The sequence below is a fragment of the Anser cygnoides genome, chromosome 5 (assembly GCF_040182565.1).
Source record: "Anser cygnoides isolate HZ-2024a breed goose chromosome 5, Taihu_goose_T2T_genome, whole genome shotgun sequence".
Lineage (NCBI taxonomy): Eukaryota > Metazoa > Chordata > Aves > Anseriformes > Anatidae > Anser > Anser cygnoides.
Genome location: NC_089877.1, coordinates 42,291,413 through 42,358,889, shown reverse-complemented (window position 1 = coordinate 42,358,889; position 67,477 = coordinate 42,291,413). Strand labels below are relative to the sequence as shown.

Genomic DNA, 67,477 nt, shown 5'->3' with positions numbered 1-67,477 from the left:
GCTCTGCTGGGGCTAGAGCACCGTGCTGTGTTCAGCAGCACCCCTGTGTTCACAGAATCACGGAATGGTTGGGATTAGAAAGGACTTGTGGAGGTCATCTGGTCCCCCCGTGCCAGCAGGGCCACCTACAGCAGGCTGCCCTGGACCACGTCTCCAAGGAGAGAGACTTCACAGCCTCTGGGCACCGTGTCCCTCACCTGCCTGGGGATGCTTTCCAGGATTATTTTTCGTTAGGGTTAGCGTCGGTGTGTGTGTGCTCAGCTCGGGGCTGGGATCCAGTTCCCGCTGCCTGCACCAGGCAGGTGAAGGATGTGTGCTGACCCCTCACGCCCCAGTAACAGTCCCTGCCCTCACCTCACTGCGGCGGCTTGCACTGGAGGGCAGCCCGAGCCCGCTTTGCAGGCTGACAGCGGGGTGATGGCTGCCCTGGGAGGGGACCTTCCAGTGGTGGCAGGAGCTGGGGCCTCACTCCGTGCTGTGTCCTTCTGCTCGGCAGACGTGGATGAGTGTGAAGACCCCGCTGTTCAGTGCCGGGGGGGAGAGTGCAGGAACACGCCGGGCTCCTACGAGTGTCACTGCCCAGCTGGCTTCGAGCTCCTCAACGGCACCGTGTGCCAAGGTACGAACCCCATCCCTGCAGCCTTCTGGGTCCGGGGCACGCAGCTTCCCTACGGATCCCATTCTTTCTTGGCAGAGAGGATGCCAGTGCCAAAGCAGGTGATGCCACCATGCATGGCACACCCATAAGGCCGTAGCCAAACGCAAGGGTCACTGAGCATAGGGGAGGTCTCTGCCTCCGTGGCAAGAAAGCCAGGGGCCAGGAGCCCTGTGAGGGCAGCCTGTAAGAGCCCGTGGAGAGGAGAATGTGGCTCAGGAACAGGACGTCCCCCAGAGCTGGGTGGGTGGCTCTGACTCTGCTCCTTCTGCAGATGTGAACGAGTGCCTGAACAGCGAGATCTGCAGCCCCAACGGCGAGTGCCTCAACAGCCACGGATCCTACTTCTGCATTTGTGCTCCCGGCTTCTCGAACACGGCTGGCGGAGTCAGCTGCCAAGGTGGGTTGGTGGGTGGTGAGGGACATACCTCAGGTCCTGCCCCTTGCTCCTGCCCCTGCTGCAAGATCCAGCCTGACGTTTTGGGCCTGATTTTGCAGATGTGGACGAATGCGCAGACAAATCCCGGTGCTCGCAAGGCCAGTGCCTGAACACAGAAGGCTCCTACAGGTGTCTCTGTGAAAATGGGTTCAAACACTCCCAGGAGACTGACGACTGCGTAGGTGAGAGCTCATCATTGGGGAGATCAGCCCCTGGGATGTGGGGGGACGGATGCAGCCAGGGAGGAGGCAGTGCTGGCTCCCAGCACCCAAACTTGCCTCATAAGGAGGACCAGCAAGGGCTGGGGGTCTCTGGCAAACTGAGCCTGACCCAGGCTCAGCCGTGAGCAAGCAGGGACCCCACTTGACCGTCCCTGTCCCTTTGCCCTGCTCCCTGCAGACGTGGATGAGTGTAAGGAATACGGGGATGCCATCTGCGGCACGTGGCGGTGCCAGAACAGCCTGGGCTCCTACCGCTGCATCATGGGCTGCCAGCCCGGATTCCACTGGACGCCTCTGGGTGACTGCATCGGTGAGTACAGCCTGCGTGGCCCTGTCCCCTGCCTGGCAGGGACAGGGTGGCTCTGGGACATCTCTGCCAGGGGCGCGGGGGAGAAGGAGGAGGAGGAGGAAGCATGTGGCCAGTGGGGAGGCAGATAATGCCGAGAGTTTGTTTTCTTGGCTGAGCTGCCTGCTTGTGTCTAGACTTCTCTCTTCCTGGCATCTGGAACAGACACTGCATTGTGCTGCTTTCCGCTCAGGGAGAGTCCTGGGCAGGTTACAGCCATCCCAGGCTTGGGGCTGGACCACAGCTCCCAGTAAGCTGTGCTTGCTGGAGTGACTGCCTCCACCAGTCACCTGCGTGGCAGCGCTGGGTGAGGGGAAAGCTGCCACTACCAGTGTTGGGCAGATCTGGGTTTGGAGCTCAGGCTTCAGAAACAGGCAAAAGGAGAAGTGCGAGGGGGGTTCTGCAGTTTTCCTGGTTCCCCATGGCTCAGAGAAGGCTGCAGCAAGGAGAAGCCGCTGCCAGCTACTGAGCTCGGGGCTGTGCCAGGACTCGGTAGTGGCAGCACTGTGGGAGCACTGGGCTCGGGGCTCTGACCCCTCCAGGGAAGTGTGCCCAGTGCAGCAGCAGGAGGGGAGTGGGATGCTCATCCCCAGCCCTCTGCGCTTGTATGACACACTTCAGTTGCCCCCTTGTATCTACCACTGACATGAGTCAGTAGGTTCTGTGCCCCTTTACACCACTGCAGGGACTTTCCCTCCTCTCCCCTCTACCAGCCACATCCTGTGCTTCCCATCTTCCCATCCATTTCCCACTCCTGCCCTGCCCCTGTCCCCCTAACCCACACACTCACAGTAGGGGGGTGAGCAGGGCGACCATATCCAGTCCCTCGCATCAAAGTGATGCTTGCCCTAATCCCCAGCCGTGGGGTCAGAGCAGAAGGGGCTGTGTGTGGTGACATTGGGGTCCTGGGCAATTGCTCTAACTCCTGCTGCTGCAGACATAGATGAATGCGCCAACGAGACGCTGTGCGGGAGCCACGGCTTCTGTGAGAACTCGGACGGCTCCTTCCGCTGCCTCTGCGACCGCGGCTACGAGAGCTCGCCCTCCGGGCACTACTGTGTCGGTGAGTCACTTGCAGGGTCCCTGTCCCCTCCCATCACTCTGCCAGGTGGTGAGGAAGAGCCTTCAGCAGATTGAAGACCGGTGTGGTGGTGACCCTGCTATGTGGTGGCTCCCAGGGCATGGACAGGGACAGCATCCATGCACTGAGAACCCCAGGCACAGACAGAAAAGCCTCTGGGGGCAAAAACCCTCCTGTGCTGTCCCTTAGGACACCAAACTCTTGGGGCTGTGAAGGGACAGGGCTCCATGAAGGAGCAAAGGCTCCCAGTGAAAAGGGAGGCCTGCTCTGTGCGGGTGCCATGGAGCTGCTTAGGGGCTGCAGACATGGAAGGGACTAAAGAGGTACTTTAAGAGGTGCCTGGAGAAAACAGGCAGGGTGTAATACAAGGGAAAGTGTTTTCGGCATGAGGACGGTCAGGTAGTGGAAGAGGTGCTCAGGATGGTTGCGCAGTTGCCATCCTTGGAGGTTTGCAAAGGCCAACTAGACAAAGCCCTGAGCAGCCTGCTTGGCCCATAAGTGACCCTGCTTTGGGCAGGGGGTTGGCCTAGAGACTTCAGCTGATGGATTTTTGACCTCCTTCAAACCTGGCTGGTCCTGTGGTGCTATGGCTCACGGCAGCTGGAGTTCAGGCTGTCTGAATGCCCCGAGAGCAGGGCAGGAAGCTCTCACCATCCTTGTGTTGAGCCACGGCACAAACGGAGCTCCCAGCTCTCCCCTAGCAGCTTCCAGCTCCCCACCAAAGGATGTCCCAATGCTGCAGCCGTGCTCTCCCCTCCCACCCCATGGGCCGGAGCCCATCGCTCGCCCTTGCTCTGCAGATGTGAACGAGTGTGAGCTGATGGTGGCCGTGTGTGGGACCGCGCTCTGCGAGAACGTGGAGGGATCCTTCCTGTGCCTGTGCCCCAGCGACCACGAGGAGTACGACACGGAGGCCGGGCAGTGCCAGCCACGAGCAGCCATGGGTGAGAAGCGGGCAGGGCAGGAGCGTGGCAGCCCTGGCTGGGGTGAGGGAGAGCCGAGGAGGTCGCGGGGGTGCCAGGGCCGTGCCCATGCAGGCACGGGAGAGCTGACTTCTGGGGAGAGCCGAGGAGCCTGAAAGCGGGGACCTCCTGGGTGTGGGAATCCCATCCCTGCTCTGCTGTCTTCCAGAGGGCCCCGAGAGACACGCGGCCCAGCCCTCCGACAGCGCGGAGCGCAAGCAGTGCTACTACCACATCAGTGACGTCCGCCTGTGTGACAGCGTCCTGGCCAAGAACGTCACCAAGCAGGAGTGCTGCTGCACTGTGGGGGCAGCCTGGGGCGACAACTGTGAGACCTACCCCTGCCCCATCGCGGGCACAGGTAGGACGGTGGCCCCGCCACTCCCAGGCACTGCCAGTGCTCTGCCCGCCAGCTTGGTTGCACTAACGAGCTGTTTTCTTTTGTCCCATCTCTCCTTGGCATCTGCCCCTTGGCCAGTGGAGTATCAGGAGATCTGCCCTCTAGGGAAGGGCTATGTTCCCCAGGAAGATCTGCTCTCAGGAAAAGTCTCCTTCACAGGTACTAGCATCGTTTCTTCCACTGGGGAGAGGGATGGCACTGTGCCAAGCCCTGCATGGAAATGGAGCCCCAGAAATATCTCCCCGGGGCTGTGGTGGGGGGTGCTGACATCCTGCTCGGAGAAATGGATGCTTTCCTCCCAGCCGGAGAAATTACAGACTATCAGTACCACCAAGCTGGAAAGTGCCTCTTCCTCCAGTCCTGCCTCACTGCTGGCAGTGATCCTTTCTCGGTGGAACACTCCCATGCATATTTCCCACCAGGGATGGGGTCCAGTAAGACACAAGCCTTCCAGTTACTGATCAGTGTTTCTAGTGGCCAGCTGGCTCAGGCTTTGACACTTCATCTCCGTGGGTTTGTGTTCTCAACCTTCCAGAAACACAAGTCCATGTCCTATTTGTGAAAGCATCCGCTAAAAGAGCTCCCCATCATCCCTCCTCCTGCTCAGCCTGCGAGCACTCACAGGCATGAGGCGGGTGGGAGAGGCAGGGGGCTTTTCTGGGGACCTCAGGGTGGCCCAGTCCGAGGAGCCATGTGGCTGCACTCCCTGTGACACGCTCTCTCCTCTTTCCCCCCCTCTCTCAGACATGGATGAGTGTGAGACATTTGGCTCTGAGTTCTGCCGCAACGGACAGTGTCTGAACACGGTGCCGGGCTACAAGTGCTTCTGCCGTACGGGCTATTTCTACGACCCCAGCAGGCTCGAGTGCATTGGTAAGATGGCCTCAAAGAGCAGCGGGGCCACCACTGTGTGGAGGGACAGAGGAGCTGCTGCGCCCATAGCTGTCCCTGCAGGGCCGGGTCTGGCCAAGGGGCTCCCTGTGACCTTCCTGGGGATGGGAGAGGTGGCAGGCAGCGTTTTGGCAGGGAATGGACTCCGCTGCCCCTGCCTGCCAGCCTGAGACCGCTCTGTCCTTGCACATGGGCAGATCAGGACGAGTGCCAGAACGAAGTGTACTGCATCAACGGTGAGTGTCTGAACACGGACGGCTCCTATCACTGCTTCTGCAGCCTCCCGCTCGTGCTGGATGCCACTGGCAACCGCTGTGTGAACCTCTCCGGCAGGGCAGGTGAGCCCCAGCACCCCTTCACCCATCCCACCCGCAGCGGGGTCACCCCGAGAGGGTGCGGGAGGGAATGGAGCCGGGGCGTGTGGTTGTCCACCCAGAGCAAGGGAGTGGCACTCTGCTAGACGATTTCCACAGCATCCTTTGCTCATGTCGCTCGCAGATGCCCTGGAGGAGTATGAAATCCACCTGGACGTCTGCTGGCAGACTGTCTCTGACTACATCTGCCAAGACCTGCTGCACGGCGAGCAGACCACCTACACCGAGTGCTGCTGCCGCCTCGGCGAAGCCTGGGGCCAGAACTGCGCGCTCTGCCCCCACAGGTCCTCTGGTGAGCGGGGCAGCACGGGCAAGCATCCCCTGGCAGAGCCAGGGGGACATAGCTGCAGCCAGGGCTCCGCTTGTAGCAAACCTCATTGCCAAAACGAGCCCAAATGAGCGGGCTGCCCTTCCTCTCCAGGGCTGAGCTACACCAGTGGGGCAGGACGTACCTGCAAACTGGTTTGAAAAGGTCAAAGGTGTCTGAGGGGAGAGTTGCTCCGTGCATCATGCTGCTCCCTTCAGGTCTCACAAGGACCGGCCCTGATCACCCTTGTGAGAGGAGAGGTTCCCAGACCGGGATGGGAGCACACTGGGGATTTGGGTTCTCACTGCTCAAGGACTTGCTGGCCCCAGACAGGAGCTGGTCTCCTTCAAGACAGTCTCCCAGCAGCAAAATATGGAGCTGCAGCTCCACTGAGGCTTTCCTGGCCTGGTGTGGAAGCACCCTCTGCAGCCATGCCCCACCTCTCCTGAGCTCTGACCTTGCTTTTCTCTCACTCTTTGCAGCTGATTTTGCTTTCCTGTGTAGTGGGGCCAGTGAAGACAGTGACAGAGGGGCTGAGGTCCGAGAAAGACCTAGGTATGAGTACGGACCGGGCTTGGAAGACCCTCACTATGGCCTTACCAGCCCAGACATGGGCCCCTACTACAACTACCTGGAATCCGAATACGGCAACCCCGATGCGGGCTTCCCTCGGAGGGAACCCAGCAGCGAGTTTCGCGGCAGCCCTTTCCACCACGGCCCGGGGCGGCCCCCGCCCCGCTACCTGCCCAGCCAAACTGGTGAGTACTGGGAGACATGGAGAGCTGCCTTCTGGTCCAGCCCATGTCCACAGGGGCTGCCTGGCAGCTCCCAGCCCAGCAGGGATGCTCCAGGATTGCCGCAAGCTCTCCCCCCAGCTCTGCTCCTGGCTGCTCTCAGTTTGTCCCGGCCCCACCTCCACCATCCCACCACGTGCCTGATGTCCCCTCTGGCCGGTCGGGCGGTCACCCTGCTCTGACATCCCCTTGCCACCCTCCAGGTCTGTACGAGGGCTTCGAGGGACTGCAGGCTGAGGAGTGTGGCATCCTCAACGGCTGCGAGAACGGGCGCTGCGTACGCGTCCCAGAGGGCTACACCTGCGACTGCTTCGACGGCTTCCAGCTGGACATGACCCGCATGGCCTGCGTGGGTGAGTGGCTCCCCGTCCTGCTCCAGCTGGGGCGGCCCCGGCATCCCTTATCTGCTGCCGCTCTCTGCTGGTGCTGGCTGGGACGGTTGTTGGAGGCTTCCCCGCTCCGGCGGGTGCTTCGTGGCCTTGGAGCTGGGAAAGTCACCCCGGCATTGCAGCCTGCCTCTGCTCTGCCAACATCAGGGCACCTCGGGGCATCAGGGAACAGGGGGAGCAGCTGCTCACTGCCTTCTTCGGGTAACACCCCTGTGCCTCGTCAGCTGCTGCTGTACTTCTGCTTGCTTTCCTCTAAATCCACCCTGTCCTACAAGCCAAGGTCTCTAAAGCTTCTCTCATCATCTCTACATCCCCACAGCGTGTCTCCATCCTTTCCACAGCGCAGCTCCCCAGGCCAGCCCGAGGCACCCAACAGACCAGAAGAAGTCCCTCTCTTTCCTTGGGCAGGGCACTTACTCCAGCTCCCACCACCCTTACTGCACAACACGGTTGTGCAACTGCACACGGAGCCTGTGGCCTCTGCTTCCCCACAGGGCAGAGCAGCTGCCTAACCTATTGCTCCCACTTCTGCAGTTGTGCACGGTTTCCCTTTCCTGGGCTGCAGGGCTTTACACTCGTCTTTGGTGAACTTTGACTTCTCCAAAGGGCTTCTCTGCTGGACCAGAGGGAGCCTGAAGCCCCAGAGCACGTGCAGCCTGAGATCATGCACAGGTTTTGTGAGCACGGGGAGTTTTCCTTTGTCCACGCTGGTTGAATTGAATGGAGCAGGGGTCAGGATACATTTTAAATGGCTTTTATTTTAGCAGCCAACTGTTGCTAATTATCTTTTGGGTGCAGCTTGGTGACCCATTGTGCAATTGCCACACTTTCGTCTTGCCCATATTTTCTTGGTCTGGTTGAGCGTGTCATGTGAGAGCGTGTTGAAATCCTTACCCTGGCCAAGACATGTTATATCCACCGTTCCTCCCTTATCGGACAACCAGTTATCAGGTCAGTGAAGGGAAACAGATTGGCTTGACATAATCAGGCCTTAACAGATCTGCACCAACTATTTAACTACCCCGATATCCTCTGGGGGGAGGAGGGCAATGACCTAATCACTCAGAAACCTGCTCTGTTTAAGTGGATGGGGGTGAGTAGTCTTTAATTCTGGATTCCCCCCTCTCCGTCCTCGGAGCTAGTCACCAAATTTCCCCTTCCTCAGGTCCCTTAGACTTCCTTTATCCTCTCCCTCAGAGGGAACTGCTGACTTCCCAGTGCAGGAGCACTACGTATTTGAGGATGAGTTGCGGCAGACCTTTAGCAATACGGTTGTGACAGCTTTACCTAACTAATTGTTGAGCTCCTCCACCACGGTATTGCCTTTCCCTCCCACAGCCTGCCCCGTGCTCCTGCCCCCTCTTTTACATACTTGAAACGTCCGCACTGGCTCTGGTCACAACGAGCATTTTTCTGATGGCTGGAACAAAGCCCGTGGCAGCCGCGCCAGCCAGCTCGGCATTGTCTGGCTTTTGTTTCCTCCTCCGATAAGGACCAGGCCTACATTCCCCATTGTTTCCTGCTAATGTATTTATGGAGCCTTTTCTTGTTGCTTTTTCTGTCCTCGCCTCGCCAGCACTCATTTCACACTGGAGCTGTTATTTTTTCCCTGTCCGTTCCCCTGCATGAGCCATCACGTACCCGCATTACACTGCAAGCCTTTGGAGGGCTGCTGTGGCTGTGGGGTGCGGCTCGTCCTCGTCCCACAGCCCTGCCCGGTGTGGGACAGCCCCACGGCTCGGTGCACACTGCTAGTACCTCGCTGCTGCTGCTGGCCTTCGGGTGTCTCTGGCCACAAGCACTCGCTGTGCTAGGGGCTGCTCTGCCTGGCTGTGCTGCCAAATATCTCGGGCTTCTGAGCGAGCACATCCCGTCCGTACGGACGGTCTGGTCCTGGGGGTTGGCGCGATTCCCCCGTGCCTGCTCAGCCATTGCTTCAGTTGCCTTATTCCCCAGACTTTCGTCTCACATTTCCCCCTTGCTCTATTTCTTGTTCCTCCTGTGACTTACGCTTCCTCACACCACAGCTGCAGGTTTTGCTTCCAGCCTCCCCCTGTCAGACAGTCCCATCCAACCCAAGGTCTCTGGGGTGGCCGAGCTGTTCCTGCTCCTGGGCTCTGTCACTGCTGGGGCACTGCTGTCCCTTGGGAGGATGGACGAACTGAGCGGCTCTCCCAGCTCCCCCGCTCTCATCCCCTGGGTCTCGAAGTACCTGCTGAGCTGTGGGGATAAAGCTGGAGTTTGTGGTCAGGGGGCTCAGGCCTCCACCGTCCTCTCCGCAGCTTCAGGAAAGCTGCATTGAGCAGAGCTGCAGCAGCGCGGCTGCCCGCAGGGCTCCTGCACGAGCACTTTGGCACAGTTTGCAGGTTAATAAAACAAGCCCTTGTTTGTGCAGCGCGAGGTTCCTTTGTGTTCTGGTCCTGGAGGTGATAACTGGCCTCTCAGGGTCACCATCATCTGCCTCCCCAGCCTTGTCAGCCCAGGAAAGGGCATTTTCCAAGGCTGGAGGCGGCCTTTCTCCCAGATCTCGGGCTAGCACAACTTGTCAGTGGGAAGCTGCTGTGCTGCCTGGGGGATGACCGGCTGCTTAGCACAGGGAGCCCCGTGTTGGGGCTCCATCCTTTACTGGTGGTGCCAAATGTTGGGGATGTCACATGCAGGAGCTCTGCAGATGAGCTGATCAAAGTGGTGAGCCAAATGGGTAGGGTGCAGCCCAGCGTGATGGAAGCTGGGGGGGTCACGGTGGGCAGCCTGGAGGTGCTTGGGGGACACTGAGAAGCCGGAGGGGGCTGGCAGGGGCACAAGGAGATGCTGGGTCACGTCATGCCACTGCTTCACCCCCCCCCTTCTCCTCCTTGCAGACATCAACGAGTGCGACGAGGTGGGCGGCCCCGCGCCCCTGTGCCAGGGCGGCACCTGCGAGAACACGGAGGGCTCCTACCGCTGCCGCTGCTCGCCCGGCTATGTGGCCCTGGCCCAGCCCCACCACTGCGTGCCCCAGACAGCCCAGAGCCCGGCAGCAGCGTAGCTCTAGGGGAGCGGCGGTGGGGGTGCTCCCCTCCGGCAATGCTGCTCCGGGACCCGGCGGCGCGGAGAAGGGTCCCCGGGGCTGTGGCTGCTTCCGAGCCCTTCGCCCCTTCCCCTCCAAAGCGCACAACTCCCTTGCCACCTTTCTCCTGGCTGCGCCCGCCAGGGCTGAGCTCCCAGCCTCTGTACCCCCATCCTCACCGCCAGCCCCTGCTTCTGCCACAGCAGAGCCCTCCCCGGCCTGCCCCCCCCCCTGCACCCACCACCGTGCCACGCACCGCGGGGGCTCGCAGGACGCCTTCCCCAGCCACGCAGCCCCAGCTCCTCCCCGCACCCCGCAGAGACTGGGTTCGCCTCCCCACGGCGAGCATCACTGCTGCACTGAGCTAGCGGCGAGCCTCCCCCGCGCCACGGGTCCTGCCCCCGGGGCCCAGCCTTGGGGAGGACAGCCCCGGCTCCCCAGAGCTGCTGCCCAGCCTCACGACGTGGTGGAGAGGCTGGGGGACCCCGCGGCCGGCTCGCCCTACGGCTGTCCCAGGCGCATCCCCACCCCTGCATTGCGCCTTCGTGCCCGTGCTGGCTGGGGGTGAGTGGGCGGGGAGGGGGGGGCGGTTCCAGCTTCGTTTCTGTAAAGTTGATGGTGACTTTTTTTTTTTTTTTTAACCGAGTCTGCTGGAAACTTCTCTCATGTTGTTAAATAAAACATTTATTTTGGGCCCTGTGGCTCAAGACACTGGGGCTGGGTCAGAATTGTGCTTGTCTTCCCTCTGCCAAGGGATACCAGCTCACTCCTGGCCGAGCAGAGAGCCTTGCCAGGCCAAACGCTCGCTTATCTGCCGCAGCCCAGCACCAGCTGCAGGAGCCAACTCCAACCCCCGGGGGCTGCGCGGATTTGGCCGCTCACACCCACCTCCTTCCCACACAAAGGAGCTCGCAGGGCAAGCACTAACGCTCCTGCAGCTGGCAAGAGCCCTCGAGCAGCTCGGGGAGCTAGCTGCTTTCCCTACCCCCGATCCCACGTTAGGAACGCTTTTTCCCCACACCGCATCGAGCAAAGCCACGTCCCGCACAGCCACCTCCTTCGGAAGCCTTTGCACGGCTCCAGGCCAGTGCAGGAGCAGCAGGGCAGGAGCCCAGACGCTGCCAGCTGGGTGCTCCAGCAGTCAGCAGCGGTGCACGGCTGCTCACAGGTCACCCTTAAGGCCAGCACACCTCCACCCGGGCCTTCAGCCAAGAAGTATGACCAGACCAGTCCCAGCTTCAAGCTGCCCAGCCACTCTGCGTGTCCTCCAGCCCTCCACCTACAGAAGACAACGCACGCCGTTTTTCTTTAGCCTTTATTAAAAGGAAAGTTATAAAAAGAGGTTCAGGAGCTCCCAGCAGCTCCTGGTTAGCTGATAGTGCAAACCAGTGGTTAGAGAAAGAATCATCCCTGCAGACACTGAATGCCATTTGGCGTTGCATCCACAAAAAGTAAGTTTTCCCAGCCACAGTCCTGCCGGCCCAGCAGCCCAGGACAGACTGCGCTGCCAGCTCAGGAAAAGCCTCCTCTTCTTCCCTCTCCTTCAGCTGTAAGGGTGGAAAACACAGGTCCCAGGAGCATCCCGGTCACAGTGGAGCAGGAAAAGCGCAGGAGGGTGGATGTAGCCAGCATTCTACAAGAGGCACTGAAGGATTACCAGGTAGCAGCTCAGACATTAGCCAGGTTCATTGCAGAGAAACCTCTTTGTGAGGACAGACAGCTCTGTTTCAAACTACTGAAGTGCCTCCACAGAGAACCTGGAGGACAATGCCCTAATGCTCAGTCTCTCTTACTGACAGCAGCAGACACTGCTCCCCCTTGAGCTGCTGTGAGAACACACCAGAGGGCTCTTAGAGGAGTCAGAGCCCTCTGCCCACAGCTGACCTTGCAGGAACACAGTACTAGCTGCTCAGAGGCTGCAGAGCTCTGAAGGAAGCAGTAAGAAATACTTATATAAAAGAATTTGGCCTGTGTTGTCTTCTCTCTGTTTCTCCCCTCCCCAAGCCCTACGAATGGCAGGGCTCTTCAGCTGGTGATCTGCACCGGTATCTTCCAGCAGAACAACATCTGGTCCTGGTCGTCCACCAGCTCCCACTTCACAATCAGTTTAATCTGAAAGAGAGGAGAGAGAACAGGGAAGTGAGAGTGTTTAGAAGACAGCGAGGCAAGGACAGAGGGCAGTTTCAATCATCTGTTCAGCAAGGAAGTCCCAATAGCTCTGTGGAAAGAGGACAGAGCTGGGGCACTGCCCCAGCCACATTAAGTAGGCCACGCACGGTGACTCCTGCAGTACCTTACACAGAAGGAGGGTTCTGCTGTGTGACACAAGAGACTTCCGCACACTGCACTGAGAACCACACTCTGAATAAGCAGAGTGGAAACAACCTGCGGCATCCCAACTGAACTGCATCCTGGAGCTGAACACCCCAAATCTGAGAGCATTTGGCTGAGAGCAGCAGGCTCTGCGGGGAGGCTACGTATGAAACCAGCACTCAAGAGACAGACACTTGGGCAGCTGACGCCACTTCTCAGCAGCTGGAGCTAAGCTGCTTCCTCTGCTGGATCTGTCCCAAAACAAGAACTAGAGACAGAAGCATGCTCATAGCAGAAGTGACACTAGGTGGCCTGAAGACTCTTGTAACCTGTTCCCTACTACCGGAGGACAAGGCATCCCTCTTTAGAGGCGGGTTGTGGGACTGCCCCAGGACAACAGTAGCTATGAGGAACAGACTGGGTTCCTGCTTACTTACACTAGGGTACTCGCTCTTCACAGGGAGCTTATTCAGGTAGCTGTAGGAATGGCCCTTCTGAATGGGGCACTGGATCCCAGACTTGCATCCGTCAGGCTCAGGGATGGGAAATGGTATGTCCACGTGCAGCATCTCGCCGTACACCTTTGCTTTGCTGCCCTGGCTCTCGATCTCTGCAGGACACAGAAAAGCATGAGTGTGGCACCAGAGCAGGGAAACGCATTTCTGTGTTACGGCCTCCCCTAGGACGGCCTTGCCTAGGGGCCACAGAGAACACACTAAGCAGTGCTCTTGCTCCTCAGCTACGTCTCCCCACCCAGGGCCCCTCTCCAGCCATCCCAGGCACCCTTCCCTGTTCTCCTCCAACACCGGGACGCAGACACAAAGGTTTTCACCCCCCTCTCTGCCCACCCCGGTGACCCCACAGGGCGGCACAGAGCCACCCACCCACCGCCACCCCGTTCTTACTGCTGGAGAAGGTGACGTTGATGCTGTAGGACGTCCCCTTGACGAGCTGGCAGGGCTGCGTGGGACAGGGGCTCACGTTCACCTCTTGGATGCTTCCATCTTTGGAACCTGCAAGGACGAGCAAGGGCCCACGGTCGCACGGCCCCTCCGGCGGGCAGCACCCGCTCCCCAGGGGGTCGGGGCCGGGCACCCCCCGTCCCCCGCGGGCACGGCGCCCCGCGGCACCCTGCTCTGCCCCCGGAGCACGGCCCCGGGCCGCAGGCGGGCCCCGCGGCGCCTCCCCGGGCTCCCGGCGGAGCGGGGCCCGGCCTCACCGCAGTCCACGAAGCGGAGGGGCTCGGCCAGGGCGGCGGCGGCGAGCGCCAGCAGCAGGGCGAGCGGCGGCGGCACCATGGCGGCGGCGGGACCGGGACCGGGACCGGGACGGGGACGGGGAGCGGCGGCGGCGTCACATGAGCGCGGCGGGGCCGCCCCGGCCCGCCCCGGCCCTCGGCTGGGCCCGCCCCGGCTCACGGCGCCGCCACGGGACGGGGCCGGCCGGGGGCGGGACGGGAGGAGGCTGAGGGGTGGGGGCCTCGGGGAGTTGGGGCCGGAGGGGGGGGCGTGAGGCCTGTTGCCCAAAGTCCTGAAGCGCCGCGGGCTGCCAGCTTTGGGCCGCGGGTGCTGACACAAAGCAGAGGTTTGAAACGCCTCGGAAAGCGTTTGGCCCAAGCTGCAGCTTTTCCCCAGCTCGCCTTGCAGCAAGCTCCGCTGGGCCGCGTCCAGAAGAGCGGACACGGGCACCTGAACGCTGCTTTGGGGTTTGGTGGGAGCGTGGCACGAAGCAGCACCGGCACAGCCACCCCCCTCCAGACCCGTGTCCCACCGCCTGCCTACGCGGCGGCAGCGCTGCCGAGTGACTCGGAGGTGAAATCCCCCACACCTCGTGCAGGTTTTCCACAAGGTGTGTCAGAGGAGAAACCCCCTTAGCAGAATGGAGTGGGACTGGTTGTAGTGAGTATCTCTGCTGAGTCATTTAGCTCTTCAGAAGTAAAACGAAACGAAACGGCACCCCTTCTTTCTGAAAGGAGAGCAGGACTTATGTGCGTGTGTGTGGAGAAGTTCTGAATAAGCATTCATTTTGTAGAGGACACGAGCAAGCAGAGCAGAAAGCCCAAAAGGCCCTGCTCAGATTAAGTTGTGTATTTAACTCCACCTGGCACACTTCCTAACTGACCCACAGAGTCCTTCTGCATGGGAACTCGTGCCCTTCGGAGGCTTTCCTTCTCTCCACCTCCAGGTCCCGCAGATGGAAACAAAGCCGCTTATCTGGCTGCCAGGAACAGGAGTGCAATCAGTTCAGAGCAACACCATATAAACTACGCTAACACATGCACAGGATAAGGAGTGTCATGCTTGGGAACAAATTCCACGATACATTAAATCAGGATTCCTTCCTGTGAAACTGCTCACCAGATGTCTTTGCTTCACAGACGCAGCAGTAGCAGCAGCAGAGACTGCGTACGGTTCTAGTTCAAATCTACATGCATTTCAAGGGCTTTGAACTAAAAATCATTGAATCTAGGATCAGAATTAACACGTCTCTCCCTCCCCAGCACTGGATTAATGAAAAACCGAAGAAGTTTAAATTTATAACAGTACAGACAAGGCCTTTACACAAGAAAGAAGCAGCTCCTGGCCCGTTCTTTTAGCACATATCACATGTAACCATCACGCCGGTTTTGCAGGAACAGCACTAAAGCTCAGATTCCGCAGGGCAACATAATCAGCACAAGCCTAACAGAACTTGCTTTCAGGCACATGGCCCTTTCGACATCTGATATATCACGCAGGTCTCCAGGTCATGACGGAGCCCACCATTTCACCAAAATACTTCAGAAAGACTCAATTCAGCAGCAGGCTGGTCTCGTTATTCTGCAGACAGGCAGGCAGCAGAACTCCCCCCAGATTACCGCCATCACGCGGAGCTTGTGGTAAGGCGCAGAAACTCTGGGAGAAAAAGAAAGTTAACAGACAAATTCTTCCCAGCAAGACTGATACTCGAGCTCTTCGCTCAGGAAATCCAACCAACTCTATTACATGGGGAAAAAGTCTAAGGTTCCACTTTATGAGCTAGCTACACCCAGTGAATGTAAATTCCTGTAACAGCACTGTGCTTGCAACCCAGTAAACAGATACACCTGCAGGCACTATAGCAGCAGTGAATGCAGAAGTCGTATTCTCAAGAAAATACATATACAGGGACTAATCAATTTCTGCTGCTCTTTTAGCCAGAACATGCTCCTTTTGCTGTAGATCATCAAAATTCAGACCCAAATGTGTCACGAGCCACTCTTGCATTCAACAGCCATGTCAGAGGTTTTAGCATCAGCTGTTTCTGAATCACTGAAACACGCTCAGTTTTCCACTGAAACAAGTACAGGATGCCTTAAACATACACGTTGTAGAGGAGATGAGAGCACAATAGCTGTAGAATTCAACTCACAGTCAGACCTGTTCAATACAGCATGCTTAAAGAGAGCTAAAGGAATTCCCCAAACCTAGGGGCCGCAGACCTGAATAAAGAGGGGAAAACAAAGTATGATCAAACCTAAAAACAGATTACATCAAGCTATCAGCAACCACAAAACCAACAAAGTCACAGCCTAGGAAGGAATAAAATGTAGGCTGTAACTCTGGATGAGAGAAAAACACCCCCTTGCCGCATAGCTGGCAGAAAGAAAAAGTAATTACTGATAATAAAAAGGTGCAAAGAAATAGCTGTTCTCCTTAGTTACACAGACCTCTACCAGCCACTCAGAATGTTTGATCCCAGCACCTGAATCAATCATCAGAGTAGTGGATTGTTAATTAGACTAAATTAACTCTGACTGAGGCCAGCTCAACTCTCCCTCATTTTCTCAGCCTGCAATAACAGTCTGACCAACATCCAGAAATGCCTCGAAGATACTCGTCACATTTCTGACACTCAACGCTGGTAAAACCAAAAGCAGCTAGAAAGTAAGAGTGTCTATTTTGGGGGCTATATCAAATCCCCAAAAGGTGTTTGCAGGCACAGCATGGGGCCATGCAACACCAGCGATAGTCCAGTACACCCTGCAGAAGAAAAGCCAGTACAGTGTGGGAAGCAGGCACCATCCTTCCCCCTTTTCTCCCAAGAGTTCTTGATTTACTCTTCCACAGGTCATCCGCTTTTGGGAGACCACATTGATAATAACTCAAGAAACACCCCCAATGTTTTTAAAAGCATCAAGTGTTCCATTCTGACTGATCTGAGGATTCATCAACTGTTTGCAGATAACTGGATTAATACCAGCTCCTCTGGGCCCCTGCCTGTGATGCTTTCATGGTTTTATCAGAACATCATTAGAGTTAACCTCAGACCGAGAAAAAGTAAACAGTCCAAACCAGTCTTTATTTACATGTTCAGGGTGGTATAAATAAGCAAAAGCACGTGGTTGCATTACTTTAAAGCACTGGCCCCTCTCAGCCTGGCAGACACATTCACCACTAAACTGTGGGAGTGAGGCTTTTAGGATTTATATACATGAGACTTAACTACATGTTTACTACTGCAGTCACTTTACCACGCACTTGATTTCTATGCATATGCCAAAGAAAATACTTCTACTTCCAGGAGACTGTAAGTCTCTGCGTGGAACTGCCAACTCCACGCTTAATGGACAATAACTTTGTCAAGCAGATCTCATTTTGGATTTAAGCACTTCCTTTGCCGCTGCTGGGCTGTGGGGAGGTCAGGCTGTTCTAGACATTGCCTTTTTCCGAGCAAGACGTGTGAGAGAACTAACAGTCACCAAGTCCTGAGGTGCACTGAGTTTAAAGGATTCCCTCCTGCTGGGATGACTGGTTTTCCTCTGTCATGCCACTGTATGACTCTCCACAAACATCACCAGGGGTAGGGGAACGAGATTGCGGCCTGGAATTCCTCCAGCAGAAGCATGTGAGGAAGAATGAGATAAAGACTCCTTTAACCATGAGCACATCTTTGAGGAACAGGCCAGACTACTGTCACATGTCAAATGGTTGGGCTTAAGAGAGAAAAATTAAGTAGGGCTGCTCAGCTTAGGGCTGCCAGACAAGTTCAGGACTCAGGTGAGACAAGATGATTTGCAGTGCTCTTGGTACAAGTTTTTTAAGAGGAAAATATCTTCAACAAAATACATGTAGCCTCTTATTAAGCTTGAGTTCCTTGCTCTGACTGTGAAGAGTTAATTGAAGAGCCATTAAACACCTACACAAGTTAAAATAAGAGGCAGTAGATATGAGCAGAGGGGGCCTGGGAGATGAGAAGTGCTGGTACTAACGCAGGCTCCATGCTCCAAAGAGGAGGTGAAACCATGGAGATTGCATCTGGGAACTGCGCCTTAGATGCCCATAGCTGAGATGAACGCTCGGATCTGCACAATCCTGTTGGATCCTGTTCTCACAGAAGAGACGCGAGGAGCAAGAGGGGAGGACTAGGTGGAATTGCAGAGGCATGCATACAGCTGAGCACGCATATGTCTGTGTTTGCCATACCCAGTCATAAATGCTGATCTAAAGGAAAACAGACCTCTACAGGGACTGCTGAGTTTACTTAGATATTCTCACCTGATAAAAGAAAGCAAAACAGAAAAGCCAGTATCACGAAAAATCCTAAAAAATCCTTGAGACCAGGCCCTGAGTTTATTCTTCTGTTTGCGTAATTCCCCCTACAATGGCATCTTGATCCCTATCAGGGTCTCTGGGTACTACTCAATGTAAATAACCCTCACAGCTAATTCCAGTGCAAACACGCTCTGTCGAGAAGCGCTGCGTTATTTGCCAACTTATTTTTCTTTTGTGAGCTTTACTGCTTTCGAAAGCAAAACCCTTTCAAGGACGGGCACAAGTTCCGCGCTGACGGGCTCAGCCTATTCCCAAACCCGAGACCGTGCTGACACAGCCACATCAAAACGGCCCCTACGCGGGAGTCCCCCGCCGCCTGGGGCAGGCAGGGGGCAGGAAACCCGTGGCAAAGGACAGACACCTCCTGACAGGGTCAGGGCGGCCCCTCACGGCCGCCATCACCCCCCCCAGCCTAGCAGCGCTCCCTCCCCGTCCCTTCCGCCGCGCTGGGCGCCATGGCGGCCCCGCGGCGGAAATGGCGGGCGGGGCGCGGGGCGGGCGGGAGGAGGAGGCAAGATGGCGGCGCCGGGGGCGCTGAGGCGCTGCTGGCGGCTGGCGCTGGGCGGCCGGGCCAGGTACCGGCACCGCGGTGGCGGCGGGGCGCGGGGCGTGGAGCGTCGCTGCCCGGTGGCAGGGGCCGGCGCTAAGGCATGCCCTTTTCTTCCCGAGGCAGCTGGCGACCCGCTCCGCCGCTCCGAGGGCGAGCGCTGCGCTGGGCATCGTCCTCCTCGCAGCCGGGCCCGACGGAGAGCGACCCCAGCGAGGGGCAGGTGTACCTCAGCGAGAGCTGCGTGAAGGTAGCGCCCCGGCACGGGTTGCCGAAGCGCCCGGCCTGCCCTGGGCACGGTTGGAGTGCTCGCCGGGTTGTTTTGATCCTCTGTCGCGGTTGTTTTCGTTTGTTTGCGTTTTGCAGAGGCTGCTGGAGATCGCGGAAGGCTCGGAGTTCCTCAGGCTGCAGGTGGAAGGAGGAGGTTGCTCCGGGTTCCAGTACAAGTTCTCCCTGGACACAGTTGTCAATCCTGATGACAGGCAAGGACAAAAGGGTGTAGTGGTGGTCAGGCGTGACTGTGCTTTGCAGAGGTGACAAGAAAGGTGTGTGTGAAGTAATACCTTGAACTGAAGGAACAAAGCTTGTAAATTAAGGAAAGTGCTCAGACTGTGCTTCTCTGTCAGGTCTGCGGCACAATTAATGCTTAAATATGTTGCTTTTTCTGCAGGGTGTTTGAACAAGGTGGTGCCCGTGTGGTCGTGGATGTGGACAGCCTGGCCTTTGTGAAAGGCTCCATGGTGGACTTCAGCCAGGAGCTGATTCGCAGCTCCTTCCAGGTGGTGAGCAATCCCCAGGCAGAGAAGGGGTGCTCCTGTGGGACTTCCTTCTCTGTCAAATTCTGACGGGACTTCTCGTGGATGAACACTGTCTGCAGGCGTTTTCTGGCAGCCTCCAGAGGGTTTTTGCTTGTTCTTTTCCCAGCTGTTCCTTCTCATCTCCCTTACTCTGTAATATAGCAGTTACAGATGACTCCAGCTGTGTGTGTGTGCCTGAACTGAGCCTGTCTCCAAGACTTGTTGGCCTCCCCTTTAGAAACATGAGGTAGCCATGAGCCCGCACAAAGGAGCATCTTCAGGAGCATCTTCAACACCTTGTGAACCACCTGCCAGGTGGTGCTGACCTGCCTGTCTTATCCTGAATGTGGAACCACTCAGCTCTGCCAAGAGATGGCTGTATGCATGTGTGTTTATTGAAAGTTCTTACCAAAAAAAAAAAAAGCATTTGAGATTGTTTGGTATTACTTGTGCATTTCTAGTGGGTAGAATCTGGATTTGTTCCAGCATCTGCTGCTTATTCATTGTTTTGCAGCTGAATTGGACTGACACCTACCAGTGTTGCTGGTTGTCCGCTCTCCGACATTCAGTGGGCTTTTGCAGACACTTTTCTTTTGCCCAGCACAGCAGACTTGTCTCAGTCCCAGGAACCTACAGTGGTGCTGTCAGTCCCTAGGACTGAAGTTTTGCCTTGTTCAGAGTAAGTGACACTAAAAGATTGAGGTGGCAAGAGTTAATAGCTTATTTCTTTTATTAAAAAAGAAAAGAAAAAAGGTGGTGTGTGTGTATAAATGAAATACGTAGCCCTCCATCCCTCAGTGCTATTTTAGGCTGTTCATAAACCTGACTTGGAATTTTAGGTCATACAAACTCTAAGGTGTCATAGTGGGTCCACTGCCTTCTCAGCAGGAAGGGCAGTTTAGGTGATACAGGCAGAGGAGGTTCTTGAGTATTGTTTAAGGGTCCTCAAGTCATTTTGACTAAGTTGTCTGAGAAAAACTTGCTTCACCATTAAATCTGTCTGCCTTGTCTGCCTGGTCTTATGAAAGAATGACATAGCTCCTTTCCTTTATGAAACCCCAATAAAAAATGGGAAATCTAGAGGTTTCCAGAATAACATCCTTTTGATTACTTGTTTTCTGTAGCTTTTTATCTGCCACTAGATGTCTTTTAAATCACGGTGATTCATCTGCTTCTGTGTGAAAGGAGAGATAGAGAAACTATTTTTGTTCCCTCTCTTATGTTTTATCTGATCAGAACCAAATTGTCAACGACTTGATTCTTTCACGTGAGTCAGGGAGCACTGCGTGACTTTGGTTTCAAGGAAGCTGTTTGTGGCAAGCCATGAACTTTTTGAGACTGCCACAGGTATTTTTGTGGTTGTTATTGAGCTTAACAGATTCCTTCCTAAGCTAGTCAGCAGTGCGTACATATGCTGCACGTCTGCCTACTGATTTCTAGTGCTCAGTTTATAGCCAGACAGTGTTAGCTTCATCTGTAGGTGTTACTGGAGTTCATTTGTGATCCGCTGCAGCTTTGTCATTTCAATGCAGTTGGGCAGCAGTTCCTTTGGTCTGGCCTTTTTGACTTCTGTTTCTTGAAGTCAACAAGACTATGTTCTGTGTAGTTGTATCCCTATCAGAGAGAGCTGGATGTAGCACTGTCCCGTTTGTAATAGGGAGTAAAAAGATGTGATTAGAAGACTTGTCTAAACCCCTGCAGGATGTCTGGGCCCTACCCTCAAGCTCCCAAGTCTTGAATGGGATGTTTGCCTGAAAGGGCTTTGAAAGAACCTATAAGACCTAAAGGCTTCTGTACGTAGAATACATTAAATAAACTTAATTTCTTTCAGGTGGGGTAACTGAGCAATGAAAGATGGCAGGAGGCATTGCTTTCTGAACCTGAGAGTACATAATCTAGTTCTTGATCCATTTCATACAATTTGACCTTGGTCAAGTATCTTTTGGCATTTTTATTGTGGGAAACGTAAGTGCAGGAGTACTGAAGGGAAGGAAGCAAACCAGGAACTAGCAAGTTTTGTTGTTTTTTTTTTCCTAAATGAAAACCTGTCTTTAGCTCCTGTGTCTTGGGTTATTGTTCTTATAAAATGTGAATGTGCTGTCTGATGGACCTAACCAGGTGCCACTTGCCTTTACTCACTCCCGCTGCTGAAGTAAATCAAACAAATGTTGTCCACATGGGGTGCCACCACTTTCGGGTAACTTGCCACCTCCTCCCTCCTGGGGACTATACAGAGGATGAGGCTTTGCGTCCACACCAGCGTAAACCAGCAGCCTGTCACTGGGCTCACAGGAAGCCTGTGTGCAGGGCTTGCTCTGCCTGCGGTTCTGGCAGTACTGCTCTAACTGCACTAGGTGGACCCCTTACTCCTTGGGATTCACTGGGCATGTACAGGTATTTAGACTTGCATCTGGAGTGAGGTGGGATGTGCTCCTTGCAGGACCGAGGCAAGAGCAAAAGCTTCTTTGCAGCTGCCTGCTCTGGAGGCAGGCTGGAGCTGAGTTCTAGTTCTGCAGCAGTGTCGTCTTTAGATCAGAGAAACTGCTAGGAGCTGGAAAGGTTCCAGCTCTACAGTACCGCTGCTCCTTGGCCTCCAGCTTCCTGTAAGCAGCTATAATCTACTGGCCAAAACTACTAGTCTTCCAGTTCCCGATAGGGAATGGATGCAAAGGGCTGTCTGTTGTCTCCAGAACCCCACTGGCTCTAAAAAAGCGTGTCAGTACATCAGAAATTGGAAATTTCTGTCTGTGTGTAGGAAGTCAGCAAAGGGGTCATATATTAGCAGAGTGGGGTGAAAGTGCCACTGCTGAATTTGGGCTGTGTAGGCAGAAATGACTGGATCCTGTCTCTTACAGAAGGGGAAACACAAACAAAAAACTGTCAAGGTTTGTACACTGAATAGTAGCCTTAAGGGGCGAAGTTATCACCACACTATAGGCTGTGGGTCAAGACCAGTGGTATGAAGAAAAAGATGCAGAGGATTAGAAGAGAAATTCAGTTCTGACTGGGCAGCGACTTGCACTGAAACCCTGAGAACAGGGCAGGAGTATGGAGCTGGAGATGCTGCCTTTGCTTCACTGCAAATGAGAAACCGCAGTGGAAAATCTTTCTCTGCTCCCACATGAAGGATTCTCTCAGTTCACCCACCTGACAAGGAATGAATGATCAAGAAAGATATTTATGGAAACCTACATTAAGATAAAACTTCGAGGGAAAGGGCACGATCATCAGTGTCACTGACAGGTGGGTAGGGGAAGGTGGAATAGAAATTCCCGCTTTGGTCAGGGCGTGTTAGAGCTCTGCAGGGAGTTGTTGGTAGATGACCAGCACATCCTCAGCCTGTTTAAGAACAGCATTCCAGCTCTGTTCTTAAAACTAGGTAGCTACTGTCACTTATAAACCATGGGTAATCTGCCCCTCTTCCAGGCTTCCAGGAAGCGATACAGAAATAGCTGACTTTTGTCACGCTCCTTTTCTTGCAGTTTAGGGATATGCGTGAGAATGCCATGTTCACCTTGGGTGGACTTCTGTGTGGTATTACTTGCTAAAAAGAGCATTTGGGGTGGGTGGCTCCGCAGCCCGTACCCTCCTGATGACACCCAGTTGGGCTTCTGCCTCCCCCACGCAGTAGTATAATTTCCTGCTTTCTTAGGGCTTGCCTGAATCCAGTACTTGGGGGAGGAATCACTAAATGGTGGAGGAGGCAATAATAGGAAAGCAAAAGTGCATGAAAGAAAGCTTCTCTTGTCTGTGTCCCACACTGTGAAGACAACTGCTTTTGCATCACAACTCCCTTCAGCCTTGCAAGCGTTTTGAACATCTGCTGGCAGCGGGAAGTAAAAACCAGAGTGGTAGAAACCCCACTATTAAATCCCACCCTTAGCTGGGACTGGCCAGAGGAGCTCACCGAATTCAGAACAAGCAATTTGTACTTCTAGCTACAACACACGCTCAAGGACTGACCGTGCTGTTTCCTCCCACGAACGCAGCAGCTGGGTTCGTTAGCGGTGTGGGATAGGATCTGCACCATTTTGATGCTTCATCCTCTTTGCCTGCTCTTTCATGCATGCCAACATAAGCTCTCACCCAGCGTTCACCGTCCTCTTCTGGAACAGGCCGTGGCTGCCTGAGAGACTGGCAGCAGAGGAAGGGATAACTTTGCATAATGGTTTGTTTGATACGACTGTCAGCCAGCGTGGAGAGAGAGCCATGATTCAAGGAGACAGAGCTTTGGCAAGAATAAAGTGCAGCCACCTGTATCACATCAAAGTCTTCCATTTGGGTAATCTTTTTTATTGCTTTTTTTTTCTTCTTCTTTTGAAGAGGGTGAATCCTTGAATCACGCACTATTAGGGGCTAGGCACAGGATTAATGGTGCAGTTTAGATCTTGGTAGGTTCCCAGAGGTATGTTTGCTCCGTGTGGCTTCCAGGGTTAGAGTGCAACTGGTTCTGTTTTTTTTTTTTATATCCTCCCAGGAAACAACTCATGGGTCGTGGACGTGGGGTGGGCCGTGGACAGACGTGTGCCATGGTGAGGCAGCTGAAGCTGGGCACGGCCGCGAGCTGGAGTAACCACGGCCGCGATTCCTGGCTCCGCGGGGAGCAGTTTGTGCGCAGGGCTTGCTGCCGCTGGCCTTCCCGTCGCTTGTGTGGCTCTTAATATTTCCTGCTTGAGCAATAAGAGTTTATGGGCCTAGTCTTTGTGGTTGATTAGAGCCCAAGTTTGTGCCCCTGTTTTAATCAGTGCTCATTTACCTTTGGCATCCTTCAGAGGAACAGAATGGTATGTCTTTCGGTTGCCGTGGAAACAGCGAGACTAAATGCACATTTCCATGGCAACCTGCCATTATCTCCAGCTCTATCTGTGGGTCTCATTTTCTGACCATGGGGGTGGGGTGGTGAAAGTGGAGCTTCATCTCTTAAAAAAAAATTAAAATAAAAAATTAAAATCCCTGCTACCACCACCCCAGGCCCCTTTCCCCCTCTGCTTCGGGCCTGGGGCCTGCTGAGGGAGGCCTATGACACTGCCGCCATGCCGTGCGCTGGGGCTCCAAGGTGCTGTCTTCAGCTCCCTTCTCTCCTTCACCCTTCTAAAAATAGGGACGTTAGGAACGATTTGATGACAGCGCTCCAGCACTTCTCGGGGCTCTTTGTTTCCTCAGTGAGCGCTCCCAGAAAAGGCCCTTGAAGTTGATTGAACTTTCCGGCGGGTTCCAAAGGTCGGCGTGTTCCAGCTCCTGCTGGTCCGAAGGGCCAGGGGTTAATGACAAAGACTTCTCCTCAGAGTCTTAGACCTTATCTTCTGGAACTGGAGGCGCCAGGGAACACGACCTTGACCTCAGGAGCAAGCGACCTTCTTGCAAGGGGGACAGCATGGCCTGCTCCAGGAGGCTGTGACCATCAGAGAGCTGCGGATCAAAGGCAAGGCTTATTGCCTTTGTGTGTGACTTGGAGGGTGCAAGGCGGAGAAAACAGGTGTTTGCTGTCTGATGGGTCTTGCCAGCCCCCTGCCAGAAGAGCTCTTGGCCCCTGCTAACATCTCTGCCCCCCCCAGCTACTGAGTCAAAAAAAGAGAATTTGCTGTCCTTTGAGAAATTGCACACAGCTGTTCCTTAAGCCTGTGTTCATTATTCTTGTTCTAGCTGGCTTGACCTTTAGCTAATTCCTCTTATTCATGGTCTAATCTTGGTTACTGAGGGAAAAAGCTCGTGTCTTGCCCTGTTCTAGCCTGATGCAATTGAGTCATCCATGGACGGGATGTGTAGAGCTCTCCTTCCATGTCTGCCCCGCTGGTCTTTCACAGATGCTGAAGCAGAGGATGACAGAGTTCTGTCCGCTCACGAGTTAGCACGGTGGTCCACAGGGCAGGTGAGGCAAGTGCTCCTCAAGCACAGTCCTTTTCCTTGCTATGGTCTGCCAAAGTGCTGTTCTCGTGTGTCAAAGAGCTGTCACAGTCAGCCAGGTTCGTGGTGGCTCATCAAGGGGAGAACAGAGACCATTGCTGAACTTGCAGGATTTCATCCCAGAAGAACTACTGCCCAGCACGCCCCCAGGGTTTGTTTGGGAGCACTTTCTCGGAAGACGTGGGCAACGGTCCCTGAGCCATGGGCATCTCCCTGAAGCAAGGAGCTGAGGGCAGCGTTACTTCGCTCCAGAGGCTTTTGCAGCTTGCACTGGGAAAACCTGCATGGTTCGCAGCGGGATGTGCTCCCCCTGCCAGGCAGGGCAGGCTGGGCTCTGTGAGGTGCTGCAGTGGAGGGTATGGAGGAAGGCTTGCTGCACAAGCCCTGTGCAAGTGTGCACAGAGCTTGTGCACAGCAAACTCACAAGCAAGGATGGCTGTGCCCTGGCCAGTGCTTCCCGGCAGCTCATGTTGGAGGCTTCCCCTGGCTCTCTGCATACCCGCTCATGCCTGCTGGAAACTTCAGACCCAGTAGATTCATGTTAAATATAGAAACTTTTCACTGAGGGGCAGGGAAGAGCTAAGAAGAGCTAATAGCATGTGGTAAAGGGAATGACTTTGGTGACAGAGGTGGAAATAACGGGAAGATGCTATTGTTAGCAGAGCTTTATTTGCTAGCACAAGCTTTGTGGGGAGCAGTGGAACTGTGTGGCAGACCCCTCGGCCCGTTCATAAAGCACTTCCCCTGCTGCTGCCGCCCTGTGTTCCCAGATAACAGGCACAGGCCAGAAATAGGACTGCCATGGTGAAAAAAGTTACTTAATCCTCTTCGAGCTAAGCAAAAACGTATCACCGAAAAGCCAATTCACAGGGCAGAGCTGAATTACATGGGAGAAAATTGTGTCTGCAAATCAAAGCAAACTCCAACACAGTGAGAGCGCGAAGAGAAAATGGACCTGGTATGGGAGAAGGGTGAACAGCCCTGAGAAGAGCAGGGCTGACGAGATCCAGCCTCGGAGTGGAGCAACAGGGTCAGCAGATCAAGCGGATGATGGCTGCGAGAAATCATTGGCTTTCTGAAGCAGCAAGGAGGTGGAACAGCCTGGGGAGGGAAATGGGAAAGGACACAGCTCGGCAGGCATGTGCCCTGTCCCTCTTTGCCCGAAGCAGACTTTCCCCCTGGGAAGTCTGGGTGTGCTGCAGGGTCAGGGCCCAGCTGAGCAGAACCTGGCAGGGGGATGGTGCTGGTCTTCTCTGCCGGGAGCGCCCCGTGCTGGGTGCAATAGTTTTATAGGGCTGGTGGGACCATTAGGAGTGCCAGGCTGGAAGGGCTTCCTGGGGAAGGGCTGCTCCAAACAAAGTAGTTCAGCAAAACACAGCTTATTGAGGAAGTTTTTCATCTCGAGACAAGATGAGGGCACAGCTTACTCTCCTCACGTAGTGCTCAGGTGTGTAGGGTTCGCTTCCCGTGACCCTACAAGCTTCTCTGGCCTGGAGGAACGTGACCGCATCCTCCCAGGGACGCTGATTTGTGTCGCTTCCTTTGGAGTCTGCACTCCCTCTGCTCCCTCTCCTCCCACTCCCACTTCCCAGATGCACTTGATTTATACATCCGTACTCCTTTCCTCACAGGAATGAGTTTTGGTGCGTGTCGGTTGCGTGAGAGCAAATTGATGGAGCCGGCTGCCGAGCGAAGCAGCTGGAATCTTTCTTAGGAGAGCCGCAGTCGTTAATTACAGGAGCCTAACTAAGCCCCGTCTCGAGCAAGGAGCATTTTCTAGATCTCCCTCCATCCTTCTGTAATTCCCTGCGTGAGTTGTCGCAGCCCAGCCAGGACTTTGGGAAGACTCAAAGCGACACCCACCCGTTTTATGCTACCGCCTGAACAAAACCACCGTCCTGAGTCCCGGCGAGCAGCTCTCTCTCTGAATCCCTCACCTCCCGAGCTGGTAAATGGCACTGCAGCCAGGGCTGCGGGCAGCACGCGTCCATCGCTTGGGCTCCTGCACCTTCCCTGCCCCAGCTGGACAGAGCTGGCGGCACCAGAAAGGATTCGTTCTTTATGAATTTACCCCAGATGAAACAGAGTGGGGGAGAAGCAGGAGGAAGCATTCAGACATCCTTAAAAGCCCAACGCTCCCTATGTGTGTGCCTCTCTGATGTGTTCCTGGCTGACAATGCCGGTATATGCCGTGCTGTTGCCCCGTTTCAGAGCGTGCCTACACAGACAGCCTCGTTGTAGTATCGCCGGCTTGCTCACAGCCTTCGCTCACGCCACTTCATGACCTGCAGTACGGAGATAAGAGCACGTCCTGTGGCAGGAGCCTTCCTCCCTTCACAACGGAGAGATGCCGCGAGGAAAGAGGGCTGCGAACAAAGCTAGGGCAGATAAAACTGATTCGGTCTCTGCAAAAGAAAGTTGCACATGTTTTCCTCAAATGTCTGTGGAGCTGCCAGGAGGAGTGTGAGCCTAGCCAAGGGAGGTAGCAGCAGCAGCAGCTGATTTCAGTGCCCCAGGGGGATGCTCCTGGCCTTTTGCTGGGGTTGAACAGGGGGAGGAGGGAAGGGGGCACCGGGTCTCTAATTAGGGGACTTTCTCCCTCTGGCTGCCTTTCAATTTGCAGTGCTTGTGTGGGGGGAAGCAGAGCCTGTGCCTGGTGAGAGCGGTTCACCTGTGCTGGGACCCCTCTCAAAAGCTGCTAAACATTAAAAAAAAATGTCTGTGAGCGCTTTGATAGTCCTCACAAGAAAGTGAAACAGAAGAGCCTTTGAGCTGCATGTAGGAAGAAAAACCTCTGTGCATTGCTGGGGGAAGAAAGGCTGGAGGAGCCGAAATCTGGCAACAGTCCCCAGCTGGCGAGGGAGGTGCTTTTCTGCCTGGAGCTCTTGTCACAACTGATGCAGAGAGAGAGGGAAAGCACAGGACGGATGGGAGGCAGCAACCAGCACCTCCAAACCACCCGGCATGGGGAGGGCGAGCCAGGAGCCGGCGCTCACCCTCCGCCTCCACGCGGCAGCTTGGCTCTGGGCTCAGCCCCGCAGAGGCACCCCCCTCACCACGTCACCCCCTCTCTGCAAAGCCCCTTCCTGCTGCCGGGGAGCAGCGGGTGCCCCTTCTCTGCATCCCCCAGGTTTCCATAGCAATCGGCGGTGTCAGCCATGCGGGGAAGCCGATGGAGGGAAACGAAGGTTTCCCCCCATCCTGGGCTGCTGTGGGATGGGAGAAGGGGTGGGAGGATGCTGCAGCTCAGCCTCAGCCAGCCCAGGGCTTGAGGTGGGGTTTGTACCCCACGTGGCAGGTTTTGGGGGCCCCCATGCGCCCCACGGCCAGCCCCATGCAAGCTGTGCCCTGCTTGGGGCAGAGCTGATGCCAGCCCTGGTTGTCCTCTCCTGCTTCTCCTTCCCCCTGCGGTCTGCTCCATTTTTCCTTCCTTGGTGCTTTTCCAACCAATGAAGTCAGAAATTAATCTCTGCTTTTAATGGAAAACAAGGTGTGGGGGCAGGAGAAGTGCACGCAGCCTTGAAGGCAGCATTTGTATTCCCCGGGTGGCGGACTGGGGCGCTGGAGCAAGCTCTCGGGGAGGGAGAGGGCTCAGGCAGTCCATGGAAATGTGGACATCCGAGCCAGTGCACCAGCACGAAGTGAAGGGGGAGGCTCGGGGGGGCTCAGCACTATGGGGAGAGTGGGTTTCATCGTTTGCTCACCATCCCTACCCCTACATACACAGGAGGAAGGGGCAGACCTTCTCATTCGAACCAAATGGAAAAGCAACGGAGATTTTCATGAAATAAAATAAAGGGGTCAATCCATACCATAAAACATTTCCTATGATTTTGCAGTTAAATTAAAAAAAAAAAAAAGGAAGAAAAAAACCTTCACAAACTTAAAAACCAGGTCAGCTTTGAGATGGATCTGTCGCCTTGAAACAAAGCCAGGATGGTTCATTTAGCAAATGTCTAAACAAAATGTTTTGACATTTTTCAGGGACAAATTATCCGGTACATTTTCAGACAAAACTTGTTAGCAAACGTGACTGAAAAGTTTGGAGCCCTAAAAAACTGCTCGCTGGGGCAGGTATGCCGTTTGCCGAGCATTTCACACGCTGCTGGGCAGAAGCCTGGGCACGAGGGTGCTGGGCAGAGCCTGGAGAGGTGCCTGGGGATGCTCGGAGGTGTGGGCTGGGGAAAGGAGCTATAAATAAAACGGAGCAGCCCTTAAATAGGTTGTGCAGCATGTGAAAGAGAAACACGGAGGTTTCTGACATGATCAAGGCCCTGAAAGGGGAGAGAGATGGGCAGGCACAGGCACGGGAAGCTGCCTCCCTGCCTGCCTTGCTGAGAGGTGAGCGTGCCTCCGGCAGGGAGATGGGTGTCACAGGGAAATTGCCGCTCACAGGGGCAGCGTACCGCAGCCCCTCCAGAGCCCTCCGGTCTCCCGTGGCAGCTGGATGCCAGCTGCAGCACGGCGCCCGCCCCTCCAACCCGCTCCCAAATCCCCACCCCAGCCCCTGGGCACGTTAGAAAGGCTTGGGCAGGTTTTGTAATGCCCTGTGCCAGTCAGGGCCAGGCTGTCTGGGGTTACTTCAAGCGTGGTAACACAGACCTTCACAAGGTATGCCCTCGAGGAGGGAGGCTTGCCAACGACTGTGCCAGCCAGGAGCCCCTCTATCATTTCCTCGCGTAAATAGCCTAATGCTTGCCCATCTCAGCGACCTGCTCTGGCACACCTGGAGACCTCGCCGTCTCTGCCCGCACCAGCCGGAGTTCCTCAGCCCTGACCTATTTCCATGAATTCACCATCTTCCCATCTCTGCCACTTTTGCTCCCGCAGCCGGTAGGAGGGGCCTGGCAAAGGGAATGTGAGAAAAACGATGCATCTGCAAGGTAAGGGATACCAAAGCAGCCAGCAGATGTGATTTGAACCCCCCGAAAATCCCCAGGGGGACCTCCTGAGCAGCCCCCCAGCACCACTTGCTGCAGGCGGGCAGAGGGAGCGGGGCCCCTGCTGGGGGGACACCTCACGCCAGACAGGTACCAGGGGCATTTACACGGAGCTGCCAGAGGGAGAGAGCTTTGCCCCGGGCACAGCACTTCTCTCTGCAGCTATTGCAGCTTTAATAGAAAACAGGCAAGAAATGGAGCTCACTGCTGAGGCCAGGGCTGGGGCACGATGCTGCTGCCGGGCAGCTGCCTGACCCGGTGCGGGGCCGTGGAGGGGCCGAGCAGCTGCCAGCGTGGCTTCCTGCAAAGCCTTTCAGAAGGAAATGCTGTTTGTTCTGACATTTAGAATAGATTAAAAATCGTTACAGGCTCTTCTGGAACATTTTAGAAGGTGAGGCTATTGATCTGAAAACTCAACATCGGTTTTGTAGCGGAGGGGAAATCTGCCCGGCTTCACGCGGAGGATGCTCGGCACCATGCCTCCCTCCATCCCCGGCTCGTCCCAGCCCTGTGCCTCCTGCGGGGCCGTGCGAGGGGACACAAAGCCCCAGGGCCTCCCAGCATATGGGGCTTCTCCTCCATTCCATCTCTCTGCTGGTTACAGGGGTGTTTTTAGGCACGCCCTGGCTGCTGTGCAACAGTTGTCAGCACGCCTCTCTTCACCGCCTCTCACTGGCCATGTTGAAGTTGCTCCCCAGTCCCAAGGACCCACCTCATTAGCCAAACCGATACCATTGAATTAATAAGTATTGCCCACCGTGCAGATGAGTATCGCCCATGAAGCAGGATGCGGCGCTGCCCGTGCCCCCCCCCCCCAGACCCCGGCTCAGGCTCCTGCGGGCTGGCAGTTATTTGTTACCAACACTTCTCTTTATCTGCAGCTTACAGAGACCTGCCTGGGGACGCGGGGCCCCAAGGAGGGCTGCCAAATGCCACCGGCTTAGGGACAGAGCTGTGAGAGCTGAGGACACTGTCCACTGCTGCTGACAATTAATAGCTTCGCTGGTCTCCGTGTGAGTACAGGCACCAGTGCTTCCTGCCTCCCCCCCCGCGTGCTCACCTGCCCCAGCTGCGGGTGCTGAATGGGAGAGCTGCCCTGCCCCTATTTCCCCACTTTGCAGCTTTGCCCTGTCAGCAGCCAGGACCTCTCCTTCATGTTTTGGGAGGTGAGGGACACCCAGCCTACCCCAAATCTCCCGTGGTGGGGACTTGGACCTCCTGGCACCTCCAACTGCCACTGAAGACAGAGATGCCCCAGAGCATGTCCCTGCTGCCGCACGGGTCTGTCCTGTCTGCGAGGGCTGGCACAGGCAGTTCAGCATGGCCCTGTTGTGTCAAACAGCCAGAAACCAGGGGGAGCGGTGGGGACGTTTAGGCACTACCTCTAATGAAGACCTTAAGTCATGCTGAGGTAAGGCACCAAAGACCTCGCAGCAGCGTGACACTGGACGCAGGGTCTCGTTGACATCCAAGCTGTAGTTGGATTAAACAGCCCCGTGTACCACCATAACTTTGGCTCGACACTGATTTTGTGTGCTGGTCTGGGTGTTTCGCATGCGTGATGGGGGAGCAGAGGTGGAAGGGCATGGGCAGGACCCCTGCGGCAGGAGGTGGTTATTTAACACAGCAATCAGCAGCAGCACTCAGCCCCCCCAGACTTCTTCCTGCATCAGCAGAAGTGAAATGAAATTGCCTCCATGGCCAGCTCTGGAGAGAGCTCGTATCTCTCAGCCCAAAATCAGGGCAGATACGAAATTTATTATCTGTGAAGTAAAAGGGTGCTGCACTTCAAACCATCCAATTATTTTTCGGATGAGTGTAGGTGAAGGCACTGCGAGGGGCCGGTCACAGGGACATCACAGAACTCAGCAGCATGTTAGGGCACAGGCTTGGCCAAAAATATGCCAAAGCACACATGCTGCTGGCCAAAGCCACCCACGGTCTGCCAAGTGGGAAAGGACTTAGGTGGGAAATGATGGGTTCAGGCTGCGAAGCCTGGCAGAAAGGACCTCTGCAGCTTGTGTGCATAAAGACCATGTCCAGAAGTCCCCCCACCTAACCACAGAGCTGCCCCCATGCTCGGTTTGTGAATTTACAAGCTTCGGCTTCAGCAGGGATCCCAGCATTGGCCCTGGGAGCCAGCCCCCAGGACGGAGACCCCAGTTTAATGCCCATCTCCCTTGGAAAGGCAGCATTGTTCCTGGAATAAGCACAGCTGGGCAAATGCAGACTTTTTCTGAGGTGATGCTGATCCCCACCATTTTCCAAATCATTTTCTCTGTGTAAATGTTAGATGCTTTAGCATCCTCCGACTGAGTAGCAGGGAAATTAATACAATAAAAATTCAGCTATGTAGAGCAATTCTCCAGTGAACTCTCAGCCTTCCTCTGATGGTAGGCTTTGAGTCTGAATGGGATTAATTGGGTTTCCTTCCCCGTTAGAGAGGCAGACTTCTGCTCACCCCCAGCCCACCCACAGCAGAGCTGGGCCTGCACCGTGTTCTGCACGCCGCCACCTGGATGGAAACCACAGGCTGCCGAAAATCTAATTTTTGAGACTAGGAGCCTCCCGATTTTCTGTGATGAAATTCCAGCCAGGGGGCTTGTTCAGAGCAAGGGTCATGTATCATCTTTTAGTACCTGTGGGCACTGCACTGAAGTGCCTCTCAAGGATGAAGGATCTTCTGGGAGGAGGGAACAAAGTACTAAAACCCACCTTTAATATCTGGCTGTGGCTATTTGTGTCACAAGATGGTCTCAGGCACTTTTTTCCTCTTTTTTTTTCATTAGTTTGTGACACATCATTAGAGTGAAAATGCCTGTGGAGGAAATGGAGCAATAAAGCCCCCTGGAAATTTAGGAAAGGAAAGGACTTGAAATGCTGAGGGACATAATGCCCTGGGCACGGGCTTCGTGTCCGATGGAAACCCCACGGCCGTTATCAGAAATAACCAAGCAGCTGTGACCTGGCTCGGCCTCCAGGGAACAGACACCGAGCCAGGCAGACTGCCCACGAACCAGAGAGACCAGCCCCCAGAAAGAGATAAAACACACCAATGTTTCCAAAACATACATTTTTGCACTCAGTGCTTCCTCGCGGAGGTGCTCCTGACATGACATTTTAAACAATCGCGTTTTAGGCAGGCTGGCTCCGGGGCACACAACAGAGTGTTGGCCTGGACTCAGCTGTAAATAATGCACGTGGGCTGCTGTGGGCTGCTGCTCAGCGCCGCTGCAGGTGACTGCAGCGTGTCGGCCGGGCGGCACCGGGGTTTCTGACGGCCTGATGCTAGCAGGGACATCCTCATCTGAAGTGGTTGCGGCCACAATTCAGCAGCGTCCACACCGCCAAGGAAAGCAGCGTGCTGAGAAACGTGGTGTTAAATTTTAACAAGGAGGCTTAAAAAGCAAGAAGAAGAGGAAAGCGGTTAAGGAGCGGCTTGAGACATCAGTGCAGATGTTAAAATCTGTGAACATTGCATGACGGTTTCCCGTTCCCTCATCACTGGGGCAAAAGCTTGGGCTGTGCCTTTTGGAGAGGAGACATGAGGGGAATTGTGATAGAAATAATAAACCAGGACCAGGTCCTGTCCTGGGCGGGGGGACCACGTTTCCCCGCAGCCACTGGAGAGCTGCTTTCGTGAGCAGGAACTGCTCTTTTGCTGCTGTTTGCAGACAAACAGGGGTTCGGGGAAATGCTTGCCGCCAGCTCGTTGCTTTGACAGCAGTGTTTTCGTGATGGCCTGTCAACCACTGATAACAGGAATGTCCTCACGCTCAGGAGCACAAGTCCCAGCATAATAAATCCTACGCCGTTGTCTAAGGTTGAGTGGCAGAGAGAGATGAAATTGGGTCGAGGCTGTTGCAGATTTGACGGCAAAGTTGGGGAAGCGTTCAGCAGAAAACTGGTGGCTTGTGAAGCCTCTAATCCCACTGCTTTGATGGGCCTCACAAACATATCATGTCATTGATGAGTTCTCGGGCTTGGGCAGCGAGGTGTGCAAATCTCTGATGGAAAGCAGCAAAGAGGAAACAACGAACATAAATGCCCTCTAATGGGAGCAACCTGGTCAGGAACATTGCCACGGCAGCAGGGGCTTCCCAAGGATTCAGAGTAATCCTGTTGGAAAGGGAATGGGTTTGATCAGAAATGGCTTTCAGAGTATGTTGTATCCTCAGCGACGAAGCCTTTGCTTATGAAGACAGCCTCACCAGTGTACAAGGGAAACCAGTGAGTGAGATGATACCCGTGGACAGAACTAGATGGCTTCATTTTCTGCCTGGGGATCTGTTTTCAGGGCCAAGATACAATTAGTGCAGCTGTATCTGGAGCTTCCCCACTGATCCTCCCCAAGTCACCTCTTGCCGCTGCAGAATCCAGATCTAAAAATCTCTGTACCAGTCTGCCTTGCTTCAACCTGGCCCCAGCTTCAGACAGCTCTCTTTCTACTACGTTCATCCACAACAAACTAGAAAGGGTTAAATAAATCTGTTTCTGTGACAGACAGGTCTTTTTCTACTTGCCAAGGCAAGATTCAGAAGAAATACAGAGATGACAGTCTCTGATGGTCTATATGGCCTTTGAATCTTACGGACTCTGGTCTATAATAAGGGCTCTGAATCGGAGAGCTCTTCCCTCTGTGTATGTAGGCTATTTCTGCTCCTTATAATTGTCTTCTGTGCCCCATGAAGTCCATCACCGAGTTCATATCTGGATTTGTTGTGATAGTCAGAAGACAGCCAGTAATAAATACAGCATGCCAGGAAGAGAAGTGGGGCTGAATAACTAGGGCTTTGGGTGTGCCACCCTTGAAGGAGAAGGATGGATTAGGTTACAGCTTCATACAGTGAATGAACCGTGCCCACTGAGTGTGCTTGTACAAAAAAAAAATAAAAAATGAGATGGTGTCAGAGCTGTAGAGATTTTGGAGAGGCTGTAAATCCAGGGGAATAACTTCTTTCTCATACCTTGGCTCTCCCTGCTTCTCTGCAAGCGGCTGGGATTTCAGCAGCCCAGAGCAGTGGTCTGTGCTGAGCTGGCGTCACCCTTGGTATGCAGAGCTGAGAGCAGGAGGCTGGACAAGAGTAAAGTGCTAATTGACTGCTAGAGCCTGCCAGACGTAAAATGAGGGTCCTGAGGGTCTGGGTGCAGCCAGGCCCCACATGAAGAGCTGTGGTTTTTGGATGCACAAGTATCAACTTATCAACATTTATAGAGTGTTTGGTCCGTTATGGATGAAGCTGCTGAGTCTCCAAACTGCAGTGTCTGCTCTCACTCCAGAAATGCAAGCCATTTTGTAATGCAGTCTTTTTACACAGGGATTCCTGCAATACAAAATATATAATTCTATAATATATATATATTTATCTATCAGGCCAAGGCTCACCAAAACTATACTGCATGGTAGAGCCAGCACCAAGCTCTTTTTATGACTTTGCCATCTGGAGAAGACACTGAATCACTTCCCCCAGTATTGGTGATGGCTTGAGCTGTCAGTCATGGCTCTCTGTCCCCTGATGGGGTCTCCACACCCTCGGGCCACTGCCATGGAGGTGACCCACGACGTGTATTTCACACCACATCCCTGCAGAGAGCTGTGTATGCAGTGCTGTACAGGGTACGTATGTGAGGTGTACGACATCCTGCTAGACTCATTCAGGTTGATAAAGAAGTGGCTGATAACTTTGTGATGGAGGTGCTGGGCTTGGTGGGTTCATGTCTGTGACAACGCCCTGAGAACCCAGAGCAGGATTTCTGTAGGTCCTGCTTTTCCTCTGGGAACACACACAAAACTGCACTGCTCTGCTTAGACTGGCCACTCACGTGGGGATCTTTAGCACTGACTTAATGCTTTATAACACTCCAGAAAATTAATCAGGGAAAGAAAACAGAGAGGCAGCCTATGTGCTCCTCAGAGCCAACCTGACAGTAGCCATCAGTTTTGGGGCCTCGCGTGTGGGGGCTGGATGCCCAGCAGTGCCACAGGAGGAGTCATCGGGAGGCATCGAAACAAGGAGCCCCACATTTCCTTCTCACCCCTGAGTGCACTTTTGGCTCAGCTGCCACTTCTGCCAAAGCAGCCCGCCAGCAGCGGCTGACCTCAGCCCGTCGTGCCCAACGTGGAAGCTTGTACGAAGACGAATGGCACGCGTCGCATCAAATCAGTACCTTAGCAGCTAGAGGCAGCTTAGCAGAAAGATTTGTTCAAACAATGAAGCGAGCCCTGTGTTTTTCAGGAGGAAGAGCATCTGTTCACGAATGCTTGACTAATTTCTCATTATCTTATTGAAACAGCTTATGCCACTGGAAAAGCATCCCCAGCACGGCCAATGTCAGTCAACAGTTGGCTACCTGTTTTGATTTACTGAGATCACCAAGAATGACACAAGCGATGTAGGAACAAGCATAGGTATTTCAAGAGAAGAGACAAGGAAAAGCCACTCATTTCAGGTGAGGACAAGCAGAATAAGCAGGAGCTGAGCTGGTGGCTCTGTGGATACCTGTAGCTCAGGCCAGAGTGCGATGCTGGGCTGGGTCTGTCCAGGGGCTGCAGGGATCAACTTTCAGTCAAAGTACCTGCTCCTGCCTGTCTCCCATGGACTTGTCCATGAAATATTCGCACCCATCACCGTGCTGGTCAGCAGGTGTGTGCAGCTGCACTCAGTCAGCTGGCACACTGTGGCAGAGGTCCAGCTCTCTGCATATTGTCACTGCAAGTCTGTCCCCTGCCACCTGAAGAACAGGCTGCAAGCAGAGGAACATCAAACTTTGGTCTGGATTGTACATTGCAGACTCCAGATTTGCAGTGAAAAGCTTTGTTACCGTTCCCACCAGGAGATTCAATCACAAGTAATGGTTGGTCCTTGGGGCTAGTCCCCTTCGGTGATATTTTCCTTTGAAGCATAAAGACTGGGTACACTCTGCTTGTATCCCTCTCGCTCATCAGCGCGGTGATTTGTTTCAGCTCCTCCGTCTGTGTCACAGAGATAAAGTGATTTGCCTATCGCTGCAGAGCACTCAGAGAGGGCTGGGTGAGAAGTACTCCAAGAGCCAGCCCTCACCTTGCTCCGTCTGTAACAAGATGGGTCCCCGAAGGAGATTAGCCGGGGGAGCTGGCCCTTTCTGCCATCCTTCATCACTTTTGCATCTGCTGGCACCACGCTGATGCTCCCTGGGCATGCTGGAGCTCCGGTGCTGTGGCTGCAGGAAAGCAGGAGAAATGAAATATGCCTTGTGTGTACGGGGAGGAGGGAAGGGGCAGGGAGGGAAATGATGCCTGATATTTCCATGTCTCAGGTATTTCATCATCATTACGGTTGTAAATGACAGCATACAATTTGCCAAGAGATAGGAGTAATGAGGAAGCAGAGGGGAGAGGCTCGAAGAAGAGAGGAGAGGTAGAGAGAAAGAAGTAAGAGAAATATGGGCACAGTTTAGGGAAATAAAACAACATAGAGAAAAGAAGGAACAGTGACAGACTTCGGGAGCAACGGAGGAAAAAGGGGAGGGATAGACAGAAATAAGGTCTTAGAGGGCAACAGGGGAGAAAGGAGAGAGGTTCTCAGGGAATTAGCTGGCAGAGGCGGGAGCTGGCTGCTTCCCCTGAGTTCAGAGTACTGATGGGTTATTGATCTGGGGAACCCAATGTATTTCATACAGCAATATTTTCTAGCTGGGGAAGGCAGCGGATGTTTGAGAGGAGAAGGAACCAGAGCTGCTGGCAGCCTGCCTTCTGACTGTGGGCAGCAGCAACTCTCCCACGGTTAAAACCAGAGTTGCGGAATCCCAAATGCACAAAATGGGGACAGGGATTTAGGAGTCACTCAGCCCTGCGGGATGGCTTTCGGAAATAAAAAATAAAAATAAAGAAATTAACAGATGCAGAGGAACACAAGGGACAGGCAAAAATAATTCACCTAGCACATGTGGCAGAGCAGGGCTTCCTGCAGGGGTCAAGCCACCACCTAAGGCTGCAGCCTGTGAAAAATGCACTAATACTTACTTAATGAAGAAATATTTGGGTATATTTATAAGCCTTGTGAAACTGCATATAAAATCACAGCACCTGCAAATACAGGCAGAGAAACGAACATGCTTGCACTGAAACTAGAGCAACCTAAGACACAGTCCCAAGACACCTCGACTCAGATCTGGGGGGGTCACATAACTCTGCAGTATCCAGGGTGCAGCTCCCTGCTTGAGGTGAGTTGCTGGCATTTTGTCCAAGAGTCTCCAGTCTCACCAGGGTCCCAGCCTCTGCAGAAGCACCCAGCTCTCCGGAGTGCTCTTCTGCAGGCTCCACCTGGAGATCCTTCCATTTCATTTCTCTCTCCTCCAGCCTCCGAGCCATTTTCTGTTCTCAGCAATCTGCAGCGCTTTTATCCCAACTGCGAACGTCAGAGCTGCGAGCCAGCTGGCTGGTTGCTGACAGGAGTGTCTCAAGGCAGGTAGCTACAGACCTCTAGGCAACTTTTCAGGGTATTCACTCAACGGCTCGCTGAGCACGGCCTCCAGATGGATTTTGAAGCCCACAAAACCTCTGTCATACGCACCAGCAGCAGTAAGTCACCAGCAGCCAACAGGGCTTTGCACAGGTGTGCAGTGAATGCAGACAGTGGTAGGGATGGAGGCTCTGGTTCAGGTGGAGCACAAGCCCAGGTTGTTTCTCTTCAGGGTTATGGGGGCACCTGGGCAGCTTGGGGCAAGATGCCCCATCTAGGTGCTCTCCTGCAGCACGAGCAGAGGCCAAAGTGCCGCAGCAGGGAAGGAGCCGCCAACCTTTTCTGTGCCCAGCCTCCCTTTTCCATGGGCTAAATAGAGAGGTACTAAAAACCATCCCACGCTTCATCGGCGAGCTGCAGGTGCTGGTTCTTCCCCAGGTGAAGGCATGCTCTCTCTCGCCGTGCTCTGCTCCCCCCAGGAGCCACTTTTCCTGACTGTGGTCCTTTGCAGTGGCTTTTTATAAAACTCTTAATGAATTTCAGGGTTTGCCCCTTGCAGAGCCTGGATTAAACAGAATTTTAATGAATATTAAGAGTAATACCTTTAATTGAAAGATAGGCTCCATCTGAGGTGAAATCTTGGCTCCACGGGAGTCAGCAAGCAGCTTGCCAATAACTCACTTGAGCCAGGACTGTACCCATTAGTGTGAGGGCAATTTCAGGCATCTAGCTCTTTCACAGGTTTCAACAGAAAATGCCACAATTTGTTTTAATAACCCAGCTCCCTTTAATGAGCAAATTAAAGGAAGTTGGTGCAGAGCAGGAGGGAAAAATGGGATGGTGAGGAGAATACTAAAAATCTGCTGTACTGGTGGGGTGACGTTTTTCCTGCGACGCCCTTCTCCCCAAGAGCCAAGCTTGATGCCAGTGTGGGCACCTTCATCCAGGCTCTGTCTCTTGCCCTGCACATCGAGCCCATGTCCAGGGCTGGCCAATCTCTTGTGCCTGCCTCCACTGGGGTTTGGCCTTCCCCACTGGATGAAGACCCCTTGCTCTAACCCTGCTGCTGGTCAGATGCACGTGCAGCCAGCCCCTGCCTTGTAGCCACCACTGTGCTCCTTACCTCTCCATCTCCATCAGCCCATTCATGACAGCAGCTGCTGAGGATGCCTGCTTGCATCGCCACAACATCTCAATGAGAGCTTTCTCTCTGTTGGCCTCTTCTTGTATCAGGCCTAAACTTCTTATCCTGAATTCCCTAACTTTGCTGTCCTATCTCATCTGCTTAGCTTCTGATTACCCTCCCTGGTCCCCTGATCACTTTAACCCTGAGCTCTCCTTAGTGCATTCCTCCTACGGCTGGCTTTGTGTCATCATGTGTGTCTTCTGGGATACACACACACCTTTCCCTCTTTCATGTCTATGCAATACCTGCTGCCAGTGTATGGCCTGTCACTGGGGTCACTGTGTGTTAGAAAACAGTATTTATTGAAGCCCACATTGCAGCCAGCAGATAGATAAGAATTATACCAACTGTGCAGCATCTTTATCTTTCCTTTCTAAGGAAAGGCCCAGACCTCTTACTGTTTTGTGGCACTGCTGCAGGATCAGACTAGGCTACAATAAGGAAAGAGATTTGTCAAGACTTGACAGGCAGTTCCTGTGCATATAAAGAAGGGAGAACAGGACTTTAAAGCATCCATGAAAACATTGGCAAAGGCTTTAAGGACCGGTGGGGCCAAGTTAGTCAATCCACTGCTTTAAAGCAGCAGAAGCGACGATAATATGATCGATACAGCTCAAGCCAGCAAGAAGCATGCTGCTGCTTTCAGAACAACCTGCAAGGCATGGAGGAGAAGCCCTGTGGAGAGGGAATTACAATAATTGAACCAAATGGCCGTGTGGGTGTTTGCTGCTCTTGCAAGGTCATCACGGGATGCAGTCAATAAGGGTGTAAAGCCTGTACAAATTGCACAACTGGGGAAAAAAGCAGGATATATGTTGGTAGCCCACCCGCATAGCCTGCAGGGCTGGCAGGACTGCTGCAGGACCCTTCGTGCTTTCAAAGCCCACCCATGGTGGGTGCTGGGCCAGGGGCGATACCCAGCTGTGACAAGCCCAGCCAAGGCAATTGTGCAAAGTTGGCAAACGTGGCTGGAGCAGGGGTTTGTTCTTAAAAATATAGGAGCTTTAGGCTGCTGAAAGAATCTGTGGATGGGAAAGGATTTCTGGCCATGCAGGCCGAGGCTAGGACGTGCTGCCGTGAGGTGACCCTGCGTGGGACAGCGCAATCCAGGAGCTACACAGTCGTGGTGCTCTTCAGGCCTTACCCACTCAGGCCCACAGCAGAGCTTCTGTGGTCTCCCAGGGATGGCAACAGCAAGCTTGGTGACTGTGTGGCTTCAGTGAGTGCAGGGCAGGCCGAGCTTCACCACCCACACCCCAAAAGTGGGGATGCCCCGGCACATCCCTGTGCCACCTTCCCTGCCCCACGCTGGTGGCCTGGTGGCTGAAGTCCCCAAGGCTAGCACCTGAGGTCCTCCTTCTTCACAGCTCAGCGCCTCCCAGACCGAGGACTTTAAAACTCCTCAGCTGCCAGTGGAGTGACAAACCAGGGATGATCAGGCTTCTGAGAACCTCTTATTCACGAGCAGATGGGAGACCCACCAAGTAGCTTGGAAGTTATGCAGGACCAGCCCCGTTCTGTCATAAATAAAACTCAGGCTTCACCATCAGCTAGGCACCATGCCAGGAGGAGAAACAAGAGGCTTGCCCAGACCGAACACGGTGAACCTGGGGCTGGTCTTCCCTCTCTGGGCCTCCTCTCTTCTGGGAGCTGCCCCAGGCCAGAGGGTACCAGGGGGACTTCCCCATCCCCTCTCTTAGCCCAGGCTGCAAGCACAATCTGTCTGGGGCTTGTATTTTCACCTTTTAGAAATGTACCTGTTAGTTTGCATCTTTAAACATCTCACAGATAACACTTTCTTGAGCCAACGGATTATGGTGCGGCTGCTGCAAAGTGTTACCTTTAATGCCACAGCCCGGCTTTCTGGAAACCTGAAAAACTTTCCTGTTCATAAATGATCTCTAGTCTGAGGTTGAGCCCATTATTGCTACAGCTAAATCTATAACCCCAAGAACAGACCCAAATGAAAAACAAGCAGCTGCATGGACTTCAAGCACAGTTGGCTGCTACAGCTGAGTCTCCACAAGAAAACAAATATACTGGCTACTTCTTCTTAGATTAAACCTCCCTGCCGCTGCCTGCCTGCTTCTGAGAGCACCTGGAGCTCGTCTAAGCCAGTGTGGCTCCAGAATGGCTGCAGATGCTGAACTTGTCACAGGTCCAGCTCTGGGGGTGTCCTGGGCTTAAGGAGAGAAGTCTGAATGGGCAATTAACATGACCACTGCTTCCCTCTGAACCCCACTGCTCTTGTATTTTTGTCTCTATCTCCAGGCAATCTTGCCTCCCGAAGTCTGTAAGACTTTTCCTCCTGTTAACCTAGCCCCTACGGGGTATTTCAGCATCCGATGTGAATGGCTGTTGGCCCGCAATGGATTTCAGATGGTGCTTCAGTGCCCTCCGCAGTGCTTGGTCTTCAGCAGGGAGAGTGCTGCGCTGGTCCTGCTGCAATGACTGGAGAGAGAGCTTCAATTATAAGCACTTATTTTTGGTAGTTCATCACTCAGTACAAATACTACCCTTTGAGATACATTTTTGCTGGCTTCTTTCAGCCCACAGGTGGCATATTTTGTAAAGTTTGACAAAAATCTGCTTGGCTGGTTTATTTTATTCAGATAGGAGGGGGGTAAAGTGATTTTAGCACCATGGGTATCTTCCAGATCTTGTTTTTTTTCTCTTCCTGCAGTTTGATACATTAACTTCAGCACATTCCTTGGCTACTCTGCTCTCACTCAGGGCCAATGCTGTCATTATGCTGGAGGACGATTTGGTTACGAGAAGCAGATTTAACTTGATGGCACGGGCTTTAGCAGGGCCCAGAGCCCGAAGGAGCCATTGCCCTCAGAACGTGAGACTCCAAGGATGCCCAAAGCAAGTTACCCTTGCCACGAGCACATCAGCCGCTGCACCACACCAAGGGTTTCCCACCCGTCCCATGGACCATGCTCTCCAGAGCCCTGTCTCAAGGCAGGTGTGAGCAGGAGGGCTGTTTCCCAGCCTCGCAGAGGTGCTTGCACAGCCCCCTGCAGCGCAGCTAGCACACAGCCTTTCTCCTTCCTCAGGTCTGCAGCAAGGCAGCCCACCCACCACCCATGTTAGCAAGTGCTCGTTGCCCTCCCCAGGAGAAGCTCCAGCCTCTCTGCTTGCCCTGAGCAGTGTGATAGGGCTACCAGCACCAGAACAAGGCAACCACTGCCCACGAGTGACATCAAAGCCCCCGGAGGTCCTCTGGGAAGCAGTCAGGCTACCACAAAACACAGCTGCGGCGTTTGAGCCTCCCCTGATGGGACACGCTGCCAGCTCTCAGCCTGAAACTGCGTCCCCATTAGCTCAGCACATCCTTGGCTCCTATCCCAGAGCTCAGTCTCGCCCATTTTTCCCCTTGACAGGCTGTTTCTGGGGGGTCTCCTCACCTTCACCTCCATTTCCCAGCAATTTCTCCCTGCCTCTCATCAGCTCTCTATATAATTCAAGCATTTTGTCATCAGTGCAGCGTCGAAGGTCTGTGAGCACCGCCGTGGGCAGGCTGGCCCGCCAGCAGGCTGACAGTGACCCCAGAGCAGCCTGGCCAAGTGGGGCAGACGCGAGGCTCAGCACCCTGCTGCTCTGGGATGAGGCACAGCTGGGTGAGGCCTAGATCAGTTGCTTGAGCCCATGAGTGCTGCAGCTGCTGCCCTCATAAACTGAGGTCATCCCAGCACCATGCCAATAACTTATCCACCACCTCCTCCTGCACCTCTCCCTCCCTGCTGCATCCGTCCTCTGGTTTCGCCCCTGCATCTCCCCTCTCCCCTCCACCTCTTTCACCCCTGCCTCCTCCAGCCCCGAGCCCTCCATTTTGCGAGGCGAAGGGCGAGTGCCAGTCCCCCTCGTGCCCGGCTGCCCAGGCGTAGCTGGGCAAGTGCAGGCAAACCAAGAGGCTTGGTGGGACACAGGGTGGTCGGGGTGAGGTTCACCGAGAGGCTGGGGCTGCAGGAGCCGGCATCCACAGCTTGCCAGCAGGGGGTTGCACCCATCAAGAGATTTGCTGGGAGAATGCTGAGGGGGCTGGGAGGTTGCTGAAAAGGAATCCAAGGTCTTTCTGTGGAGAGACAAAAATGGAAATTTTGACCTTGTCTGAAGATCAGAAAAGGGCTGCAGAGCCAGGGGTTGACATTAATGAGCTGAGAGCAGAAGAAGGGCTTCTCTGGAGGTGCCTGCCCTCAATTTATCCATTTTCTCCCTATTAAAATCACACCACTCCCTGGGGAAGGCAGCTCCAAAGCCCATCTCATTTTGTCATTCGAATGAAGTGTTTGATCTGAGAATTATTATTATTTAATATCTGATGGCCGATAATGCTTTTGGCGCTGACCCAGAACATATGGGAGAGCCAGTCCCTGGCCCCAGGCTTTAGGACCGTGGTTCCAGCTCCCAGTTAGTCACAGGACACCAGGATCCTGCTCTTAATGAAAAACGATGTGACGCATATGTGGTATGAGTCATTATAATGTTAACTACTGTTACTTCAAGCCCAGACATTGCCAGGATCGCTTTCCTCCCTGAAGATGATTCATGTGCCTCATGCGTGACAGTTCAGCCATTTTTTTTTGCTTATTCAAGTGAATTTCAATATTTTAAAAGTGTTTGGGGGACAAGGCCCTTCTGTTCCTGCTTGCTGATCTGATTTTCCTTAAAATTTCCACAGCCGGCTTCCTGGAGGCTTGACATCAGGAAGGAGACGATTCACTGCAGAGAGGAAAAAAACCTGGGATCTGCAGGTCGGGGTGCACAGCAGGAACCTCGCCCTGCGAAAGGCTCGCTCCCCACCCGGGGCTGTGAGGTGGAAGAGGTCCCCGTGTGCCCAGAAGCTGCATGCAAGCCCTGGGGACAGGGCATCGGGATGCTGGAGGCTCTGCAGGCAGGGGTGTGACCCCTGCCACCCCTCCTCTGTGCTGGCAAGGGAGCGAGCACAAATGGGGAAGGCCCCTGCGGTGCTCACAGTGCTGCCACTTGATATCTTATTCCTAACCCTGCTGCCTCCCTTTCATCTCGGGCTTCGGCAGCGCTGTAAAGCTCCATTTCCAGAGACTGTACCTCCTGCCAGTAGCTGAGCTAGGAGCTCCCCGGGGTTCCGTCTGTCAGACCGTGAAGATTTTTTATTCAGCGATCAGTTGGCGGGGGACCTGCTTTCCAGCAGGTGACCTCCAGCACAGGTGGGCTCTGTCTTTGCTGGGGATGGGGGTAACCCCCTGCGCCCACGTCACAGCAAGGGGGTTGTTGCGGAAGGGGGAGCCAGCAGCTGCTGTGGCTCCTGCCCATGTCCACCTGTGCTCAGGCTGGGACACATACACACCTGACACAGCCTCTTTGGACAGAGGTGTGCAACTCCAAGAAATGAGGGGGGAACAGAAAAAAAAACAGAAGACAGCGAACAGTTGAGGAAGTGAAGCAGCACAGATCAGGCCCCTGTGGGATTTAAAGACTGAACCCCGTTGGTTCAAAGCCAGCTCTGGAATGTGGGATGTTTCCTCGCCGTCATCTCCTCTCCATCCACCTCCCTATCCTGCTCCTTCCCTCCCAGCCCCGGGGACCGGTTGCTGCAGGCAGCGCCAGCAGCACGGCTGTCCCTGGTGCGGGGAGGCTGAATCACGGCCGTCAGCCATTGACCTCACTTCCATCCTCATCGGAGCTGGCACAGCTTTCCAGGCAGGCACGTGTCACTGACTTCTGTTCTGGGGAAGAATTACAGCAAGTCTTCTGTTTATGCCCTGAATGCAACATAATAGGATGCAGATGTGTACAGACAGCTCTCAAGAACCCGCACCTCTGCCCTGACCCAAACAAATCTCATTTTTCTGTATGAAGCTCATGGATTTTTTTGGCATGGGCTGCATGGCATAGAGGCTTGGGGTTGTGTTTACTTGAGGGACAGTGGCTTTTTCCCCTTGATTTTCTTCTTAATTCAGAGTTTCACCTTCAGCAGAAGTCCCAACTCTGCCATTTGGTGGCCCCATTTGAACAATAACGTGACCACAGAGTCACAGCCCATAAGGCTGGGGAGGATCTCGCCAAAGTCATGGCATCCATCTCTCTCCCCCAGGGTGGGATCAGTTCTGCCCAGAACATTTTGGGCAGATATTTCTCTAACCTGGTTTAAATACTTCAGGAGTGGAGCCTCTGCAGCCTCTGCAGCTAACCTGTTCCACGGCTGAGACATCCTGACCACTGGAAATTTTCCATGTGTAACCTCAACCATAAACAACGTGTGCTGGTATCAGGGCAGGCTGAAATAACAGATTTCTGGAGGCACGTCCTTTTCTTTTCCTTTTCTCTCAGGAAAACGATGTAGTTGTGAGTGCTGTCTACAGGCATTCACCTGGACACTAAAGGAGAGCCCCAGAGAGTCCCTTCCCAGATGATCTCCCTGTGTGGCAACTACCGGACAGGTAGTCCCAGCCCAGCTTCATTTTTTTGAGAGAATGTTACCTTTTATGGCCAGATTTACCATAAGGCTCTGGCTGCCAGCGAAAGCAGCCAAAGCATATGGACCCTTATTCTGGGTTTAGAGCTGCTTCGCTTTGCCAAAGTGATGCAAAGCAGTGAGCCTGCACACAGGGGTCCCTCCCCTATCCCTCTTGTCCTCCAGATGTCCTCCTGAGCACATCCCCTGCCTGGCATGTCTGCACCCATACTCACACACTGCCTCCCTCTTCCTCCTCACCCCCACCATGTCCTTACATATAGGGCACTGTCGCCCCACTCTTCCAGCCTCCCCTTCGGCTGGCTCCAGTCCAGGAGGACAAGCTTAAGAGGGCATTTGGGATTCACATAGGTCTCTCACCCTCATAAGGACCTGTTTTCTTCTGCAGTGACCTCCTTGTCCACTTATCCCAAGCGGGATGGGCATCCAAGTGACCGTCCTGGAGGATGGGAGTTGCCTCTGCAGAGAGGAGCTGGAGCTGCTGCCACATACTTCAGGCATCTAGCAAGGCTTCCTAGCTGAACCAGGGAAAAGGAAGGTACCACTGAATGGCTATTCACGGTATGTAAATTGAGAGCTTAATTACAGCAAGATTCAGGTGCTCTGAATAGCTTTCTAAAGGCACCCGCCTTCCTCCATCAATCATCTGCCGAAGGAAAGCGCCTGGCAGCAGGCAGCAGGAGCACCGCTCCCGCACCGCAGCAGGATGAGCTCTGCTTCCCTGAGACCCCTCGAGGTGCTGGTGGGGGGCCAGGGGGTGCGAAGTGACGTCCCTGTGGGCTCCCCTGTGCTCCAGCACTTTTGGTTTGGCAGCAGCCGACATTTCTTATTACCAGGAGGGATGAAAATGACGCTAATCCCAAAAGGAAGATATTCAAATATATCGCAGATGCAGGCTTTTCCTGAGCTTTTTTTTTTTTTTTTGAAGTTTGAGGCATCTGCGTTATCAGGTGCTAATGGTATTAGAGGCATGACAAAATCTGATGCTGGGTGCCATATTTCTTAAGGGACCTGTAGCTTGCATTTGGCTTACTGCATCCTCTGACATGGCCAGATCTCCCCATGCATGCTTAGAAACTTCATTCTACACCCCAAAGCTCAGCACTTCGCTTTTACAGAAAACTCTCTTTTCTTTTCCTTTTTACTGTATTTTTCATCATAAATAATCTGAATTTGTCTTCTAATTGAAAAACTGAACTCGTCCATAACAGCTGAGTCACTATCAACACAGTACTGTAATATTTTTATTATTTTCTGTATCCCCTTATGAAAGCAATCTGACAGTGTGTTTGGTTTTTTTTTCCTCACCACTGTACATTAACCAGATGGTTTTCACTCTATTGTCCACAGATCCACCCACATCTTTCTTCCCTTAATGCTTCCAGTTAATTTAGAAATCACTAGCGATTATGAAAAGCCGAGGTTGTTCCTTCCAATATGCTTCACCTTCTACTTGTCCACACTTAATTTCTTCTCCCATCACGCTGCCCAATTAATTAGGTTTGGCTGATCCCTCCAAAGCTCCTCTCTCGGTTCTAGCTTTCACTAATCTGATCATTTTTAATAGCTGCAAATAGAAGCTAATCTGTTCAGTGCTCCCCCAGTCCCGGCGGACGCATGTGCAGAGCCTCACCGCTCGCGTTGCTCCCTCGGACCGTGGGCCCTGCCTGACGCCTCCTGGTTGAGCAGGGTTTGCTTTTCATCTCCTCTTTGCTCTCTTCTTCTGCTTTTCTGCAGCTGAGTCCTCACCTTCGCACAGCCCTCCCAGTTATTTGGGGTTTTAGTGGTTTCGGTCCCTTTCTGGCGGTAAATCTTTTGTCTTGCCTCGCCACTCGTGACTGGTTGGCAGGAGTTCAGGCTCTCCGTATAAAGTGATCTGGTTTTTGGCCGTCAATAAAGTAATGTTACCAAATTTGTCGTGGCGTATTTATCTGTTGCTATGTCTGTAGCTAGATGAAGCCTGCGAAGCTCAGGACATATTGGCAGTGAGTTTTTAATGTTTGATAGAACATAATCAAAAACAAAAACCCACCTTCCTGTGCAAGGCAGCTCTGAAACACAAGCACAGCCTTTTACTTGTGTATTCTATGTCTACGGCAACGTTTTTCTAATTATTTTTTGAAGAGAGGCATCATTTAGCTGGTATAACAAGCCCAATGTGATAACACGTCGGCTAATATTTAATGTAATGAGATCTCATTTCCTTCTGCTGGATGGGTTCTTGCCAGAGGTCTCCCTTGCTGCCTGCAGCTGAGAGAGGGGGGCCATTTGTACATCCATTTTTCTTTCATTCACCCCAGTGGATGCATAAATCTAACTACAACTTTCAGCAGAGCGGGAGACTCCGCGTGTTATTGCTGCTTCTGCCTTGAATTCTGTCCCTTTTATCTCTCCGGGTAGGAAGGTTTCCAATAGGTGTTTTTGTCCTCGCTGCCCTGGAGGTGGGGGCTCGTTCCTGACCAACTCCTCTGGGTCACACAGCCCTTTCAGCCAGGAGGGCACAAGGAGAGCTCGTGTCGCATCCCAGGGGTGCTGCCCCGCTCTGACACGGGCCAGGTGGCTGCTGTTATAATAACGACCCCAAAACCACATTGCCTGAGCTGTTTTTCACCATACCTTCCTAAGCACAAGCATGTACTCTGATACAAGCGCATGCATGCTTTTCTCCCGGAGCCGCCTGAGGTCGGCGAGGCTTTGATTGGGGATGCTAATGTCACCTTATCGTCATTAAAGCAGGAGAAGCAGAGCTGCAGCTCCGCCGCTAAGTGCTGCCTGTAAAGTTGGAGAGGGCTAATCCGCCGCCCAGCCGGCTAATCACCGCGCCTGCATTTTAATCCAGCAATTGTGCGCGGCCCATGTGAAGGACGGAGCTGCCGAAAGCTGCTTGCGGGGGCAGAGCTGCCCGCATGGCGGCGGTGACAGCGCTGCCACCCATCAGCCATCCTCCCCGCTCTCCTGCTCGTCCTCCTGATGGGCACCTCGGCATCTCGGCATCGCGTGGAGCCCCGGCAGCTCCCAGGGCCTTGGCAAGCCGTGCATCAAGATGCTTCATCCAGCTACGGAGTTCTTCTCTCAGGCTCCCCCGCAGCATGGAGAGACTGTGTTTTGAGCTCACGACTCGGTTCCCACCACCCCCTGAGCCCCTCAGGCCTCACTGAAGGGCTGTCCATGTGTGATGAGGCTTTTCCTTCCTGGCCTGCTTTGTCAGCCTTTAATTAGCAGGTGCTGGCTGACCGTGCCTGCGTGGGGGCCAATAACCAAGGCTCACTGCAGGGCTGCCTGCGGCAGGCTGGGCTCTAGCGGAGCACATGCCCGCTGGTACCAGCAGCTCCCGGAGGCACGAGGGGGACCCTGGCTGGGGCTGTCACCCTGGGAAGGTCGCTGCCACCAAACCGTCCCAGCAAACAGCAAGTCCCGCAGTCTAACCGGGAGTGGCAGACCTCTGATGGCAGAGATGCCGTAGGGCTGCTTTTCAGCAGCCCACCCCAACCTCCTTGTTGCATCCTGAGCCCTTTCCTGTTTGTCCCACTCCCTAGGGACATCAGGACGGACTATTTCCTTCTCGGGGTTTGCAGGCTGTGCAGGAGACCCCCCTGAAGCTATGCCAGCTGGGTCTGGCCAGCAGGAGCACTTTTCCCTGGGGATCACTGTATTAATAGTAGCAACTCCGTGCTCCAGCTGTCATCCTGGAAGACAGTCCCCTGGCTGCGGCCACCAGCCTGTGGCTGGCGTTCTGGGCTCGCATCCTTCCCAGAGCTGCTTGGGGATGCAGATGGTGGGACTTGGTTTGCCCCCAGGGAGCTGAAAGCTGCCTGGCACAGGGCTGTGACACTTGTTGCCGGTTCTCTCTGCGAGGACGCGAAGCCCAGGTCCTGAGTTTAGCCTGCACCATCCAGCCGGCCCCTTTGGTTTTGGAAAAGGCTCTCTCTGCAGCTCCTGGACAGATGTGCACCACTCTGGGGTGCCATCTCCCCACCCTGCCCCAGCTGGGCCACCCTTCAGCCTCGAATGCTTCTGCTGGCAGCCGTCACGCTGCTGGGTGCCCCCGAGCCGGGGAGGAGCCGGGATTTGGGGAGTTTGGGAGCAAGTGGGGAGACAGCGGGGGGCTCGGGGAGCTGCCGGAGCGGCAGGGAGCAGCCGAGCTCCCGGGGCACCGCGGGGATGGAGGGGGGCTGCGGGAAGGACGGGCTGCCGGGGCCCGGGTGCCAACTCGCGCTGCGCTGATGCGAATCCGGATTAACTCCGCCAAGCGGGGCGACACCCGGGCGTGCGTGCGGCGGCTCCTGGTGCCGCCCGGCGACCCCGCGGAGCAGGGCAGGAAAACCCCGGGCTGAGCCGCAGCGGCAGAGACCCCCTTGGAGCTCCACCTGCCCGCCGCGGCTCGCAGCCTTCCCGGGGTCTCCCCCCGGGCGCTGGGGTGGGGGGGGGGGGGGGGCGGCGAGCGCTGCGCCCTGGCGAAGGCAGGGAGCGGGAGGCAGCGGAGCCGCTTCCAGCCTCGCCGTCTGAACGGGCGGCGGGGGACGGAGCCGCGCCGGGAGGAGGCTCCTGGAAAAGGGAACCGGGAACCGGCGAACCGGCCGTGCTCCGCCGCCGGGCGCACCGGGGCGCGCTGCCGCCGCCGCCAGCGGAGGGCTCCGCCGCCTCCCGGCCGGCCCCGTGCCCGCCGGCCCTGCCCGGGGCCCCCCCGCGCCGCTCCCCGCAGCCCTCGCCCCGCCGCAGCGCGGCCCCCCCGCCGCGGCCATGCCCGCCGCCGCCCCGCCGCCGCCGCTCCAACTTCGCGGCTGAGCCCCGCAGGTAAGGGACCGAGCTCCGGGCAGGGGGAGCTGCCGGTCCTGGGGGGGGGGGGAGGATGGGGATGGAGGGGGGACGGGGGTCCCGGGGGGAATAAATAGGAAACGGGGGGGGGGGGGGGGGGGCTGTCGGGCCGAGCCGGGGGGCTGCGAGATGGAGAAAGCGGGTAGCGGGCAGCCGGGGAGGGAGCAGCTGCTAATGGGGCCGGGGGGCGGGTGGGGGGGCGAAATGGAAGGATTTCGGGAAAAGTTTTGCAGGCCAGCTACGGCACGGGAGCTGCAATGGCACCCCGCGCTGCTGCCTGAACGGGAGGCAGCCTGCGGGTCTCCCGGCCGGGCAACTCGGCCGCCCGCCGAAGCTGGGGGCTGCCTGCCCTCCTGCCCGGCCGCTGGAGCCCCCCGAGCCCCCCCCCCCCGGCTCCCCCCGGGCACCCCCGGGCAGCGGCAGGGGAAGGGACGGGGCTCGCTCCCGCAGCCGTGGGCAGCGGGGGGCCGCGCCCGCACCGTGCCCCGCCGGAGCCGCACCTCCTGCCGGTGCCCCTGTGCCTGCCTGTGCCCGGGGGAAGAGCCGGGAGCCGAGAGTTGGGAAGGGAAGTGCTTTCATCAGTGTCTGACCGGCTCCTGTTTATAATTCCTTCTCCAAAGCTGCTGCGGGTTTCGCGAAACCTAGGCTCTTCGCCACCGAGCCACTTTGCCGGGTTGCTTGCTTTGCCTCTGAAAAACAAATCGCCTCTCCCTCAGCTCAGGGTCTGCCACCGGTAGAAACCTTTTTCCCCCAGGAGGACCCCGAGTGGAAGGCAGCACTACGTAAATAACAGGGCTAACCAGGGGAGCGGGGTCTGAGGCTGCCTGCAACGACACGAGGCAAAAAAAGCCCCGGTCTCCTGGGGATAATAGCTGGTTACTTTGTAGGCTGTCAGGAGAAGGAATTACCCAATCAAAAATGTAGTGGCTGCATTTCTCCGGCAAAAGTTTCTTGTGTCATGAAAATGGCTGGCAGATCGAAAGCTTCGGGGAGCTGAATCGGCTTCACTTCAACTCCCTGAACCACCATCAGAGGCAGGTAATAAACACGGTTATTAAAGAATGAGTAATTTGCTGCAGCTCCAGCGCGGTGAATTTGTACAGCAAATCCCGGCTTTTGCCTGGTACCAAACCCCTCCTTGCCCTCTGAGGTGGAGGAGGAAGAGGTGAAGCCCACAGCTCTGCCCATCCCGCCCCCAACCCCGTTGGCATCAGACCCTCCAGACACTGAAGCACCGTGCCCCTTCCCCAGGTCTCTCACCTCTTCTCGACCACTGCCCTCCCTCCCGTTTAACAGCCATGCCCGGAGTTGTTTTCTAGCTCTCTTGCAAGCATTTTCTCTGAATCCGGCAGATTTTTTGCTCTTTTCTGCCTATTTTCTAAAGCTGGGCCTGAGACCGGCAGGCACTGCTCGTGGTACAAGTTCGAGGGGGTTATTTTAGGCCAGATCTTGAGCCAGCTTTTCTCTATCTGTAGAATTAGTGATGGGCAAATGATTGACTTTTCCAGCTGAAGAGCCAAGCCACTGCACTGAGACAGGGAAAAAAAAAATAAAAAAAGTCCATTATAGATTTCCTCCAAATAGTCTTACTGCTGCTGCTTCTTAGCGAAGCGAAAAAGGCAGCAAAGCAGTCCAAATGCCTTGGTCAGCCTGGAGGGGAAAGCTCCGCTCATCTCCAGTGTTTTTCAGGTTCCTCGCTTCCGACAGCTTCCTTTCGGAGCGAAACGTTTCATCTCTCTCTTGAAAAACAGAGGCAGGCGCAGGGTTTGTCCCCAGGCTCTGTTTCTGGAGAACCAACTCATCGCGTGACAATTTCCACCCGGCCCCGTGGGGCCAGGTCGAGCCTCCCCAGCCACGGTGGAGCTCTGGGGCTGGGCTCTCCCCGAACGCCCCACGGACCCCACAGACCCCAAAACGCTGGGCAGGGTGAGATGGCCGGGGCTGCGGCTGGTCCCCGTGCAGCAGGGGTGTGCTGGGAGCATGCAGACGGCAGCTGGGGGTTTTAGGGGTGCAGCCTGAGCGCAGTGCCAGGAAGGGCTGGTCTAAATCCAGCCCGGGGAAGAGCAACGAGCCAGAAAGAGAGGGAAAGCACAGATACAGCAAAGGCAAAGGCAAGCTCAGGGGGGCACTCAGCAAGCCGTGGTCAGGACTTGACAGAGACATTAAAAAGAGTATGTGACATCGGTTTTCATCATCTCTTTCCAGCCCTATGGCAGATAACCCAGCAGTCATGCCCAGCGTGTCTTTGCCCTTGCAGATGCTCCTGGCTGCCCCAGAGGGCCGCAGGGCCAGCAAGAGCTGCCAGAAAGGGCTGCACCTGGGTGACAGCCTAACCTTTGGGGTTTGTTTGGAGCAGGAACGGAGGGATCTCTTCCTCCGCTGGCGACCAGCTGGCTGCACCCACGATAAGCACAGGCCATGTTTGGAAACTTAGGGCTTGGAAAAATAAGCTAGAGAAGTGCCATGCCCAGAGCGTAAGTTCGTTTTTAAAGGGAGAGCAGATTATTGGCAAATGAATTAAACATCTGAAGTGTGCAGGGGCACAGGGGTGCCCCAGGAGAACGGGGCCGCAGTAAGCACGGTGGAAATAGCCCTGAGCAGAATGAAGGCAGATAAAATAAACAGGACGGCGGGGAAAGAAGGTGATGGCATGCGCCAGCCTTCAGGGTGGTTATGAATCATTTGTGCATATATGTTTTAAACAGAGACAAATGAGCAGTCCCTAACAACTGCTTTACATTGCCAGCCTCGGCTGGCAGAGGGGGGGACTCGGAGGGAGATCCGGGATGAAGCTGCGTGCTGTGCTGGGCTATCAGCGAGCTGAGCTGCAAGGTGGACATTTCACTGTCCCCACACCCTGGTGCCCACTGCCAGCTGTGTCCCTGTCCCCATCTTGCACTGGCCCAGGTCTCAGCTGGTTCAGGTCTCTCTCCTGGAGGAAAGCAGGGTGCCGTTTGCCAGGTCACTCCCGCGCTGGGTGACAGGCTGTGGCCGGGGGAGCACCTCAGGGTGCCATGGCCTGGGGGACCTCACACGAAGGAACAGAGCCTTGAAGCGGAGACGGTGGGACTGGAGCAAAGGGTGACATGGAGGAAGTCGGGAGAGGAGCTTGGAGCCATGTGGGATACCCACCATGTTCAGCTCAATGCTAGGTATAAATAGTGATGGGGAAAATGTGATGGGAAACCGAAGACTGTGACCACTAGCGTAGGAAAACCAGCCATGAGTAAAATTACAGTCTGCAGGCACGAGCTTCTGTGTGCCTTCCAGCAGCAGCAAGAACACCCTGGCAATAGGCGAGCCTTCGGGGAACTCCGAGAGCTGCTCCTGGCAGCGCGGGCTTGGTGTCCGTGTGGGCAGCCCACGCAGGGAGCCTGGTCCAGGCAAGGGACAGGTCTGCCTCCGGGCTGCGAGCTTTTGCCAGAGACAAGGCCCAGTAATTTTGGTTCCCAGTAGCCCTACGCACACGGGTGTTTCCAAGCAGGCTGTAGCACCGAGGGCCGGGTGCCAGTACCTGTCTCTCCATAGGGCTTCGGGTGCAGCAGCCACGGTATTTCCTGAGGGTGGTCCTGAGCTGGGCAAGGGGAGCTTGAAGCCTGCCCCAGCCTGAGCTGATGTTCCTCCTGGTTGGTGATTTGGGTGCTGCAGCAGCATGGGAATTTGCTTTCCCTTGCCCCTGGGCTGTAATTCTGTGGCCAAGTCAGAGCCCGGCAGCCTCCCAAGCTCTCCTGGCGGGCTGGTGCCTCCAAGGGCTGGCGATGCTGAGCGACAGCCCCAGCAGCCTCCCCGCGCTGGAGTCATCGCGCTGACCCGCGCTTCCCCCCAGCAATCCCTCCTGGTCATCAGACCAACGTTTGGCAACGCACAAAGGCCTCCGGTGGGAGCTATCAATCGGTTTTGACTGGCACCGGGAGCTCCCGCTGCTCACCAGGGCTGGCTGCCGGGCGCTCTGCGGGGCCGGAGGTTGGGTGGGCGCAAGGGCACAAGTCCCCAGGGCTGAGCTGATGGTCCCAGCGTGGCTGTCGGCACCTCCAGGGCTCACCCAGCCCCAGTCCTGTCCTGGCCACGTCCCCGGCCCAATGCTGCCGACCAGGTCACCCCTCGGGCAGCTGCCCCACGGCCGCCCCACAGCCTGCAGCACCGGGGCAGCCCCTGCATCGCCCCCTCCGCTCCCGCATCCCGCACCCCGAGCCAGGCTGCGGGAACTCCTGCCAGCAGCTTTGTTTGCTTGTTGGTGTCTCTCCAGCTGAAAAAAAAGAAGGACACGGAGAGAGTCCGGACGTGCTAATTTTACACCCAGCCGCCCCCCCAGCCGTGTGTCTCACCACCACCCCTCTCCTCCATCCCTCCTCCATCCCTCCCAGCTCGGTGAGCCCCCTCCTCGCAGCCGGGGCACGCATTTTGGGGCTCCCCCCGGTGCCTTCCCACCCCGTGCCTTCCCACGCCGTGCCTTCCCACGGCCCCCGCGCTGCGTGGAGCACCTGGGACATCTAGCGGCCACCTCTCCAAACGCCGGGCCCGAGGGGACGCGGTGGCAGTGGCCCCCCAGGGGGGCAGGACGGCCGGGGCGGGGGGCAGCCCCCCTGCCCTCGCTCGGAGCTCACGGCCAAGGTTAATTTCCAGTGGTTCAGGGGCTGGGGCGGCTGCTCCCGAAGCGCCCCGGGGGCTGGGTGTGCTGTTGCTCCCCGTTAGGAGCAGCGCAGGAGCTCTGAGCGCTGCTGGGTGGAAACGCCGCTGCAGGGAAACGTTTTACCCAGGGAGAGTAAAGGCTCGGTTTCCACCTGGAAATTGCCCGATTTGACTCGCGAACCTTGAGAAGCAGCCCGCCGCGTCCCAGTTCTCGGAGCAATTTAGTCTCTGCTGGAGCCGGGAGCCCGCTGCCGAGGCCCTGGCTCTGTACCCGTTAGGAGATCAGACGAGTGCTGTTGTGCTCACCCCTTTCCAGCTCCATCAAACCGGCTGCGTTGAAGTTGTGAACCTGCTGCTTCCCATCACGAACACGCTCAGCTGTCCTCCCTCTAACCAAGCGCCTGTTGGCTCCGTGTCGCTTCTCCCCCTCCGCTGCCCCCACCGTGCCCCTTTGCTCCTCTGGGTGCCACAGCTGCCACCACGTGTCCTCATTCCTCATTCCTCCTCCACCAGCCGGAGCACGGCTGCTTTCCGCAGTGATGCCTGCTGGCCTGATAAAAGGGTTTTCTTCCCCCCTCGAGCCGCACGTGACCCTGCGGGCTCACAGCTGTGACGGGAAGGGTGCTGGCCGCATCTCCTCCACGATCCTGCTCCATCAGGAGTGGGTCCACTGCTGTCCTGGGGCTATGGCAGCCGCACCTGTCCGTGATGCTGCTTCCCAGCAGTTCGTGCTGTCCCCTGCCCTCAGACCCGTCAGGGACACGGCAGCACAGCGGGCATCACTCCCTGAGCACACCAGCCTGCGGGGTGCTGGTCCCAAGGGAAAGCCTCCGGCCAGGCAGGGCTGACCTTCTCGCTCGGGAGCCTGGGGACGTGCAAAGAAATCACAACCTTCTAATGAGCCCGGAAAGCCAGGCAGGGTGTTTGCTTGACAGGGCAATTAGACGATGATTGATTCCTGGAACAGCTACTTAATTCATCATTAACTGGGCTTATCGCGGCCAGCATCTGTGCCGAGGGTCCCAGCGAGGGCTGCGCCACCAACCCGTGCCAGCCACGGGGCCGGGGTGCGGAGCCGGGCTGCACGATGTGCAGAGCTGGATTTGGTACCTTGTTATTGTCAGGCCTTATTTTGGCTCTCTGCATCCAGCACTGGGCTGGAGAATGCTGCAGCTGCCCAGGGGAGCCTGGGGGAGCCCAGGGGGATGAAGCAGTTTGCAGGGAGCCAGCGTTTGCTCCTGTCCTCTGCAGGGCTCAGCCTGCCCCCAGTGACAGTCAGTCGGCTGAGGCACGGGGCTCTGCCCCCCGGGGGTGTCCCCACGGCCCAGGAGGTGTGTGCACGCTTGTGTTTGGGCATCTTCCCCTGCCCCAAAGATATCTCGCTGCTGCTGCTGCCTGCTGCCAGTACCGTGGGGCGAACGGCTATGCGTGCTGTCCTGTCACACTTGATATGAGGCTGGAGAACGTCTGCTCCTCACCACTCTGGGCTTTTTCGGCTTCCTTGCTTTCATCTGCCTGCTCCGTTCCTCTTCCCCCAAGCCTGGTTATTACCAGGCTTATTTTATTCAGTCCCAGTGTGGCTGAATTCTCTGTGGGATCCAGATAAAACGAATGGGGTTTGGGGAGGACCGCAGGGCTGCATTGATTCTTTCCATCCCTGCACGTGCGCAGGCAGGGTTGTTCTTCACTCTCCCTGCTATTCCCCCCAAGTATTATCTCTGATGTTTTTATGGCCCAGGGCACAGCACAGTCCTGCCCTGCAGACGCGTGCTGTTGTGGTCAGCGCAGTGCCGGGACTGGGTGCTACAGCTGCACTCTGTGGTCTCATTGCATCTGTGTGAGAATGGCAGTGAGGTCTTCATTCTTCATTTCCTCCTGGTCCCGGCAGCCCCGTTATCGCCCCATGCTTCCCCCAGGGAGAGGAGCTGCTGGCCACGGCTCCCCATGTGGCCACAAGGACCCCTCCTGCAGCCCCCTGCTGGAGGTGGCAGCCCCACCTCATCCAGGTCGTGCACTTGTCTTCCCCAAAAACCTCCCAACAGCCTCTTGCCTCCTCTTCACAGCAGCACCCCAAACTCCCAGACAGGAAGGCAACAAGGAAAAGAGAGTTTAGTGCAGGTCAATCTTTTCTAACCCCAGAGGGTACAAGAACCACGGACTCCTAGATGTGACCTGAGTCAGTCAGCCCATCTCCCATCAGCTGGCCCCTTCAGCATCCTTCAGAATGCCCCGTGTGAGCAGTCACCTCCAGCAGTAGCCCAGCTGTGTAGTGGGCTCTTCCCACCCTGGTCTATGATTTTTCATGGCTTTTTTTTTCCCTGAGATTTGCTGCTGGTGGCTCTGCTGTGCCCCTTTCACCACCCCCATCTACACCTGTGCTTCAGAGCACGCACCCTGAGCACTCCCTGCCTTCTCCCACGCCACTTTTTGGGTTCCTAATGCCTCACGGCCCCTTTCCCTTCTTTCCTCAGCCCATGTTCTGAGCGCTTCCCAGGCAGCAGCTTTGCCACACACCTCTCTCCCTCCTCGAAATCGCTGCCAACGACCTGGTGCATGACAAGCAGCAGCCTCCACGCCTGCAGCATCCTCTTGCCGGCAGCCTGCCCACAGCCCGGCTGCGGCTGCTTCCCAGCACATTTGGGCTCAGATCGCAGCAGGTTCCCATCCCTCCCCACCGTGGTTCAGTGCCAGAAACACTTCTGGAGACGAGGTGTTGATGCCTCACCACAACCGTCAGCTTTCTCTTGCTGGACCTTGGTGTCCTGCTTCATGGTGTCCCGCTCTGGGTTGGGCTGCTACATTGAAGTGATGCTCAGGGTCTGGTCAGCCCTTATCGTTTCATTAAAAAAGAAAAGTATTTTATTGGAAATCTGATCTGCATGTTGAGGTAAGCAAAGAAGATGTTCGTGCTTTCCTCACCTGGAAGCAGGGAGGAGGCTTTGTGCTCCGAGCATGCTTCTTTGGCTCTGTGCAGGAAATAAAATGATCTGTGGTACCAATAAGCATCGCCTTTAAATATTGTGAAAATACTTTGCAGCCATCTGCCACAGGAGCCACTGAGTGCTTTATTAGTAAGGTGGGAGGGTGAAGAAAGCAGACAATGATTTGGGGGAAGGAGGTGTGGAGGGCACTCGCCAAAATGCGCAGTGCTTTAGCGATGCAGGAGTGCTTTTGAATGGCTTCATTTTCCTGAACAGCTTTCCAAAATGTGACAACCGCTGCCAAAACAAAACCCATCAACGAGGACATTTACAACAGGCTACAGCACTAAAACCTGTGCACTATGGCAGAATTTGGCCAAGGGGAACAGGACCGCTTGGGAGGCAATTGGGCTTTTCACTCCCTGGAGCGTTCGACTCCAACTCCTTCATTTCTATTTTCTTCCCGCGGGTTGGTTTGAAGCCAAGGTGATGCACCTCTCGTCAGAAAGGCTGGTGCACCACTGGGAGCCCTGTAGCAGGTGGCAGCGTGCCTCTGCCACGCAGCATCCTGCAGAGGAAGCAGCTGCAGAGGTCTCTGGAAAGGAGAAGCAACCTTTGGGGTTACGAGGCAAGAGGGTGGCACGCTCCAGGAGCTGGGAATGTGCTGGAGAGCAGCTGTAAAACACAGCGCTTGGGTACCGAGGAGCACAGAGCAATTGTTTCTCTCTCCTGGGGGATTTGGATAGCTCACTACGCATTTTCTTTGTGCCAAGGTGGGTTGGAGAGCCAAAATAGCAAACGCTCCTCAGAAGAAACTGGGTTGAAACATTTCATCTCAGAAATTTTCATGCCAAAAAGAAAAAAAAAAAAAAGAAAGCAGCACGGTGTTTCAGCGCTCTGAAATGGAGGAATGGAACAGGGAGAGGAATTTTCCTGAGGCAGAAATTGGTGTTGACATCTGTAGCTGAGAGATCCTGGCTTTCCTTGACTGCTGCCTCCTCGTGCTCCAGCCCTAGCCCAGCTGTGAAACAGCCCTAGAAATCAGCCCGTGTCCATGAAAGCCGTTAGCTGAGCACGTAATGCCCACAGGGCTGTAACTCCCCATGCCAGCCTCCACTTTGGGAATTCAGGAGGGCCCCTCACGTGGATGTCAGCCTCTTAGCTACTTCTGTGCGGTTACGCGTTGCAGCAGCACAAATTAGGAACCAGCACAAAAGATGCAGAAGGTCCTTTCCTGTCAGGCTGCGCGTGGCCATCTCAAGATGCATTATAGATACAGCAAATCCTCATCTTAATCCAGCCTGAATCAGAGCTTCTTGTCACACGGCTGCATCCTTATCGTGCTGGGGAGGGACGAGGAGATGCTCAGTTTGCCGAGATAGCATTCAAGCTGGGGAAAAGGGGGGGAGGGCTCTTGTTTTCCCTAGCGTTGCCAAATCCTTCTGTTCCCGCTAGCCTCGCCGTGACATCAGCTCCACATGGGCGACAGGCGTTTCGGCTGCCGTGCCTCGCTGAAGTACCAGCTCTTCCCTCCCACTCTCTCTGCTCCCGCAGGATCGCTCTCCCCCTCCGCCGGCAGCATGGAGAGCGTGCGCGAGCTCCAGGACCCGCTCCTGGCCAAGGCCCACGGGCACCTCCGCGGCACCTACTCCTACCACCAGCATCACAGCCAGGACTACCCCAGCCACCGCTGCCAAGGGAAACTGTACTCCTACATCTTCCAGAACACGGGCGGTGCCAGGACTCACCAGCTGCTGGACGCCAGTTCCCTGCAGCTGGCTGTCGAAGCCTTGTACGGCCCCAACTTCATCCTCGTGAAGGATGAGACTGCTCTCAAGGCCAAGGACAGCAAGGCGGAAAGCTGTGAGACCACTTTCACGGAAAGCAAAGAGGCTCCGTCTGAAGGTCCTGACGGGCACGATGCGCAAGGGTCACGCCTGGTAGAAAGCGACATCCGCATCCAAACGGTGTCCTACGAGGTGGAGGAGGAGGAGCTGCAGGAGTACGAGGTGAGCTTTGCGCGGTGGGACGGCACCAAACACCTCCTCTGGTAACTCTGGGCCACCTTCTTGGTCACACATTTCCCCTTCTTTCCCTTTAGCTTCGCTCCCTGACCCCACCACCTCCTGTCTCACCCCTCCCTCTCTGTGCACCCAGGATTTCTTCCTTCTCCTTATAATTTCCACTCCCTTTTCCTCACAGCAGACCTCAGGAGGAGGCCGCCGAGGGGAGGTGGGGCTGTCTCTGCAGCACCCTTAGGATGACAGGGACCCTTCAACAAGGGGTGGTGTCGAAGGGGCGACCTGTGGCTGCTGTGGTGCTGGAGTTAATACGAACTAGCAGCCATGTTGCACAACAGCAAAACTCACATGCCTGATGCCAGCACAAGAAAGCTTAATGTATCGAGGCAGGATGAACCTTGCATTGAAAGAACAGGAGCTGGCAAAGCGGCCCTGTCCTGCATAGCGCCCAGGACCTGGAAGGGTGGCAGCATGTCCCTGAGGCCTAGTGGAGCGGGTGCCTGGGGGGCCGATGCCGGCGGTGTGGCCTGCCCAGCCCGTAGCACGGCTCTGCCACGGCTCCGTGCCTCTCCCGCAGACGCGTGTCGCTCGGAGGGCAGGCTGCTGGCAAAGCCGTGGCCGAATGCAGGCGGGCTAACGGCAGCCGATCTGAGAAATGGGATTGCTAAGAGGACAGGACACATCGCCGCTCCGCTTCAGCCGCTTTCCCTCAATTTCTAAATTAGTTTAGCGGGATATCGATCTACCGGTCCCTAATGGGGATAAGGCACTTTGTTTAAGTTTGTTTAAGCTGACAAACAGCCGGTTCCACCAGAGCTCAAGATACTTCAGTGTAAGAATATCTCCCAGGGAAATCCCAGACCCCCAGCAAGCGAGCTCAGCGTTTGCTCTGGCAGGGAGCCGAGGAGCGGCTCCGCTCCTGAATGTGCTGAGCTACGGGTTTTCTCATCAAACCAGGCTGAGACGCTGAGATATTTCTGAAACTCACCCCTTGAACCTGCAGGTAGGAAACGTGAGAATATGTGGTGGGATCAGGATGGAGAAGGAGGTGGGGGAAAGGGCTGAGAGGCAGCCTCGGGACGGCAGCGTAGTGAGGAGCCTGGTGGCACAAGGAGATGGGCACATGCAGCCCCTTCTCTCCTGCCCTGCCAGGTCGGGGAGCAAACTGCTGGGGGGCTTGGGGTGCTGTCAGTCACTTCCTCCATCCCTGCATGCTGCTCTGGCAGGGCTCTGATTCACGCAGGGTCGTTAGGAGTGGATGGCGGGGCCAGCTTGGCCATGGGGCAGCTCATGGATGTGCTGGTGGAGCTTCCTACCAACCTTCCTACCAGCCCTGACTTCATCCCTTTTTGCAGAGCGACTCCTCCAGTGACAGCGAAAGCGAGGACCATTTCCTAATGCTTCCTCCGCGGGACCACCTGGGCTTGGCCCTGTTCTCCATGCTGTGCTGCTTCTGGCCCCTGGGGATTGCTGCCTTCTACTTCTCCCAAGGGGTAAGAGATGCCCCGGCCCCCTCTGCTTTCCTGCATGTGCTCAGCCCTGGAGCCAGGGTCCTGCAGGGCTCTGGGCACCTTTCTGCTCCTCTCTGTGTTGTGCCCAGGCTCCCGAGGGCTGGGGCAGAGGGATCTCCTGCTCCTGGATGGCTCCACAACTGCTGTGGGGCTGCAAGCCCTCCGGCTCCTGTGTGGGGTACTGGGGGCAGGGTTTTCCTTTGGGCCTTCAGGTGCTGTTTGGGGAAGGGGGGCTTCTGTTGGTTTCTTGCTCAGGTTCTCACCCGCCAGAAAAGTGAAGATAACAGCATTTTCCATCTGCCCTCCCATTCTCTAGTAGTGTGAGGTCCTGCACCACAATTTCATCTGCACTGAGGTAGCCCGTGACCTGGAGACCAGGCATAATGGGGACTCTGGTCTCCCCATCACCCTACAGCTCCGCCATGCCCTTCTCTCTGTTCCTTGTTTTTTGAACCCTGTGAGCCAACACCAGACTGTGTGCAGCTGGAAAGCAGGATCTCATCCAATTAAAACTCCTCCAGGATTCCCAGAAGATCCTGGGTTCGGGGTCTACACAGGGTGTCCAATCCTCATTGCCTTCCCTGGGGAGTAATGCTGCCGAGGGCACCTTTGGGAAAGCAGCAGAAGCTGGAGAGCATGGTGGCCCTCGGGCTGCAGCAGTGCGGAGGAGTTGCTGCTTTCTGCAGGGCTTTGCCCAGAGCCTGCTCGCAGTCACGTTACTGTCAGCCCAGAATAATTCGTGTCGAGCCAGGAGATTCGCTCCGTGTTTGCACGGATGCTGTCGTACCAAGAATAGAAGGGGGACAAGTGTTAAGAAGTTAAATCAAGAAGATAGAAACAGAAATGGAAAAGTATATAACAGGAGCACCTGGCACAGAGCCTGTGAGAGAAAGGGGAAGCTCCAACTGACTGGGACCTGAGAAGTGGCTGATTTCACATCTTGCATGTGGTGCAGGGTAGCACAGTGCATTTGCCATGTGATGATGTGCTTTGTGCAATTCACACGTAGCTCCCTTTGCTATAATTACCACTTAGGTTCACTCTGGTGGCAAGGAGCATCTCTTCAGGCTGTGTCTGTGTGCAGCGTGTGCCCTGATCTCCACAGGGCAGCTTGAGCCCCAGTAGCAAGCGATGCTAAGAGTAGCTCTGGATGCACCCCGTGCACTCAGGGAAGCTGGAAGTCTCCAGCCTGGAGAGCTAACACCCACGTTTGCCTCCGTCACTGACTCCATCGGCCCTTCTGTGTCAATAGGTTTCAACTGAAGACTCAAAACTGACAAAATCCATTAAATATCATTAAATGGCTTCCTGTTCCTTCATTTTGGTGCTCTCCCAGCCTTCCTAGGATAAAGTGGCTGGGGCTGGGCAGCTGATTCATCTGTGCACTGAACAAGCACAGAAGCCACAGCTCCAGGATAGTCACAGTATTCTTCCCAAGATCTTTTTAAACACAGACTGATCAGAAAAAAATGCAGAGCATCGGCAGACTTCCCGCTTAGCCCACTCAAAGCACCAAAATCTGTTTGCAAAGCGCGGCGAAGTAACCACATAAGGAGCCACTTCCATGATAAATTTAGGTATCAAAAAATGCAGGGCTTAGCCTGGGGCCCTTCTCAGGTCCATACAGAGAGGACACCTGCAGAGGGGACATCAGGCCACTTACCTGAGACTCCTCGCTTTGGATAGGAGATCTAGCCCTCTGGGCTTGCCCGTGTTTTAGGTGAGAGAGGCCATTTGGATGCCTGTACACCCCACACGTAGCTGCCACAGTTGAATGGGGCACCTTCCAGCTCGTCCCTGTGCACATCCATCCCCCCGCGCGCGCTGCCTGAACCCGTATCGCAGGGAGATGAGAAGGTACAGCTGTGTGTGCTTCTTCTTCTTCCAGACCAGCAAGGCTGTCTCCAAAGGAGATTTCCACCTGGCCAGCTCAGCTTCCCGCCGAGCTCTCTTCCTCGCGGCGCTCTCCATAACCATCGGCACAGGCGTGTACGTCGGGGTGGTGGTGGCACTCATCGCTTACCTCTCCAAAGGGGGCCACGTGTAGCTGCCGCCTGCACACCAGCGCCGTCCCCAGCCGCCAGCCCTCCTGGGATCGAGCTTTCCTGCGGAGCACAGGGTGCCAGCGCTTGCAAGGGCTACTCGCACGGCAGGACCCAGGCTTGGATGCCCTGTGCAGGCTCTTTCCCTTTTCAGACTAACAGCGGATCCTTGGAGATATTCAAAAGCCACCTGGATATGGCCCTGGGCAACCTGCTCTAGGTGGCACTGGTTGGGCAGGGGGTTGGACCAGATGGCCTCCCGAGGTCCCAGCCAGCCTCAGCCATCCTGTGAGTCTGTGACACCCATTCTGCCTGGTGCTGTGGGGTGACAACATCCAACAGCAGGGAACTGAGCAGCGGGCTGCCTGCTGGGACCAGGAGGAGCACGGTGGAAGACGTGCAAGAGCGATGCCCTGTGCTGCTGCCAGCCTGGTGCCACCATCCCTGCTGCAGGGCCGTGGCATCCCTGCGTCCACCGGGCAATGACCGCTCTTTCTTCTGGGCATCCGGGGCCCAGATGTGGTGTCAGGACTCCCATGATGGGGACAACGCTCTCATTTTGGTGCCATGGGTGGCACCTGACCCTTCAGCTGCAGTGAAGGAGGAGGACACAGCATGGACACAACCAAAAGGTCCTGAGGTGCTTTCCGCATCCCCCTCGGGACGGATCCATGGTCGCCAGCCCATCCCAGACAAAAAAAACAAGGAGCAATGCAAGCTGCAGACACTGATCGTCAAAGGTGTCTGGCAGAGGCAGCAAGGCTTTCCAGCATTTATAACGACTGTCACGATAATTGCAAGTCGGAGCCCCAGGAAGGCTGGCATCCCACGGTGCTCGGCCCTGGGGAGACTTGCAGTGGGAATTTCTGGCCAAGAAGTGACGGGGGGGAGGAACCGGGGGAAAAGATCTCGGCTCTCGGCACTAGGTCGGGGGCTTGAGCACCAAGGGGATGGAGAGGAAAGGCCAGCACAGTGTGCAGAGCTCGGCGTGGGGTGCTGGGAATAAGGGCACAGGGTCCTGAGGGGGGGAAGTCTTGGAGGCAGCACAAGAGATGGGGGCATCTCCATCATCCAAAGGCAAGGACAAACTGCCCATCCACGTCTACAACTTACTTGTGCCAATTCGTGTGTTGTCAGCGGCACACCAAGTGCTTTGGGGTGGATATGAAAGCAATGGCTCTGCCCCAAAGGGCTCCCCCTCCCCAGTATCCTCCTTGCCCCTCTCTGCCGATGGCTCTGCAAGAGGCGCAGCGTGCCCCTCCGGCTGCGTGTCATTCAATTGTACATTTCACCCTGAAGAAGCATGTTAATGTCTGCGATTTCTGTTGTACTCGAGCCATAAAGGAGAGAAGCACATCAGAGACCTGTTCAGAAGCAGTTCTGAAAGTTCCCATTATCTTTTATAATGTGGAAGAGCTAATAAAGGAGCAGGCAAAAAGGATGCTGTTTGTAATAACGCGGCGCTGGGGCGGGAAGAGGTGAGCTCTGCAGGCTGCCGCGGGAGTGCTGCGATGGCTGGGAGCTGGAGGTGTTTCTGCAGCTCCCTGCGGAGGTTATCATCCAGCTGCTGTCTGGGCAGCTCGGGGGGAGACGTACTGCAACGTAGACCACAGCCGGCAGCCCTCGCGGGGAGCAGGGTGGTACTGGGGGCTTTTAGCCATGTGGGGACAGAGGAGAATTAGGTAGAGGACGAAGCGTTTTTGTTCAGGCTGCCTAGAGGAAAGGCTGGAAAAAAAATAAGCTCAAAGAGGGGCAGGAAAATGTGAACGTTAGGAGTGACTAGCCAGGTCGTGCTTCTGATGGTGGAAAGAAGTGATGGGGCGCCTGGGAGAGGTGAGGGACAGCCCCACCCCAGGAGCTGGATGCATGCGATGGGCACGGGGACCAACCTCCCCCTACCCCCATGGTCCCACTTCTCATCCCCATGGCAGCGTCCCCAGACCTTGCCAGGGCTCGTCCCTAAAAGCCGCTCATCCCTGCACGCCCCTTTGTCTCCTTTAATTGGAGGCACGCAGGGCAGGACTGGGCTAATTCCGAAGGACCAACAGAATTAAAGAGTTTTCCGCTAATAGCCTGAATCTCTGATGGTCTTGTAAAAGGGGGGAGGGAAGGGGCTGAGCAAGCGCATCCCTAAGGGGGGCATTATGCAAATGGAGAAATTAGTTGGAAACAGCCTGAAGGGAAACATGTGGAAATTGAAATCCAAGGACCAGCATGGAGAATGCTGCTGAATAACTTATCGCAGACTCGCAGCGTCTGCTGCAGCCGCCAGAGCAGAAGGGAAGGAAGCAAAAAGCCTGGGAGCCACGGCAGCTGGGGGAGATGCAAGCTCCAGAAATATGACTGAGCTAAGAAAATTAAAAAAAAAAAAAAAAAAAAAAAAAAAAAAACCAGGCGGGCTGTGGAGATGTGACTCCTCACCCCCTCCCTCCCATTCTCCCAGGTGGAAGGGACCCCCCCCCCCCCCCCCCCCCCCCCCCCCCCCCCCCTCCTCTGGGACCTGCAGCCCCACAGCGGAGCTCCATAGGTGTCCCGGCCCCACAGCGGGAGCTCAGAAATTTTGGGCAAAGGAGGACAAATTGTGGCCTGGCAACATTTCTAACCCAGAAAATAGAAGACCGGGCTGGGCAACCAGAGGTGCCCACCCCAGGGCAGTGATGGGTGGTGATGGGTCCCCCGGATTTCCTGGGGGCTGGCAAGAGAGGATTTGGGGTTCCCTGAGCTGGGGATGGGGGCTTGGTTAAATAGTGATGCCCTACAAGGATGTACACAGACACCTGCTCCCCGAGCCAGCGTTGTCAGGGCAAAACCACCTCCACTGCCCCACCAAGACCCCTCTGGGGCTGGCAAGAAAAGAGCTACAGGGACCAACGAGCAGGGTCCGTCCTCCTCGCTTAATGTTTAGTGCTCCTCACCAGTGTTTTCCCTTCACAACAATCCAGTGAGGAAATAGCTAATTATCCGAGACAGGGCACATTGTCTACTCCCGTAAAAAGAAAAAAAGAAAAAAAAAAAAGGCAAGCAAGAGCATGTATCAGTGCGTCCCTTGGGCAGCCTCCCCTCCCCTCTGCTCCCCACAAACAGCCTGCAGCAGGGCGTGCGGGGAGGTACAGCCGGTGGCCGTGCCGCCCCTCCGGGGGCTGAGGGAAGGATTTTTGGGAGAGAAGCCAAGTAAGGGCCATCGCTGCAGCATCGGGCAGGAAAACTGAGTGCTCATTACCTCTCCTCTCCCTCCGCCATCTCAGGCAGCCCCACGTGCAGGAGGGCACCGTGGGGATGAGCTGTGTCACCCTGCACACCTCCCTCCTCTGTGTCCCCCTGATCCCAAGGCATGGGGATGCTTGGGAACGGTTGGGGACCGTCCTGCAGCACCCCAAAGCACCGGGATTTTTCCACCTCCTTCTGTCAGCGAACAAACACCTGCAAGCTTCAGCACCGGGCATCATCCTCCCCCTCTCCCCAGCACCAT

The 67,477-nt window shown here is 55.4% G+C and overlaps 4 protein-coding genes across 8 annotated transcripts in view; 3 read left to right on the top strand and 1 right to left on the bottom strand.

Annotated features, from left to right (window-relative positions):
- The window catches only part of LTBP2 (latent transforming growth factor beta binding protein 2), a 64,816-nt gene extending 54,180 nt beyond the window's left edge, over window positions 1-10,636 (top strand). For both annotated transcript variants that reach the window (XM_066998109.1, XM_066998108.1), the window contains exons 22-35: window positions 497-619; window positions 930-1,055; window positions 1,154-1,276; window positions 1,494-1,625; window positions 2,599-2,724; window positions 3,543-3,686; window positions 3,874-4,065; window positions 4,183-4,263; window positions 4,849-4,977; window positions 5,193-5,333; window positions 5,494-5,661; window positions 6,159-6,434; window positions 6,674-6,823; window positions 9,721-10,636. In XM_066998109.1, coding sequence (XP_066854210.1) covers window positions 497-619; window positions 930-1,055; window positions 1,154-1,276; window positions 1,494-1,625; window positions 2,599-2,724; window positions 3,543-3,686; window positions 3,874-4,065; window positions 4,183-4,263; window positions 4,849-4,977; window positions 5,193-5,333; window positions 5,494-5,661; window positions 6,159-6,434; window positions 6,674-6,823; window positions 9,721-9,887 — 2,078 coding nt within the window. In that variant the 3' untranslated portion in view covers window positions 9,888-10,636. The remainder of the gene's footprint in view (window positions 1-496; window positions 620-929; window positions 1,056-1,153; window positions 1,277-1,493; window positions 1,626-2,598; window positions 2,725-3,542; window positions 3,687-3,873; window positions 4,066-4,182; window positions 4,264-4,848; window positions 4,978-5,192; window positions 5,334-5,493; window positions 5,662-6,158; window positions 6,435-6,673; window positions 6,824-9,720) is intronic.
- Window positions 10,637-11,206: 570 nt separating this feature from the next.
- Window positions 11,207-13,613, bottom strand: NPC2 (NPC intracellular cholesterol transporter 2). The gene is made up of 4 exons (XM_048059693.2): window positions 13,441-13,613; window positions 13,127-13,234; window positions 12,659-12,831; window positions 11,207-12,020 (listed from the first exon to the last, which is right to left on the bottom strand). Exons 1-4 carry the CDS (start codon window positions 13,517-13,519, stop codon window positions 11,934-11,936), a joined length of 447 nt encoding a protein of 148 aa, XP_047915650.2. The 5' UTR covers window positions 13,520-13,613; the 3' UTR covers window positions 11,207-11,933.
- Window positions 13,614-18,209: 4,596 nt separating this feature from the next.
- On the top strand, window positions 18,210-20,236 carry ISCA2 (iron-sulfur cluster assembly 2). Its single transcript, XM_048059825.2, has 4 exons — window positions 18,210-18,369; window positions 18,468-18,591; window positions 18,708-18,823; window positions 19,012-20,236. Exons 1-4 carry the CDS (start codon window positions 18,311-18,313, stop codon window positions 19,184-19,186), a joined length of 474 nt encoding a protein of 157 aa, XP_047915782.1. The 5' UTR covers window positions 18,210-18,310; the 3' UTR covers window positions 19,187-20,236.
- Window positions 20,237-50,484: 30,248 nt separating this feature from the next.
- SYNDIG1L (synapse differentiation inducing 1 like) lies at window positions 50,485-66,398 on the top strand. Of its 4 annotated transcripts, none has more exons than XM_066998120.1 (4): window positions 50,485-50,863; window positions 59,989-60,443; window positions 61,811-61,948; window positions 63,855-66,398. In XM_066998120.1, exons 2-4 carry the CDS (start codon window positions 60,015-60,017, stop codon window positions 64,011-64,013), a joined length of 726 nt encoding a protein of 241 aa, XP_066854221.1. In that variant the 5' UTR covers window positions 50,485-50,863; window positions 59,989-60,014; the 3' UTR covers window positions 64,014-66,398. The 4 variants fall into 4 exon arrangements, with proteins under 4 accessions (XP_066854221.1, XP_066854219.1, XP_066854220.1 ...); XM_066998118.1 differs by having other exon boundaries at window positions 50,724-50,863; window positions 59,890-60,443; XM_066998119.1 differs by lacking the exon at window positions 50,485-50,863 and adding an exon at window positions 51,014-51,922.
- The last annotated feature ends 1,079 nt before the right edge of the window (window positions 66,399-67,477 follow it).

Coding starts and splice junctions, on each gene's coding strand:
- SYNDIG1L (XM_066998118.1), top strand. CDS start 59,913: ATGGGCGACAGGCGTTTCGGCTGCCGTGCCTCGCTGAAGTACCAGCTC. Junction 60,444..61,810: donor AGGAGCTGCAGGAGTACGAG/GTGAGCTTTGCG, acceptor CCCTTTTTGCAG/AGCGACTCCTCCAGTGACAG. Junction 61,949..63,854: donor CCTTCTACTTCTCCCAAGGG/GTAAGAGATGCC, acceptor TTCTTCTTCCAG/ACCAGCAAGGCTGTCTCCAA.
- NPC2 (XM_048059693.2), bottom strand. CDS start 13,519: ATGGTGCCGCCGCCGCTCGCCCTGCTGCTGGCGCTCGCCGCCGCCGCC. Junction 13,235..13,440: donor CCTCCGCTTCGTGGACTGCG/GTGAGGCCGGGC, acceptor TCGTCCTTGCAG/GTTCCAAAGATGGAAGCATC. Junction 12,021..12,658: donor TGAAGAGCGAGTACCCTAGT/GTAAGTAAGCAG, acceptor CCTCTCTTTCAG/ATTAAACTGATTGTGAAGTG.
- ISCA2 (XM_048059825.2), top strand. CDS start 18,311: ATGGCGGCGCCGGGGGCGCTGAGGCGCTGCTGGCGGCTGGCGCTGGGC. Junction 18,370..18,467: donor GCGCTGGGCGGCCGGGCCAG/GTACCGGCACCG, acceptor TTCCCGAGGCAG/CTGGCGACCCGCTCCGCCGC. Junction 18,824..19,011: donor GTTGTCAATCCTGATGACAG/GCAAGGACAAAA, acceptor CTTTTTCTGCAG/GGTGTTTGAACAAGGTGGTG.